The sequence below is a fragment of the Gossypium hirsutum genome, chromosome A02 (genome assembly GCF_007990345.1).
Source record: "Gossypium hirsutum isolate 1008001.06 chromosome A02, Gossypium_hirsutum_v2.1, whole genome shotgun sequence".
NCBI lineage: Eukaryota > Viridiplantae > Streptophyta > Magnoliopsida > Malvales > Malvaceae > Gossypium > Gossypium hirsutum.
The window spans coordinates 50,081,204-50,152,268 of record NC_053425.1 but is presented as its reverse complement, the minus strand read 5'-3'; the positions used below and the strand labels follow the sequence as shown (position 1 = coordinate 50,152,268).

General features: G+C 32.7%; 7 protein-coding genes across 16 annotated transcripts; 2 read left to right on the top strand and 5 right to left on the bottom strand.

The window, feature by feature from the left end:
- Positions 1–5,214: 5,214 nt before the first annotated feature.
- On the bottom strand, positions 5,215–8,126 carry LOC107952122 (1-aminocyclopropane-1-carboxylate synthase). The gene is made up of 4 exons (XM_016887398.2): positions 7,766–8,126; positions 7,552–7,683; positions 7,303–7,463; positions 5,215–6,617 (listed from the first exon to the last, which is right to left on the bottom strand). Exons 1-4 carry the CDS (start codon positions 7,910–7,912, stop codon positions 5,615–5,617), a joined length of 1,443 nt encoding a protein of 480 aa, XP_016742887.1. The 5' UTR covers positions 7,913–8,126; the 3' UTR covers positions 5,215–5,614.
- Positions 8,127–16,417: 8,291 nt separating this feature from the next.
- On the bottom strand, positions 16,418–23,170 carry LOC107952123 (2-C-methyl-D-erythritol 2,4-cyclodiphosphate synthase, chloroplastic). Of its 2 annotated transcripts, none has more exons than XM_016887400.2 (3): positions 22,640–23,170; positions 22,386–22,516; positions 16,418–16,837 (listed from the first exon to the last, which is right to left on the bottom strand). In XM_016887400.2, the coding sequence occupies exons 1-3, from the start codon at positions 22,980–22,982 to the stop codon at positions 16,604–16,606; spliced, it is 708 nt and encodes a 235-aa protein (XP_016742889.1). In that variant the 5' UTR covers positions 22,983–23,170; the 3' UTR covers positions 16,418–16,603. The 2 variants fall into 2 exon arrangements, with proteins under 2 accessions (XP_016742889.1, XP_040942095.1); XM_041086161.1 differs by having other exon boundaries at positions 22,386–22,513; positions 22,640–23,107.
- A 541-nt stretch (positions 23,171–23,711) lies between these two features.
- LOC107952124 (DET1- and DDB1-associated protein 1) lies at positions 23,712–26,821 on the bottom strand. Of its 4 annotated transcripts, XM_041086163.1 has the most exons (5): positions 26,502–26,816; positions 25,369–25,429; positions 25,107–25,246; positions 24,099–24,145; positions 23,712–23,978 (listed from the first exon to the last, which is right to left on the bottom strand). In XM_041086163.1, exons 1-5 carry the CDS (start codon positions 26,586–26,588, stop codon positions 23,975–23,977), a joined length of 339 nt encoding a protein of 112 aa, XP_040942097.1. In that variant the 5' UTR covers positions 26,589–26,816; the 3' UTR covers positions 23,712–23,974. The 4 variants fall into 4 exon arrangements, with proteins under 4 accessions (XP_040942097.1, XP_016742892.1, XP_016742891.1 ...); XM_016887403.2 differs by lacking the exon at positions 24,099–24,145 and having other exon boundaries at positions 25,227–25,246; positions 26,502–26,821; XM_016887402.2 differs by lacking the exon at positions 25,107–25,246 and having other exon boundaries at positions 24,099–24,160.
- Positions 26,822–27,673: 852 nt separating this feature from the next.
- Positions 27,674–32,617, top strand: LOC107952125 (G-patch domain-containing protein 1). 2 transcript variants are annotated; one of them, XM_041086153.1, is made up of 12 exons: positions 27,674–27,954; positions 28,040–28,124; positions 28,645–28,721; positions 28,809–28,836; positions 28,925–29,015; positions 29,126–29,192; positions 29,900–29,996; positions 30,314–30,492; positions 30,738–30,965; positions 31,045–31,161; positions 31,270–31,331; positions 32,569–32,617. In XM_041086153.1, the coding sequence occupies exons 1-12, from the start codon at positions 27,877–27,879 to the stop codon at positions 32,600–32,602; spliced, it is 1,143 nt and encodes a 380-aa protein (XP_040942087.1). In that variant the 5' UTR covers positions 27,674–27,876; the 3' UTR covers positions 32,603–32,617. The 2 variants fall into 2 exon arrangements, with proteins under 2 accessions (XP_040942087.1, XP_016742893.1); XM_016887404.2 differs by lacking the exon at positions 32,569–32,617 and adding an exon at positions 31,440–31,825.
- A 4,897-nt stretch (positions 32,618–37,514) lies between these two features.
- LOC107952126 (probable WRKY transcription factor 29) lies at positions 37,515–38,834 on the top strand. The gene is made up of 3 exons (NM_001398471.1): positions 37,515–37,896; positions 37,990–38,106; positions 38,182–38,834. Exons 1-3 carry the CDS (start codon positions 37,553–37,555, stop codon positions 38,558–38,560), a joined length of 840 nt encoding a protein of 279 aa, NP_001385400.1. The 5' UTR covers positions 37,515–37,552; the 3' UTR covers positions 38,561–38,834.
- Positions 38,835–42,141: 3,307 nt separating this feature from the next.
- LOC107952127 (uncharacterized) lies at positions 42,142–51,068 on the bottom strand. 5 transcript variants are annotated; one of them, XM_041086146.1, is made up of 10 exons: positions 50,655–50,714; positions 50,312–50,417; positions 47,742–50,226; positions 47,551–47,654; positions 46,730–46,799; positions 45,036–45,845; positions 44,349–44,551; positions 43,266–43,389; positions 42,819–43,025; positions 42,142–42,619 (listed from the first exon to the last, which is right to left on the bottom strand). In XM_041086146.1, exons 3-10 carry the CDS (start codon positions 50,079–50,081, stop codon positions 42,482–42,484), a joined length of 3,996 nt encoding a protein of 1,331 aa, XP_040942080.1. In that variant the 5' UTR covers positions 50,082–50,226; positions 50,312–50,417; positions 50,655–50,714; the 3' UTR covers positions 42,142–42,481. The 5 variants fall into 5 exon arrangements, 3 of the variants coding, with proteins under 3 accessions (XP_040942080.1, XP_016742895.1, XP_040942082.1); XM_016887406.2 differs by having other exon boundaries at positions 47,742–50,417; positions 50,655–51,054; XR_001698781.2 differs by lacking the exons at positions 42,142–42,619; positions 42,819–43,025 and having other exon boundaries at positions 45,016–45,845; positions 47,742–50,417; positions 50,655–51,067.
- Positions 51,069–51,548: 480 nt separating this feature from the next.
- On the bottom strand, positions 51,549–55,394 carry LOC107952129 (serine/threonine-protein phosphatase PP1). Its single transcript, XM_016887408.2, is given in 5 exon segments — positions 51,549–51,924; positions 52,368–52,580; positions 52,827–53,026; positions 53,029–53,385; positions 55,031–55,394. Coding segments are annotated over 5 exon segments (963 nt in total). The 5' UTR covers positions 55,209–55,394; the 3' UTR covers positions 51,549–51,909.
- Between the last annotated feature and the right edge of the window lie 15,671 nt (positions 55,395–71,065).

Below are 71,065 nucleotides of genomic sequence, written 5' to 3'. Positions count from 1 at the left end.
AAATCTTGACAGAATAACCCAAACAAGAAGGAATTATATAACCAACCTGCAATGTACAAGAAGTAACAAAGAGGCATTTGATACTTGATAAGGCTGCTAACAAACTGATACAAAAATTATCAATCTGAGTGGCTGATAATTTTTTCAATTGCTCCCTGGAATGCATTGCTTTATCAAATTAGATTCAATACACATAACATAAATGTAAAAGTAATTAAGTAAAAAACTTCCTTGCAGGTAACGATCTTTAGCGTCTTAGACACAGATACAGAAGAATGACCCTGAAAAAGTTTAAAAATTAAATGTCACCAAAATCCAACTAATTTGTACCAAAATAGATCATCTTCAAGCCGTGTGGTGTAAGTCAGTATGTATGTCATGTTTTCGTAGAGCCTTATAAGGGACAATGTGAATATGTTAGATTGATATTTATGTGAAATTGAATCATGTATGAGAAATGTATATTATATGTTGTGCTTTGATTAGTAATGCCTCGTAATCCTATCTCGACATCGGATACGGGTTAGGGGTGTTACAACAACCTTGGAAACGAAGAAGTTAAGGCTTACCTAAAGGGAATATCATGACACTAGAGGGTTATTTTCGAGACAATAAAGACTGAAAACATCAATTGAGGAGTCTGCCAAGGAAGTTGTGACACTAAGGAGTTGATGTCATGACACTGGCCTAATTATTGGGGGTGATTAAGGAACAATGCCATGTATTGCACCATTCTTAGTGCTTGAGCCGTTTTGAGGCTAATTATTCTTTGAAATCAAATCATCCTATAGCCTCAGAACGTTACAAGCCTAAAAGTCCTATGTGACTTAGACCTTTCTATACATAAATTCTTGATTTGCATTTATCTATGAAAAGTAAATGACTTGAATTCTTTCTTTTGTATAAAATTGTACCTACATAAGTTATTTTGATGGAATAACATGAATGATGGTGTTTTTGCATAATTGCCTTTATATCTATTTGTTTTTGTAACTTGGTGAACCAATTAAGTTTACCTTAGAAGTTGTGAATTATCCATGCATCACCCTTTAAGTTGTACGTTAAAAGAATTCCATACATTGTCCATGCCTGTTTACCATGTCTTATATGTCATCATTTTGCATGTTTTATTTATTTTGTGTGTTTGCCTAAGAATAAGAAAATACTTAAGTGTGGGTAAGTTTGATGTGTCGTATTTACATATGACAAATTAAGCTTTTTAAACACTTAAAAAGCTTATTCTTGAGTATTTCTGTAATTATTAGATTTCATGCTTAGTCTTATTTTTTATCGCGTTTTTATGCTTTATAGAATAAAATGGAAAGTTTATGCCATTAAGAACTTAACCTTTGAGCTAAGGTTGTTTCAGACACTTGGTTGACGAAAAAATGAGGAGAGAAGCCTAAACTGGAGCAAAAGTTGGGACACTAATGCCTTTGCCATCAACTAAGGAGTTGGACTTCAACAAAATGCACATTCAAGTTAATTGCCTCCAAATTCGTGGCATCAATGTGGTGATGTCACGACACCAGCCTTTGTGGTTGCAACATTAAGATAGAAATGTCGCAACATTGACTGTAGCCCTGGAAATAAAAGAGTTAAGGTTTGCTTGAGGAGAATGTCATGACACCAAGGAATTGGTGTTGTGACACCTGCCTCTAATGAGGAAAATTTATGAAGGGCATTTTTCAGTCCAACAAGACTTAAGTCAAATTTTATGTGAGGACAAAATTGTCCTTTAATAGGTCAGACTTTGTCAGAGTATAAATGATAATTTTTAAGTCACTTTCCATATATATTTTAGTAAATATTTTTTGGTTAGATTCTTATTGTATTCTTTATAATTTTCTACACTTTTCTTAGGAAAAGGTATAGGGACCTCTTTGGACCTTTTTCCATTTCTTTAATATTTAATTAGATTGCTGGTGTTTTCTTCATCTAATTTCGTGTTTTAATGATTGCTCCTTCAATATTTGTGGATTCAATTCATCGACTCTTCATTGATTCAAGGATTTCGACAACTATTTTGAGTAATTCTAAACCCGATTTAATTTGTTATTTTCTTGCTTGATCTTAACATGAAATTGATTGAGCTGCTTAAATTGATAATGGATATGAACTACTTTTTTTGTGGTTGATTAATTGAAGTGTTAATTGTTTAATTTCATGTTCAAGGACTAGATCATAAATTTTGGACTAACTCGAATGAAATTGAACCATGATTTAATTTCATGATTCAATCCATTTACATACTTACCATTTCATTTCTTTTTCTTACCCGTTGAAGCATCTAGAATTACATCGGATACTCAGGAAAAATCACACATAGTGTGCCTTTACATATAATCGTAGTCTTTCCTTTACATCAATGCTCACACGAGCTGTAAAATGGGCATGCTCACACGAGCTGTGGGTAGGAATGTAAGTTACACGATGCTGCTCACACAAGCTGTGGAGAATCTGCAGCAAATACAGGACCTCAGCCATTGGTAGGACATTCAAGACCAGCACCCGAAACATGAAATCCCTAATGAATAAGAATTCTTAAGGTTGAACTAAGACTTGATATCTGTCAATTCATCATAGTATGATAATTTTATTTATAAGTTCATTTATATTAAATCAACATGACAACATTCAATTTAGCTAATATTAAAACGATCACAGTTCATACGAACTTACCTCGATAACTAGGGCGTAGAAGTAAAGTCAAACTAGTCCAAAGCTTTAGCTTTTCCTCAATTTAGATCTGATTGTGGTTTATCTTGATCTAAATAAATAATTTAATTCAATTAAGTACTTCTAGAATTCAATTTAATCCATAATTCATATTTATGAAAAATTACAAATTTACCTCTAATATTTTAACTTTTCATAATTTAGTCCTTAAGCTCATAACTTAAAATCTAACCATTTTAACTTAAATCAAACTTAACCAATATTACAAAAGACCTTGGAAAAACCCATTATTATCTACAATTAAAAAAACCCTTGGATTTATACTTTTAACAATTTAATCCCGAATCACAAAATTCAACAAAAATCACTTAACAAAACATGTTTATTTTACAACAAGGATTCATAATCTATCAACTAACATCAAAACTCATTCAAAATCATCCATCGCAAGTCCCTCAACCTTTGAAAATTTTGCAAATTAACCCCTGGGCTAGTTAGGTTAAACTAAAACGATCACAAAAACATAAAAATCATTAAAAACGGGACCGAAATCACATACCATGCAAGCACTTGAACTAGACGAATATTCAAAGATAAAAAATCACTATTTCTTCCTTTAATTTCAATAGAGAAAACCATAGGGAAGATGATACCAAATTTTGCCTTATTTTAGTTAAAGTTAATTTATTAAATTACCATTTTAACCTTATTTATTAACTTTAAAATCAACCAAATCATGTCCATATTTGTCCACTAACATTAAGGATGGTATAATTACTAACTAAATCCTTTATATTTCCTTTCCATAACCATTTGAACCCTTTAACTAATTTATACTTTTACACATTTTACGATTTAGTCATTTTCACCTAATTAACCAATTAAACCTCAAAATTTCTTAATGAAATTTTAGTACGACCTTAATACAATCTTGTAGACATTAAATAAAAATTAAAATAATAATTCACTCGTTGGAATTGTGGTCCCTAAACCACTATTTCTGACACTATTAAAAATGAGCTGTTACAAATATTTAATATTTTAAACTTTGAAACAAATTAATAAAATTATAAAAATGTGGAAAAATCAATTTAGAGATTTTGAAATTGTTTAGAAACAATTCATAGGTGTTCGGAGGTTTTAAGGACCAAGAACAAGCTTAGGGGAGCTCAAAACACTGTTGCTTTTTAGGCTACTGACTTCAAAGGTTCCAATATTGACTTATCCTCCTGCTTTATAGTTTTTTAGCTATTGACTTCAAAGGTTCCTATACTTCTAATATAAGTTTTGGAACCAGAGCTCCTAGGACCAAATTTTGGTTACTGACTTGCAAAGCTTACTTATAATCAATGGTTTGTACCATTGATGTAAGGAACCAAAATTCTCATTGAAAAGCTCTTTTGAAGGGCGCCAAACACCTCCAAATCATACTATCACATAAGATGCATATGGGTTCAATATAGGATCAAGAACTCAAGTCAAATCATGCATTTCTTCCTAGTTTCATCAACACATCAACATAATTTCAAATAAAATCTCAATAGCAAGGGGAGAATAACATGCATGCCAATATTACTTACATCATCATTTAAGGTTCAAGCTTGCCAAATTAATGTCTCAAAATAAGATCAATGCAACATCCATTCATCGAACTCAAGAAACCTGAAACTAATATATATGCATACTAATTGGACTCACTAGTACATGTCACTATAAGCCAACTACACAAAAAGTTTCATACTCTTGTAACCGAGCAATGCTGTGAGGTGGTGATCTACAAGGCGAGCCAAGCTTCAAAACCAACTCAAACTTATACACAAAGCAAACACTACAGTAAGCACGAGCTTATTAAGTTTCATGAAATAAAATCTACTCACCCTTAATCAAAATTTAACCATAAGGAATTGTAATGATTATATTGGCTATATTATTTGATAAACTTGATATAGAATAGAAAAGTTTCTTTTTTGGTGTTACATATCCATTAGAGAATTCACTCAAAAATACCACTATCACATACATACAATCATTTTGTAGAATTATCCATTTCATATTTGTATGCTTTTTTATAACCCTAGCAAACTATGGTTTGGACAATCAAAAGTCCATCCTAACTCCAATATATATTGCACTAAAAGTGCTTCAACCCAAACACCCACATATAAGGCTAAAAACATACCATAGTACTATGTCATAAGGCAACGTATCATATTTCTGTTCAATGATATATTTCTGCTCAAAAAAAGCAGAATTAAATGGCATGCTATATGTGTCCTAGCTATTACACTAAGTTTCAAAGGCATTTCATATTCTTAAACATCTTAAACATTAGTAATTTCATAAATAAATTAAGAGATTGTCTTCATAAATTTTATGTAAATACACATATAATTGTTTCTAATATGGCACAATGAATCTCATGTGAATTAGTATACATACCTCACGACATATAAATGTCTAACAATTACTTACTAGATTTATTAAACGTCGATTTTTAATGGCAACGATAATGTTACTATCAACTTCGTAGAAAAATTGAATACAAGAGATAATCCTTTATTTCAATCACTGAATGGGATTTAGGGTTAAAAATTCGGAACTAATATATTTTTTTTGTAACAAAGCCCTAATAAACAATACAAACAACCAACAATGGTATACTTGTGCACGAGAGCAGTGCTTTACCAACATTTAACTTCCCTCACATTACACTTTATGAATGTAAGGAAAGACAAAAAAGGGAAATACAATAGTTGATGCATGAATCCATGGAGTCCCCCATGCGATGGAGAGCTTCCACCAAAAGGATGATAGTGTATGAGGTAACTCCATGAAAAAGAATGTCATCATATTCTCTATTTTTTTTTTACAAATTAATTAAAAAACACGAATAAAATAAACTATCCTTTTCTCCGTTCATGTCGAAAACCGGTGTTCAAGTCCTGGCCCGAACGAGGGGTGATTGAGGTAATGGAGAATGTGGTGACATAATGCCAGCAGGTGACATGAAATCATCCATTCTTCGTGATAAGCTACGTGATAAGCTGAGTTTAAGGCTGCTTCGTCTGCATAACTTGCGAGGAACTATGGACTCATTGTTCTTAAGGATAAAGCTTCTAATCCTCGATAAAGCAACTTCCATGGTGTTATCATCCATATTAGCAAAACAAACCCTAAACCAACCAGGTTCATGACAATGAAAGGACGACCCTGGTGAAACATTAAGCTTAACTTCATTGATTATCACTCGCCACAAATCCATTTCAGCATCGAACGTCTTCTCTTTAAGAAGTTTACGAAGGTCCATCCATATAAACAACCCACCATTACTCTTCAATGAACCAATACCAACTTGTGAAAGACTCCATGTGAAATACTTGTGCCTTTTGAACAACTGTTCTTTGCTTTCCATGATGAAATTATGAATGAAATCATCATCGTTCAACATGGTAGCAATTAAATGCTGTGTTTGTGATGAAACCAACCCATAACTTGACATTTTACGAGCACAATTCACCACTGCATCATTGTATGAATATACAATGCCAACTCTAAAACCAGGGAACCCCATGTCTTTAGAAAGACTGTAAACAATGTGGATTAAATCATGGTTGCATTCAACTTCTTGAATAACCTCTGAAATACTGACGAATTCAGGGTCTTTGAAGACTGTGGCGGCATAAATTTCGTCACCTATTAGGTGAATGTTCTTTTCGTTTATGAACTGCACGATGCTCTTCAATGTCTCTCGATCCATTATAGTTCCTAATGGATTTGATGGATTTGTTATGACTAAACCCTTGACTTTAAGGTTAGCTTCTTGAGCTTTTTCATATGCAGCTTCCATGGCGGTCCTAGTAATTTGGAAATTATGTGAACTTTCACAAATCACTGGTGCAAGTTCAACTCCTGTTCTCCACCTTAAGTCACGATCAAATCTGCAAAATTATTAAAGCCGAAAAAACTTAAATTGAATCAACCTAAAACCGACCCTACTTGTCCTATACATACAGCTGTTATGATGGAGAGTTAGGTATAAAGAAGAAATGAAGATGATGATGACTACTCAACTTTCCATTAGTGTCCCACTAAGGATGATGAACCCTCATATTTATGATAAATCTTCTTATTTCTTTTCAATTTTCACTTTTTACCTACCAAGTTCCATCAATAATACAAAGATGGGCCATGAACTTTAAAGGGTTTTAACATCAAAAGAAAGGGTACAAGGCTGCTTTCAAAGTCAGGGATATGTGTGGGCATGGTGAATTTTACCCAGATTTCAATTTCCATCCCTCCCTTTGAAAAAATCCTAGGCGGCGATGTTGCCACATTTGACTTTACTGCTAAGTTGACTAAGTTTTCATTAAACTAATCTTAATTCATAATTTAACACTTAAGTACCAAATTCTTTCCTTCTTTTCTCTTGACTTCACATATGTAGGTTGGTTTGGGGACAAAAGGTCAATGTTGGTCATTGAAAATTCCAATTTGAGCTCTTTCTATTCACCTAATTTCCATTCTCTACTCGGTATTACAGGAACTGTATATTATTAAATGTATCAACTTAACCTCCCATATTATGTTTAAAGAAAAACCCAAAAAGGAATTTGATGAATTTACCCTGGATAATATGGAGTAGGAACTAATAATGCTTCACCAGGATCAGCCAAGCAAAAAGCCACCATTTCATGAGCACCAGTTGCTCCACCACTCATAACAATACGGTCTGGGTCAAATTTCACTCTATCTCCCCTCACTTTCCCCATAAATTTGGCAATAGCCTGGTGTAATAACATACACAAAGTATTGATTAATTACCATGTAATTAAAGAAACAAAAGAGAAACTGTGTTATTTTGCGTTGCCATACTTGTCTGAACTCAGGCATCCCATGATAATCCTGGAAAAGTGCAGTCTCTTTGAACCTGTTTACACCTTCTGCAGTACAAAGGGAAGCCTCTGGGTGTTCCATTAGCCACTTTTTGATGAATTCAAAACAAAGCTGGTAAACATAAACGCCATTAAAATCAATCAAAATTCTCAGTTTTTCTAAATAAAAAAATACTGGGAAATGAAATACGTACCTGATTTTCAGCTAGACCCATTTGAATAACACCATCAGGTCTATCAATAGGGTGAAAAGGATTGGTTTCATATGCTTTCCATCCATCAAAATAAGGTGAGTTTTCACCATGACCATTACCAGTAGCAATCTTTGACATGGAAACCATTTTTTGTGAACTACAAAGAATCAACTAAAACAAAAAAACGAAACAAGTAACTACAGAAAAAATAGCTTTTTTTGAATGAAAAAGAATTTTGATTATATTAGTTGAACTCGGTGATGAGGTTGGTAGGTTATTTGTCCGCCTATTTATAGAGCGTTATTTCATAGTGTATTAATGTCTATGGTGAGTGGGGTCTACAAAAAGTTGAAAGTTCCATGAAAGAGGAGGAGGAAGATGAAGGACATATATATAGGTTAATTTTGTTATTAGTACCTATACTTTACAAAAGTTACTAATTTAATTTTTATACTTTAATTTGGTATTTTTAGTCTGCATTTTTTAAATATTAAAATTTCAATCCTCGCCAAATGATAAATGTTAAATTCATTAAGTTATGTTATTTTTAAAATCTGATGTGGCAAATATATTATCATATGTATAATGTTATCTCAGCTTGTTATTTTCATATAATACTCACTAAAAATCCAATTAATGTGACTAATGACTATCCTTAGCTTCAAGACTGAAGGGTATAGAGATTTAGAATGATCCAATTAAAGAATATGGACTAAATCTATAATTGTACGTATAGTATATGACTAATAATTCAATTTAACCAAACAAATTTAACTGTTAATGTTTGGATCAGAATTAAAATTTCAAAATTCAAAATGTAAGGGACTAAAATGGACAAATTCGAAAATATAATGATTAAAATTGATCAAATTAAAATATAGAAACTAAATTCATAACTTTCATAAAGTATAGAGACAAGTAATAGAATTTATCCTATATATGTTTGACAGGTTTCACCTTTAGGAATTTGGTGACCATTTTAAAATTAAAATTGATATTGGAAATTTAGAAAAAAAAAGTTGAAATAAAAAATTGAAGGTGGAATCCTCTTCTATTCTATTCTACACCTATTAGGAATTACGACCAAAGAAATTAACATCATCGCAACATAATGGATGACAGATGTGAAGATTCAATCATGATTTAGTTGAATAAATAAATGAAGTTGAGAGACTCTTAGGCTTAATTATAGTAAAAGTATTGTACATGTCCCTATATTCTTAAAATGAGTATAGAGATGTTTGTACCTTTGACAAAAACAACCAAATCAGTAAAAAATTATTAATATTTTAAAATTTAATTAAATGATGTATCGTTTAATTAGTGAATAGAATATAAAATCAAATCGAATTAAATAAAATTATTCAAATTTTAAAAATAATGCGACATTTGATTATTTTTAAACTACTATAATTTCAAATCGTATATAGTAAAATTTTCACTATTTTAAAAGAAAATCAAAATGCACTTTGTGGTATTATTCAAGGACATGTACAACATTTTTAAGATTTAAATTCAAATTTAATATATTTAAATTTGATTATGATTGTAAGATGAAAGCAAAATTAAGTGGTTTTTTTATTTATAAGTCTTTGATTGAGTTAGTATTATGAGTTAATCAAGTACCAACTCAGTTGAGAAAAGACGAAAATATTCTCACTTTAGAAAGAAAATTATATTATTTTAAAGATATTTTTATCATTTTATATAAAAAATACACGGATAACAAGATATAAATTTGTGCCTCTTTAATATATGATAGTTATATTTTAACATTAAACCAAAGTCTCATTTATTATTTATATATTTTATTGTAAATATATTTGTTACATAAGTTTGGTTTTCACCCATAATCTAATATAGATGATGTTATTAATTGAGTTGATGTCACAAGTCAAATCTATAATACCTCTATACCCGGTTCAACCCAAGGAACCTGATATAGAAATATTATATTTGGTGTCAAAGTGATTTTGGCTAATCACTAATATATTTGAATATTAAAAAAAAATATATTTTTATAACTTATATTTTAGTCCCTACTACTTGGAACACACTTGATTTTCCTAAGTATATGTCATTCTATTCAAAATTTGAAACATACCCTCTTGGTACTTGGTGATGTGACGAGATGGATGCTCACAACCTCAATTACAACTCTTCAAAATCATTGTACCTAATCTGTGAACGGAAAATAAAACTCTACGCTGAGTAAAAACTCAATGATATTTTTATAATCCGAATATTTAAAGACAAGATAATATAATAAGCGTAGTTAAATTATAAGGACATATTAATGTTTAGTATCATATCTATCATTTTTCATTTATTAAACAATATCCCAATTCACACAATTGTTATATAAATGGTTATTCACATATCAAACTATATTTATTCGTACAATGGCATCAATCATACAATACTCAATTCATGAATACATCATTTCATACCATACTCAATTCATGAGTATATAATTCATATATTCTATGTATTGCAAACATATTTCACATTTTATTTTCAATTCAATATGTCATTTCCATTTCGCATACCATGTTATTCAATATCATTATAGAACTTTATTATTTATTTACCCGTATTAACATGACGCGGACTTGGACAAATACAAGGATCCAACCAAAACACACCAGTTTAGCACTCAGTGCCTTATCGGATAATTCAAAGTAGTAAATTATTGACACCTAGTGTCTCATCGAATAAATCCGATATAGTAAATTGACACCCAATGTCTCATCAGTTAAACATAAGTAAATTGGCACCTAGTGCCTCATCGACTCGAAGTCGAAGAAATCCCTGAACTCTTCTAATCCTATGGCATGTCATCTATATCCGACTTAGCCCGATACAATTAATAGGGTTTAATTTCGCATTTCAAAAACAACCAATATTCAGTATCAATTTTTCATATAATCACATATACATATGAATTCAATTCAATTCAATTCAAATAATCAAGATATTCATAAAATATATATATACATATATATCAATTCAATCAATTCCCATCAATTTAAAATCAATTCAATATCAAAATCTCAAATACTCACCTCAACTACTTACCATAAGCACTAAATTAAAATTTAACAATTAAGAACTAGATTCGGATTATAGAAATACATCTGAGCTATTTGATGTTGACTTTATCTTTCTCCTTTTTAGTTGAAGATTCCGATACGACGTTAGCTATGGAATTAAAACAATTAAAATTTATCAGTACAACACAATTTAATTTCATATTGAAAATTTCAATTTTTACTCAATATTTGCCTAAATTCCAATTTAATCCCTAAATCGATATTAATTTTATTTTTTCACAATTAATCTTATATTTTCATACAAATTTCACTTTAAACTAAATTTAACTCCCTATTTTCACTTAAATTCCTAAATTTTAAAATTTTCACAATTTAGTCCCTATTACTCAAAATTTACAATTTATTCTACAATTTAATCCTTTTTCATTTCTAACTTAAAAATCTATTAATTTAATCCCCAATACTAAAATTATTCAACATTAACAACACTTAAAAACTTAATAATATTTAAAATTTTGACATAGATTGAGTAGGATTTAACATTGAAATTTTAAAATCATAAAAATTACAAGAAAAAGAGACTAAATTGACTAACCAATTGAACTTTAAACAATTGAAACCCCTAACCCCGTGGATTTCTTTCTTCTTTCTCTTTTTCTTTCTTTTTTCTTTCTTTCTTTCCTGTTTAGTTTTGCTTTGTTTCTTTTTCTATTTCTTTTTTCTTTTATTTATTTGTTTTATTATTATGTAATATATTATACATACTTAAATATTAAAGTTTTATATTATAATATATAATAAATTTATAAATATCTATATCATTTATAAGCCATGGCATAATTCCTTCTTTGGTCTCTTTAATTTTTTTAAATCTATAATTCAACTTTCACCCTTTATGCAATTTAGTCATTATACCTAATTACCTAATTACTCTTAATTCATGCAAATTCACCTAGCCAAAACCTAATTAGCCACACAACTAGCTTCGTAAATATTTTTAATAAATATTTACGAGTTTGATTTAAGGTAACAAAGTCTCAAAAATACACTTGCCAACACCTGTGGTTATCGGGTCGTTACAAAATCAATAGTTAGTTTTTTAATATAGAACTTTCTTTTCACTAACATGATAACCTTTTAATGTGCTATAGAAAAATGACAATACCATGATAAATAATCGAAGTACATTTATTATTTTTAATCTAATGTATTTACCTATTTAATTTCTTTTTACTCACAATTTAAACTTTTTTTATTCTAATTTCATACTTATTATTATTATTTTCAAATGATACGTATTATTATTTGTTATATTTTATATGTAAACTTATATATATTCTAATTACATAATTTTCGATAATATTTTTAGTTATTATAATTGCTTTGAAAGAAAATCAACGTCCTTAGTTTTCAACTATGGGATTATGCTCTTAGAAAAAAAATGCAGATCAACATACCAGAAATTAAATTCAATTTATTACAAACATTTATTGGGTTTTCTCATGTAATTTTTGACTTTATATGCACACAGCTCAACCAACATTTTCCACTTCCACAAGTTACTTTATTCATTGTGGATTCCAAAATCTTCAAAACCAGGTACGCACACACACGTTACCATGCGTAGGTACACTTTACATACCTCACTTAATCAATATTAAATTACCAATAATTCCAAATTATTTTATATGATAACTTTCATTAATTAACTCCAATCCGAATAACTTAAATAACATCAAAATTTCAACCATCTTATGTGATGGTATAGTTAAAAACCTTTCATATTGTTACTCTTACCCTTCCGGCCATCCACTTTTAGCTATTCCATGTGCATATTTGGATTCAAAATCTTGCTTAAACTGATGATGGTGTCAAGGGACTAAAAAGAAAATTAGTGGGTTTAGTGGAGTGGACACCTGCAATTAGCAAATACCGACATAAGGCAAGAGATGATACACTGTGTCCGTAAGCTAAATACATGATCGCCGACAATTAAATTAATTAGTAAATGAGTGACCGACATGATTTGGACAATTTAGGAGGACTGGAAACATCAAAAAAAAAAATGCCCCTTATGTCAAAAGTGGCAGAAGCTGAATCAGATTCAGTACAATGTCACAATCTTGCTTATCTCCTACTTGTAATAATTTTATGGCCCCTTCCTCTACAGAATAATTCAACTCTGTTTGGTCTAATCTTATTATTATTACATGTATTGTGTATAAATTGCAAAATTTAGTTTTTTCTACTTTAATTTAATTTCAAATTTTGAAATTTCAAATTTCAAATTTCACTTAAACGGTAGTACCAATTAAATTTGTAAAGTCAAATTTTGTTATTGGTTTCGTATTGTTAATTAGTTATGCATTTAGTTACTCTTATTTTCTAATTTGATCATTTCTAATATTTATATTTTTTAATATTTAAAATTTTAATCTTAAAATAAAATTATAACTATTAAATTTGTTAATTAGTATAACTTTAATTTTTTTTTGTAAGTATTATGTGGCAATAGCTAGCTGGAATAAAATTAAACATGTAATAATATAATTTTTGTATAAGACTTTAAAAATAAAGAATATAAATTAACATATTACTATTTGGATAAAATTAAAATTTTAAAATTCGAAAATTATAAACACTAAAATTTAGTTAATAAAAGTATAATAACTAAATTTATGTCTTAAGATTGAAAACAAAATTTGATTTCTTATAAAATATAACCGTTATTACATGTATTTCATGATATAACGTTTTAAAAATCGTATCTGAAAATTTAAAAATGTTTTTTTTTTTAATGTTATGTTATCCATACGAGAAACAAAGGAAGCATGCAAACCGTGGAATCAATTTCACTTTTATTTTCGGTTTTTTTTTTTTTTATAATTTTATTTCTTGATTGTCATTTTTAGTACAGTTGGAATACACACAACTACACAATAATGTGTTTTTTTCTTTTCAGAGAGCAACTATACAATAATGTTATTTTTATAGGTATACATCCCTTTTGTTTGATACATAAATCTTCTATTTTATTCAAGAGTTTGTGGTATTACAACCAGCTAATGAACATAATTCTGTCTGCTAGGTTGATTGATTAATAGCTCATTCATTTTGAACCCAAAGTATATTACTATCACTTTTATAAAATAATTTTTACACATTTTTTTTAAAAAGTTAATAATATAGCAATTTATCCACTTATTTTTTTCTATTTTGATCTCTAAACTTAGTTTAATGATGTGATACTCCGAGATTGTATCATATTATCATTTAAAATAATTTTTACTGTCAAATTCAAGTACCAAAAATAACAAATGTATATATACACACATATACATACTAAAGTAGATATAATTGCTAAGTTTAGAAGGTAAAAGTTATATAAACCATTTATAGAAGGGTAAACAATAAAATTAGTCACTTTTATTTGTCTTGGATTATATTTTAGTCACTTATGTTTGAAATATTACATTTTAGTCACTTACAATTGTTTTGTTATGGAGTGGTCACTCTGCCTTTAAGCTCATTTACCTTCCTAACGCTGATCCTACGTGGTAGTCCAAATGGGTTTTAAATGTCAACTTGAATGTCCTACATGGCAATCCAAATTAAATTTATTTAATAAAAACCTATTTTCATCCCAGCAACTAGACATCCAAATTAACATTTAAAACCCATTTGGACTGCCATGTAGGACTGCCGTTAAGGAGGTAACGGAGCTTAACAGTGAGTGACTAATTCTTAACAAAACGATAATGTAAGTGACCAAAATGTAACATTTCAAACATAAATGACTAAAATGCAATCTGAGGAAAAAAAAACTAATTTTGTAGTTTACCCGTTATAAAATAATTTCTTCGTGCATTTAAGACCCATTTCCTACAATTTTCTCACCTAACCTAACCCTGCGGTTGAAATTTCAAAGGAGTTGAATGGAGTAGTCTTCAAGGTCTCTTTAACTAAAACAAATATTTGAGTACTTATTCTTTTACTTTCAATTTTCTCCAACTGCCGCCATTGAATTCATATTTATGACATTGTTTTGCTATCTTTGACATTATACAAACTTCTGTTTATGATTATAGACTATGGTTTTCTCTAAATATAAAAAATTGAAAACAACATTACGTTTCTTAAATGTTTATGTTTTGGTCTTCCGATGCTCCAATTTTACTCATTGCCTTTCAATTTAGATTTTTAAAATTGTATATGATTTCTACTGAATTTAAAATTATATGTTCGGAAAATAAATTATTTTAAATTTATTGTTTGAATAATTAAAAATTAGATTGAATTTCGATTAATTTAAGTTTATAAATAATCTTTGTTACTATTCATAACGAAAAATACAATATGAATAACTATAACATTTCTATCATCATTTATGAATCTCTTAATTAAAATCTTCGTTTCGGATAATTAAAATGTTTAACTTTGATTACACTATTCGTTATCGATAATACATGAGCAAGAACTATTAGTATTCATTTTTTTGGGGGGGATCAAGATATTCTTCGTATCTCATTTTATGGTTCGTAAATATCTTTCGAGGTTAAAGCTATCTTTTCCAATAATTTTGTCTTTAAAGTTCAAACAATAAAATATTTATTTGATAGAATGAGCTTGGCTACAAATGATCATATCACCAAAATAACATACATAGTTTTTTAAAAGTTAATTTTTAATTTAATTATAAAATAGTAAAAAACCGGATAGATATATTTATAAATCATAAACTTTTTTTTTTTGAAATTTTCCCATAATTTTCATTAATTAAATTGATGCTTGACCGACTGTTTTACATAGTCTAATTGTTGATTTAGTTTGCAAATATTTTGAGTTTTTTTCTTTTTTCCAAGTTAGTGGGATATGTCTGTTCTACAAGGAAAAACATGTGATGAAATCGAAATAAAAACAAGACATAGATATACTAGGTGGCCGGAGGTTTTAAGTAGGTCTCAATTTCACACACATTGTCAGCCTTAGAGGAGGCTTAAGGTGGAGGGAGTGGAGATAATGGTCAGAGAAGTGAAGAGCTTAAAACTTTGAAGCCTTCAATGGTGTCCCATTTTCCACCCCCACTTGGTTCTTTTTAAGTCAAAACCTTTGATTCCTCCTTAATGAGTTGCGTTCAAAAGCCTCTACGGCCACAACTACACATTGGATATTTGAAAAATCTCTTAAAAACCATGACTTTGAAATGGTCTAAGCAATTTATTGCTGTGGATGCCACTCAATAATACAAAAATAATTCTATAGTGATAAATGAATTACGTTATTTAATCAAAAAAGGGTAGAAAGAGTTCTAAAATTGATGATTGATGTATGGTAACATGATGTGAACCCAAAAGAGATAAGTTTTTACATGCAGCAAACAATATTTGAAAAACAGTGAAAAGAAAAAACATTGATGAAATAATCATGTGAAAATCATGGTGTTGATGTATTCGATGATTTAATGTAGAACTTGCGAATGATTCAAAATTCAAATGAAGGAGATGTATTTGATGATTTAATGTAGAACTTGCGAATGATTCAAAATTCAAATATAGGAACAGGTGGAAGTTGAACACGTGAAAGGCAGTAAAAGTAGGAATTGAACACATGGAATTTTAAAATAAATTTATCTTTGTAATGTCGAGTCTTTGACAAACTTTCATAGACCAATGACCGATTTGGAAACTGTGGGTCGAAACATATAATTTATTGCTCAAGTTCGGATCCAACTGAATACAGGGAGTTGTCTACGACAGTAAACAACAATGCTATTCGATACCAGTATTTACTTCCTCATGAGTAAGACCACAGTGTGTGCTGCAATACTTCGATTCTCACCAAGGCTGTCAACCTTCTCGTGAGTCTTGGCTTTAAGATTGATGACAGATGGGTCGGCGCCTAGAAGCTCAGACAAATTGGCTTTGATAACTCCCTTGTGTGGACTCAGTTTCGGTCTTTGAAGAATTAAGGTGGCATCTAGGTTTCCAATCTCGTAACCTGCCTCATGCATGAGTCTCACCTGAAAAGAACGATGTCACGGAAGATAAGCATGGTTAATATAAAGAGTCTGAAATGCTAAAATCGAGTATATATTCCTAAAATAGATGATATAAGCAATGATGGCCTGCCTAGCATGACCAACTTAGGCAGTGAAAGAAAAAAAGAAAAACAGAGAAGCTCTTCAATTCATTTTAGTTTGCAGATAGTAAGGGTTTCTTTCAGATTTTAGCTAGCATAATGATATGAATGAACTTAACCAGGGAGTCCTTCAAAAGATATACATTGCTAAAAATACTAATCGTGGAAATCTGTAAAACTAAAATAGTTTTATATTAGTGTAAGTGGAGTGGATCATTCTTCTAGTTACTGAGAGATTTATTTACATCAATATAAAACAAAACTAGTGTTACACGCTTTCATATCTTTCTATACGACTAATATTTAACAATCCAACTACTGAATTTATCAATATAATCATACTTTTATGCACATAACGTTTTGAATCAATCCAATACCTCTATCATATCGGTCAAGAATATTGTTTTTATTAATTTCTATTTAGCAGTTGAAAGTTTTTACATCAAAGAAATATTTAAACATTTTCAATTTACTAAAACTTAAATGCATGATCTACATGAATAGAACATAAAATATGACAACTGGATTATAAAAATATTGATCACACAAAATGCTACAGAAGGGTGAAACTATTTTAGTTTCATGCTAGTGTAAGTGGATCCTTGCTCTTGGCTATTTACTACTACGATCTAAAATCTAAATCAGCAGAAGGGGAACAAATGTCTATATATTGAAACAAATCAGTTAATGGATCATCTACATCTATATTTCAAGACAATCATGGTTATCAGTACACCCCCGCTTTATAATTTGTTTAACCTTGCTAATTTGTTAATCGTTCTTGCTTATGCCGGTCAGCTTAAAGAGGGGACTATCCTACCAATATAAGGGCAATCAAACATTAGTTGAACTTTTAGAATGCCAAATCAGTGAGAAGAAAGTAGAACTAAGAGTTGGGGAGCAGTGGCATTGGAGGAACACTTCGATAAGTTTGTTTCTTCACTGAACAATGCAGTATACATGTAGATTCAGATTCAGTAACAGTTCCTCCTCTATGCTATGCTTTATATAAAACCACATGCATAAGATGTATTAGCATTTCACTTTACAGTCAAGATTGACATCAGCATTTAACCATAATATGCATGATAGGTATATAAAAATGTGCATGCAAGCCATACTTTAATCGAAATAAAATTGCTTCATTTTGCAACCACAAAAGAATTAGGCTGTTTTGATGAAAGGTTCTTTGCATCATAGTTGGTGAAGCCAACATCAAACAAAGTGTCATAGATTTCACATGACTCTGCAGTAAAGCAATATCATACTCGGTATATTCTCTTAGAAGCATCAAATTTTAGAAATTTATATTTTCCCTAAACTTTTAAGGCGCTCAATTTGGGGTTAAACCTCTGAGACATTGAGTGAACAAGGGTCAAACCTTTTCAGAACTACTCAATAAGGAGTTTTGCAAACAATTGTGGTACACACACACACCACCCTTGTACTGGTATAACAAATTTAAGCAAACATGACTTTATTTAAATTGACATGTAATTTCTTTTAAATATAACAATACCAAGTTGGAATTGAATGAAAATAGATTAATGCAAAAGAAAACTAATTTATTCAGTCTTCTTCAACCTAAAATCCTCAAAGTTCCCAAAAAATTGGGGAACATTAAATCTGAAAAAGAAAAACAGGTTAATTTCCTTTTGAAACTGTTGCGGTAGGAAACTAAAAACAAGGAAAAAAATAGTCAGTTAACTAGTAGTAGAACGCTGCATTTTGGTAACCACTGTTAATGAAAACGGTGCGTTAAGTTTTAATGAAACGTTGAGTTTTAGCTTGGGAAAAGCTACAGCTGCCGTGTAACAGCTTTCCCAACTGATTTTGGTAACGGCCAATTCTTTCCTTTTTAGCAGTAGGGAAGGGAATGAGGCAGTTATGGAATTGGTTGAATGAAATTTTCCTCTTCTCTCTTCTTCTCTGTTTTCTCTTTTTTCTTTTCTTCTTCCAATCTTTTCCATTTTCTCTGTAACGAGGTGCATCAAGGGTATCAGAGCCTGCCGATCCTCCATGGCTGGTGATGGGGTCACTACTCACTTACAAAAGGATGTCGGTCATCTTCAATAAGAGGTTGCCAAGCTTCATGGCGAGTTGCTGCAGTGGTATGCCAAGCTGGACACTCAGCTGAAGGAACTGAAGGACGATTTCAGAGGGGAGATACAGTCTAAGTTACAAAATCTGTTTGAGCAATACTTGGGCAATCCAACTCCTGCTGTGAGTAATTTGGCTGCTCAAGATAAAGGGAAAAGTATTTTGGCAGATGCTTCACCTAGTTTTCCTTCCAGGGACCCTTTGGATGCTCATCCTATGCTGGAACTGGGAAGTTCAGGAACTCCTTCGCGTTCAAGTCTTTTAGATTGGAATTCCTTGTCTCACAAGCTTGAATGCCCCAAGTTTGATAGCTTCAATTTTAGAGGATGGTGGTCCAAGTTAGAGCAGTACTTTGAGGCAGAAGGTGTGACAGATACTTCCAAGGTTAGGATTGCAATGCTTCATCTAAAAGGAGAGCACTCGGTTGACACCATTTTTACACCCAAAAACAGGAAGGACTACATCTATTGAATTGGACCTGCTATGCACATAGCTTGAAAGAATGATTTGGATCCAGTTTGTTTCGAGATCCCATGACTGACCTGGTCTCCTTGAAGCAACATGGATCATTTAAGCAGTTCCATGATGCATTTGTAAGTCTTTTGAACCAGCTCCAATTGTCTGAATCATATGTTTTAAGTATTTTTACCAGTAATTTGAAGTTAGAGATTGGTCAATATCTACAGTTGTTTAAGCCTAAGTCATTGGTAGAGGGCTTCCTAATTGCTAGACAAGTAGAGGGCATTCTCCTCGATTCCCATAAGAAGAGTCTTTTTATGAGTCTCGGTAATCCATCTTGACCCCTTAATGTACCACGTAGATCTTCTTCACTGGTTAAACCGGTTCCTATTGCCAGTCCAATCCAAGCTTCTACTGGTTTCTTGTATTCACCCTACCTTCCATGTTTCTCAACTTAAGAAGCATACTGGAAAGACTTCAGTTCAATCTACTTTACCAGTGGTAGGTGCTAATGGGGCTATGCTTAAGGAGCCTGCTTGCATTCTAGAAAGATGTATGGTCAAGAGGGGCAACCAGACAGTCATTGAAGTGCTGGTGGAATGGACCAACACGTTTCCAGAAGATGCTACCTGAGAGTCCCTACAACAGCTGCAGAGAAAATTCCCTACCTTTAATCTTTGAGGACAAGGATCTTTTGAGGGAGGGAGTATTTGTTACGGTAGGAAACTAAAAACAAGGAAAAAAATAGTCAGTTAACTAGTAGTAGAACGCTACGTTTTGGTAACTACTGTGCGTTTAAATTTTAATGAAACGTGAGTTTTAGCTTGGGAAAAGCTATAGCTGTCGTGTAACAACTTACCCAACTGATTTTGGTAATGGCCAATTCTTTCCTTTTCAGCAGCAGGGAAGGGAATGAGGTAGTTACGGAATTGGTTGAATGAAATTTTCATCTTCTCTCTTCTTTGTTTTCTCTCTTTTCTTTTCTTCTTTCGATCTTTTTTGTGTTCTCTGTAACGAGGTGCATCAATCCTAAAGCTAACTTAATATGTGAAGCTCTTGGAGTTTCAAACTATCAGGTTTGCAAACATGTTTTGAGATTTGTTTGAAACCACCGAGTTCAAATAAGAGAAAGAAAAGAACATATACAGACTGTAGAGGACTCTTTTGTTAAGGTGAGGAGACATTACAAGCTAGGAAAACAAGATGCCGTGAAAAGATGGTCGAGATGAAGATTGGAGCAAACTTTGGAAAACAAGTGAGGCGGCAGCTCATGATGATGGAAGTGATAAACAGTCAAGGACAGTGAAGGTTGTGTGGTTGTAACAATAATAGAGAGAATACTCAAGTTTGCCAAAAGATCAAAAGCTCCTAAATGAAATGTTCAAGACTCTATTTATAGGCCTTAGAAGGAAGTTATTAAGGAGCGGTTGTAGAGAGAAGTGGGAGTGAACCTGTTAAAGTAATGGGTAGTGGAATTGAGAGAAACTAGTAAATGTGCTTCTAAGAAATTAGGCGATTACAAAATTAGGTGGTAGTTATACTCACGTATTATTTCTGGTAAACATAGTATTACTTGTATGTTCAGGTACAAGTGTACATTCCGTTTAACCAGGAAAGGAAGCACTCATATTTCAGAGAAAGGTTAAGAAGTGTATTTCTTAACAATGCTCGTATTTTGAGCCTCCAAGACATCCCAATGGTGGAGCAACCCAAGAATCCTGCCAACCTTCCAAGGTTAGCTCCAAAGTGTTCCCACCATAATGCCATTCCAAAAGTTAGTTGTTCCTTACATAATATGGTTCCCAAGGTTAGTTGTTCCTAAGATTACTTCCGCAGCTTTTTTAGTGTGGAAAGTTGTTCCCAAGGGGTGAATGTATTTCCTGCAACTACTATTGATAGAAGTGTTAGTAATAAAAGAACAAGCATCTACATAGACAAAAAAGGCATGGCATGGTTAAAATAAAAAAAATGTAGATCCTTTGTACAAAATACCTCATAACTCTATTGTAAACAAAACTTAATTAGAAAATTCTCGGTAACTTTAAAGCTGAACTTGAAATAATTATATAGCAATAATACTTTTGAATGCTGAATCTTTTATATCTTATATCCCATTCAGCAAAACAATAGAATGATAAAAGAGAATTAAAAATCATTAAGGAATGAATTACTGATAAACAAGAAACCTTAATATGCAACAAACCAACCAAACTCCAACCAGTTTATACTTAAAGAAAACCAATTTATAAAAACGAAGTAAAAGGATTCAAGTTTTAAAGTCTAACATAGCCCGAACCCAAGACAACGGTATCACTCATGATTTCAGCTAGAAAAGGATACTTGAATTGCTTGGGCAAGGATGTACTAGTACTACCACCATTCATTCCAAGACAAACAGATTATTCAACTTCAACTATGTTACCCAAGACAGGATTCTTATAACTTCAATTATTATATCAATTCCACAGTAATGTTTTTTATGGAGGTTTGGGAAGCTATTGTTGATTTGGGTTTTTTGGGAAGCTCTCAGATTTAATCCTCTCAAAAGACCAGCTTCAAACATTTCACTCTTATTCACTCAGTGCCTCCAAGGTTTAGTCCCAAACCAAGCATTTAGCCTAACTTTAAAGTCAAAAATCATGTTTATAAGGAGCATCTGCATAGAGAATCACTTTGCAGACTAGATGCATATCAGTTTATCACAATTCTAAAAGCTTAATCCCATTCAATAATAAATAAATTAAGCTATATTCTGAAGGAACATTTATTGCTTATCAAAGACTTTACATATCAAAGGCTCAAAGCATCCATTGGAAAATAAACACCCCAGGAAATTAAATAAATAGAATCTACATTAAAGAAATACTCACAGCTTCTTTAATGAAAACTGAAGATGGAGCTCCTTTCCACTTGGGATCAGAGTCTGGAAATATTTGCCCTATATCAGGTAGCCCTAAACCTCCCAATATTGCATCCACAACACAATGAAGCAGTACATCTCCTACAGCATATTAATCCCAAATGCAAAAGTGGCAATTTTAAATAGAGATACAAATTCGAGATAAAAATGGGGAAGATGTTTATAAATTTAAACTACCCAAAAGTGTAGGGAATTAAAAAATACCATCAGAATGAGCTTCACAGCCTCTATCATGAGGAATATCAATCCCACCAATGATCAAAGGGTAGCCAGGCTCCAAACGATGAAGGTCGAATCCATGACCCACTCTGTAAGGCAAAGACTTGGAAGGTTTGGTGGAGGAGATGGTTCCATCGACTGCAGTTGAAGTAGCAGCTGATGAAACTGAAGCTCGAAGCCTGAAAGATGATGAAGAAGAAGAAACAAGGGTAGCATAACGTCGGGTGATCGAGATACGAGGATTTGGCAACAAACTGTACTTGTTTAAGACTGAGCCGGAGGTGGGTCTTTCTGGAATCAGAGAACAACTGTAAAAGCAAGTGGCCATCGCGCCTATGCAGAGAAGGGGCTCTGTTTTTCGTGAACTTGGTTCGAAAATCTTTGTTGACTCTGTTTTTTATTTTTTGGGGTTTCGTTTTTGTGAACTTGGTTCGACTATCTTTGTTGACTCTGGTTTTTTTGGGTTTCGCTTTTGTTTATTTTTGGGTAGGGTTAATGTCACAGTTGGCCCCTGAACTTTTTTTCAATAAGCAATGTGATACCTATATAAAGGAAATGCCCAATTTGATACCCGTATTATTTTGTAACGACACGTAGCGTTAATTTATTTGTTGCTGCCAACTCAGTGTGCAAATTAAACGTTTTGAGGCAAGTATCAAATTAGACATTTTCTTTGCATAGATACCACATTGCATATTGAATAAAAGTTTAGGGGCTAACTGTGACATCAACCCTTTTGGGTATTTGTGGCCATAAATTAGTGCTCCCTTTTCTCTACATATTTTTTTAATACACACATGCGGCAACCAATCAAAGTTCATTCATTTTCATTTCCACCTGTTGGACCATCCCCTTTCCTTTGTTTTTATGGATAGTAAAAACAGGGAGCTCCAAAGGCCCAATTCATATTTTCAAACCTGGGGTTTACCTAAAGATGCATTTTTACTTGTCATTATAAGATGAGATCTTGTGTTCTTAAAGGAGCATACATGATTTAGCATTTCAACAATCCATGCCATGCCGACAAGAATTAATAATACCCAGAAGAGAATGCAGAAACATAACAACAGTTCTTGTTATTGATTAACCTATGAGTTTAATTTGTACACATACAATGCACAAGCATGGCATCCTGATTAACAACAATGTGCAAAGCAACTTTCCTCACAGATTCTACAACACGCATTTGATATGAGAAGATACATTTAGATGAGCATTGAAAAACCAAAAGAAAATCTCATTATGACTATGTGGTGGATGCCCTAGGTTGCTTGCATCCATGTTCCGGTGTTGGGTGTTCAGTAGCAGCTCTCTTCGGTCTCAACTGCAATGAGAACGGCAGTAAGAATCAAAATGAAGTATCAACACGCTCACTCTCAAAGTTTATGCATGTGTCTATGAGTTTCAAACTATGACCATGGAAAATCATAAATGAATTACTGACCTTCTCCTCGGCACGCTGGTAAAAATTTCTAATAAGTATATTCTTGGCTTCGGTAGTTATAACAGTAAAAAAGTGCTTCAGAAGTCAGTCTCAAATAAAGAAGCTGTTCAAAGGTGAACTAAAAATCGTATTCAACTTAAAAACTCAAGGATTTAGCCAATGAGCTGTGACATTTTGCATCATAATGCAATTTCAATCACTAGTAACTTTATATTTATCGAAACTAGCTGAAATTTTCAACTAAAGAAGTTTGCAAAGTGTAAGACAAGTTGGCAATTGGGAGATGAAGTTGGTTGTTGACAATTAAAGATGGTAGGGGTGCACTGATGCTTGGTTTTGGCAGAGGGATGAGAGAGTGAAAATGAAAAGAATGAAAAGATAAGATTTTAAGTTTCGTAAATTGTCTCTTGGGTCAGGTTTTAGTTGTGTACTATCGTTAGCTAATGAGAAACACTTGGGAATCCGGTTGAGGCATTTTGTGGTGTGAGCTTATCCATAATCTTAAGACTAGCAAGAGTTCGGGTGCAATAACAATCATTTCGTCATGGCTTTCGATAATCTTAAGATTAGCAAGTGTTTGGGTAAAAGGATGACATCAAAGATGGATGTTAACAAATTTGACAGTAAAAAATATTGTAGCGTTTGGCGTGTAAGAGTTTATCTTACACAACAATGGCTATTGAGAAGGAGATAAGAACAACTCTATTTTTACATGACAAAGGCTAAAATCTTTTCTACCATCAAATTAGTTGACATCCATATTCGACATCATCCCGCATCAAACTCTTCCTAGTGCTAGATTGAAAGACATTATGAACAACAAAGCCAATCATTTTCCAAGAATTTGCTCGACCCCAGTTTTCAAGGATTCAGACCAAAAATATCCAAAACACATTGAAGCAGAAGCTGCTAAAAGTAATCCACTTAGAAATTAGACTGATAAACTGAGTTTAACCAATCAAAAAAACTTGAAACAAGAAAGAACCGTAATAAGACTACTTTTCTAACATTGAATTTTTCATCCATCTTCAATGACATTCTCACACCAAAGCTCTTGGTAATGCTAGCATTACCAAAAGCTATTACGAAAAACAACACCAATTGATTTCTAATAATTGACTTCAATACCAATTTGTTGTGATTTGAACCTGAAATATCCAAAACACTTTGCTGCTCAGTGTCATCCAAAGTTAGACTGATGAACCAAATCACTACCAATCAAGAAATCTGATAGAAAGAAAAAATGAACGGAAAGGGAAATGTTCGATACCTTGATCAGGAGGTGGAGAAGTCCGGCTATGTGTGGGGCGGTAGGTGGTAGGTACCACTTTCTAGCAAAAAAAACTTCAAGCAAATTATGCCCCGAAAATGTTCAAGCAAAATAAAATCCATACAAGGGAAGTCTGTAATTTTAGTTAAAGGCTAACCAATGACAGCAAAAAGACTCATTTGTCATAATATAACTGTTCAGATTAAAACATAGAGGAGCTCAATATGAACTCCATGAATATTATAGCATCTCACATGCTGAAATAGCTCAAAAAGATAGAAGGGAAGGTGAAAATTGTTTTTTTTTTTTAAACCATTTCGACCTTTCAACCAGTCTAAGCTTTTACTCAAAAATGGTTAAACAGATAGGCAAGGAACCACTGTAAACCATTGGAACAAAAAAACCAATACATAAATACCAATACGTCTAAATATCTAGTTGTCTATCCATGTGTATACCCACATAGAAACAAATTCTCATTTGTGTCTTAATCATAGAACTTGTCTTTGTTACCATTGTTAAGAACCAGCTCTAAGAACTAAAACTACCACATACACAGCAAGATAATAAAGCTTCTAAAGCATGAACTTGAAGTCTTAAAGGAAACTCCATCATCATCCCATGCAAAAAAAAAAAAAAAGCATGATCCTTGTGTGAACATATAATTATAACTTTAGCAAACAAATAATAACAAGTATTAGCATTATTTACATGCTTCATATAGAAACATTACACAACAATCAATTAGATTAATCAACATCTAAATAATAAATATATCTTGCAATGCAAACCATTAAAAAAAAACCAAAGTGTAGGAATACCAGAGTTGGAATTCTATGAAACATTTCAAATTAAACCCCTATTCATTTGTAACCACAAACAACTTTATCCAAAAAGATCTGACAATTAAGGTCCGAAATTCATGAATAATAAATACTTTTCAAAAAAAAAAAACAAACAGATAACATCATATCAGGGTAAACCCAGAAACCTAAACATAAAAATGTAAAAGGTTTTTCACTATTTATCTAAACTGCATGTGGGGATTAATTCATTGCAATTCAAACCCAGAAACAAAATTCACATGTTATGGAAAATGGGGTTAGGTTAAAAGGGATTATGAGGTTACTTACAGAAGGATTAGAAGGATCGGAGGGACGAAGTTGGCTGAAGTTGTGGGGGTCAAATGACGGCAGGTCACCGAGCATAGACCCCATCATCGGAAAAGAAGAAAAAATTGCTGGTTTTGTGGCTTGCACCCAAAAAATCGCCGGAGATTACAAAGAAAACCCGGCCAAGAGAGAGTAAACAAGGACAATGGCTGACCCGGTTCTAGAATCAGCCTTCTTTGTGCTGATGCTGGATCATTAATGGGTAAATTGATGTTTATATAACTAGCATGGATCCCCGCTAACTCTGGGGACTTCAAAATTCTTCTATAATTTATTTAATTAATAATAAACAGTTGTATTAAAATAATTATTTATAATTTCTTTTCCGAAGTCTTGAAATTAAATTTACCATGACATTTGGTAAGAGTAAAGTACACTTAAATTTTTAAATATATTATTAAAAAAACTTGAAAAAATTAGATATGAATATTACATCGGTTTGTTAGTAAAATATATTGAGGAGATGTGGATTCAATCTCAGCTTAATTGATATAAATATTATTTATAATTGATGAATTAAGAGGAGTTGTGAGTAATTTTAAAAATGATGTTAAAAAAATTAATTAGAATATATAATAAAATTGTTAATTAAATACATCATTAAATATAAATAAAAATAGTGGAATGTGAATTGAGCCTTTAAATATATCTCTTGAAATTAATATAAAAATAATAAATAAATAATTTATATTTAAAATTTTTTATTAATTAGTGATATACAAATTTTAAGCGGAAATTCAACTCTTAATATTATTATTTTAATTAAATTCAAGTTAATTTGTATGGTTATTAAGTAAGATTTTTTTATTTTTAAATATTACACCAACAAATTTAATAAAAATTATTAATATTAACAATTTAACTTAAATTTTAAGATTAAAAATTAAATAGATAAATTCAGATACTAAATTGATAATTATTGGACTTATTTGACCTAAACAAAATTAAACAAAATAATTGAAGAATCATTGAAACGGCACGGTTTGCATGGTGTGAAATGCCAAAGCTTAAACAGAATAAGCGCTTTACAACCATCGGATCATCCACGCATCACTGAAAACTTGATCAAAAAGGGACCCACAGTCCAACCCTACACCCCATAATTCCGTATTCCCATCTTAATCAAATATCCACCGCTAGATCACCACAGGTCCATCAAAATCCATAAATCCTCGAAGCACTAAATATTCCCTCACTTCCACCTAGGGTTTTTGTTCTGAGACCTCCCACTCGAACACCTTTCTTCACTTTTCCCTTCTTTAACATTCTAAAAACAACGCTTCAGTACAGTCGTCGGCGTAGCAGAGAGGAATTAAAAAGAAAAAAAAAAGCGAAAATGGCCGCACCCGAAGCTCCTCTCTGCTATGTCGGCGTCGCTCGCCAATCTGCTGCTTTTCGCCTCATGAAGCAAATGGTACGTATACCTGTACGTATATTTTGCTCGTATGCAGGCGTGTTTTGTGATTTGTTTTGTTTTGTTGTTTGAATGGCCCGGTTAGGGGTGGGAAGAAGGAGAAGGTCTTGGGAAAGATAAACAAGGGATCAAAGGTCACGTTAGAGTTAAAAACAAGCAGGATACTACCGGTTCGTTTTTAATTGTTTTCTTTTTTTCATAATTATTATTTTTTTGTCTCTCAATCTTTTTTTTTTAAAGCTCTGTTACCGGAAATGCGATCCAAGTTTGTTTTAACTATCACAATCGTATAGAGTTTATTATAAAACAATTCACAAATTTCAGAATGTATGTATTTAGAAGTATGTATTTATCTAAGCACAAACTCTCTCTCTCTCTCTCTCTCTCTCTCTCTCTCTCTCTATGTATATAATATTCTCATAAATTGTTTTATGTCTCTACTAAACAAATTTGAGACGATTATCCCTATCGAATTACGCTTTATAGAAATAGCAAATTGTGTTCTAGTTTTTGTTCTTGTATCCTTGTACCGGACTGATCCGAATTTGAGGTAGCATTGGTTATAAGCTAGTTGATTTGTTTATTGAATTATAGATATTGAATTAATTTTCCGGGGAATTAGAATAGGAGGAGATGGTGAAAAATACTTTTAATATTGGAATTTTATTTATTTTGAAAAATATGGAGCAGGTATTGGATTAGATAAGCCAAATCCGTGGGCTTTTGATACAGCTCAGTTTGATAGTATTCTCAAAGGATTGAAAGTGGTGCGTATTTCATTCTGACTTTGATTGTCTAGTACTGTGTTCAATTTGATGCAAAGCTCATTTTTCTTTTTCTTTTTAACTTTTTAGAAGCAAGCAGTGCAAACCAACGATGAAGGTATGATTGATACCCAGAGAAAATTCCTCTCATATTTATACTTAGTAGGTTGTTATTGATTGATGAGTAATTTAACTTTTCTGAACAGCTGAAAAGAATGAAAATCAAGTGGAAACAAAGAGGGATGAGCCTAATGACACTGAAGAACAAGTTGTTAAGGCTACCCGGCCGCAGGGAAGGTTGGTACATTAGTTCTATGTTTATTTAGTGGTCTGGTAGGAGATTATTGCCAATTATTTAATTAGTGCTTGATGTTATTTGTTCTTATTTTACTTTTTCCGGTTCTTAGATATAAGAAAAGAGAAAGAGGGAAGCTTGTACATGCATATTCTTCGAAGGATCTTGAAGGAATTCTTGTAAGTTCTAAACCTTCATTTTCTTATCTACTCCGTTTTCTTCAGTGTTATTTAAATTGTTAAGGTTTTTACTTGCTTGAAGCTGTGGCAATTATGTTCTTTTTGTACATTGTTGTCTAGTGTTCCTTTCAAGATGCAAAATTATTCTATGATTACACGAGATCAAAATGTATCATGTCAAGTATTTGGTTTGAAATGTATTCATTTGTCAATGATTTTTCAAATTTGATTTGTTAATACCATCCACCGTAATCATAACAAGATTTTCGTGGTTAGAAATATAAATGAGCTCAAGGATAAGTTAAATCTAGAATAGTTGTCTTTCTGGCTGTGATTTGTGAAGATAATTGTTTAATACTTGATTGATTTGGTCTTCGTTTCATATTAGCACGAGAGGCAGATACCATGTTACTTTCACCATGGAGTCACTTGACTTTTTGAACAAACTCTAGATGTCATGAGTTAGAAAAGGTAGAAAAACAAAGCACTGTTAAAACATAGTGGTTCAGTAATAAACACAACCTTATATGGAAATCAAAATGGTTTTTAAAGCACTTTGTATGTCTTCTTTGATAGAATTATCAATTCCTATTTGTAGATAGATTTTTTTCCCTTGGAATTAGCATTTGATTTGATGCCTAACTAACATTTACTATTATTTTTGGTTTAAACAATCACTGTATTTACCCATAGATGTTTTGCAATAGGCCAAAAAGGTTGAGGAGTCACCACAGGTAAATCCTGACGTGGTTGCTGAAATGGAGGTCATAGAGACAACTGAAACAAATGATTTTTCCACTGAAGGTAAATGCTTCAAATAAACTCAAGCTCATATTGAAAAACTTGGATGAATTCTTGCAGTAAGTTGTATTTTCCTTTGTGTTACATAGTTCAGAAATTTCTAGTGTTTATGGTCTATGCAGTAATATTAAAGGATGAAAGCCAGGCTGGACTTTTTATTTAAAATACTTTTCCTCGGAGTATATTATCTTGTACCTGAAGGGCTCAGCCCTTTGCTGGCAAAGGATATTCTTGGCCTCTTTTCTGTAATTCATTTCTTTTTGCTGCCTGCAGCTGTCTGCTGTTGATCATTTATGAAATAACTTGGCTCTTTGTTGTAGGAAATAAAGTTGAAAGTGTTTCTCCAGAATGGTGGGGCTTTAAATATGGATTTGTTTCTGGAGGTTTTCTGGGAGAAACTACCCGAAGGAAATCAATAAAAACTGGAGAGGCTAAAAATTCTACTGAGAGAACTGTATTTTATGAAGATGACCAAGAGAATCTCTACAAACTTGTGCAAGTAAGTCTTTGCGAATTGACTTTTTTTGGGGTATGAAAACTGTGCTAAAGTTATTTGTATGATGAAAAGAAAAACTATAATTCCATGTCTTTTTTAACCTTCATCCGAAGATGAAACTGTCATGATCTTGTGAACAGTGTGCCAATTGATCATTCTACATGCGTTTTTGTTATGTGAGTCTAGTATCATGCTGGAGAATAGGAGATCAAAGAAATGAAAAAATATATTTTGTTCCAAAATTTCAGGATAAAGCCACAACTGGAAAGCAAGGTCTGGGCATTAAAGACCGACCAAAGAAAGTAGCTGGAGTTCACTTTCAGGGGAAAAAGACATCATTCAGCGATAGTGGTGGTGAGGATTCTGATGATGTTGGTCCTCCAGCAAAACGAATGCGTGAAAATGCATTAGAAACAGAGAAAGCTGATGAGCCAAAACTAAGGTTGAAAAAGCTGTGTAAACGGCTTCTTTGTCAGGTACTTGATCTAAAATGCAAGCTGTTCAAAATCGTGGTCCCAAGTCTTTCAGTAATTAAAAGGCATCTTTCTACTTCAGGTACCTGGAGATTCATTAAAGCTGAAACAGCTGAAAATTCTTATTGATGAACAGTCAACTTCGGTTTTTTCCAGCTTTTCTACAAAGAAAGATGCTATTGCCTACTTAAAGCGAAAGGTTCGCTCATCTCTTAAAAGCGTTACTTTCCAATTTTATTAACATTTCGTTAACTTTTTTCATCGCTTTTGGGTTTGGAAATTTGATATCTTTTGGTTTTTTCCGCAGCTTGAAGGTAGTAGCAAGTTTTCTGTTGAGGGAAAGCGAGTGAGTCTTACATCTAGAAGCTGGTAATCAACTTATGATACGATTTTGATAAAATTTCAACAGCCACTATACGCTGTGAGACTAAATTAGTGCATTTATATTATAATATTGTGTTAATGTCAATTTTGTAGGTAGGTTTGTGTAAAACAGTCATGTCAAACAAAATTAAGTTCTGCCTAAAGCCTGAAACTGGTAAAACTGTTTTTAAGTTGTATTATTAGTTGCAAAGAGATCAATAGCAGTGATAGACCCAGTGCTAGAAGTGGCAAAATCTGGAAGGAGAAATATATCGGCATTCAATAAAAGGTCTTGATTACAAAGAAGCATCCAAGTAATAATCGGCTTGGGTTTAATCTATAGATCAAGTCGAGTGTGGCCAATCTGCCCTTAAGGTACCTTTGGATTTCATGTCACAGTTTCCAGAACTGGGCTGGACAGGGAACCTGCTTGGGTATTGTCTTGAATATGTGGTTGGATTATTTGATTTGTGAATTAGTTGAATTAGGAGGTTGGACCAGCTGAATGGTTTTTATTTTCTAATTTTTTATATTTTTAAATAATTTATTCAACTGAATTGGTTAAACTAATCAAATCAATTGAATTGAAAATTAGCGGTTTTGTTTTGATGACATTATTTCATTTAATCCATGGTTTTTTTTTAGTGAATGCGGTTTTTAAATTATTATAAAAAATTTATTATTTTCTAATTTTGGTATCATGGTAAGTTTACAAATTGGGGTAGAAGACGTAATAGGTTGAAATCAAATCTTTTTAACTTGAGTATATCATGGAGTTTTAATCATCTCTAGCAATAAATGTGCGCACAGTATTTAATTTCATTTTACTTCAAAAAGGTAAGTGTATGCTATTAATCACGTTCTTTTTTGTCGATAATTTAGATATCTTTTTTACACAAAAAAAAAAATTCAATATAAAGAAGTTAAATTGTTAATAAAACCTAAAAATTAGAAAAAAGTAAATGTTACTCATTTTCAATCTCTGAAATAAACCATTTAATAACATTATTTTTTTAAAATTTTCAAATAATTTTTTTATTTTTATTTAATGTTTTTCTTTATTGTAATCCACTTTACCCTTACCTTTATGATAATTTCAATGTTATAGATATTTTTATTTTTCAATTTTATCTTCTATGCAAATGGACCTAAAAGTTCTAGATATTTGCAGCTATTTTAGTTAATTCCTCCTAAATGCCAAAAAGATGCCCAGATGTTTACAATTAATATTTGTATTATGTAGTGACACAACAAGGAGTACTGAGGGAGAGAGATAGTTGTGGAAATTGGTACACTCGATTGGGACGGGGGACGGAGAGTTGGAGGTTAAGAAAAATGACCGTAAAGATAGCTTGTAGGTTTTAAGGGATGAAACTGTTGGCAAGGTGCAGACTTGGTATGTTGAAGGATCGATCATTCCTTCATCATTTCTAGGGATATTTATAAGCAAGAACTTCGTGTAATATGGTGTTAACATATTGGGCTTGTCATCTAACTATTATTATGGAGGGCGTGGGAGGAATATTTTCGATGGGATGGAAATATCTATAACAAGATAAATAATGTAATGGGATAAAGCAGTTGAGCTCATATTATGTTTGGTGACCAAAAGAATTCATGCTTTAAGTCATTTGTTGCCTGGGCAGTTATTCTAGGAGGGTGAGCTCACAAATGACCTCCCATTTTGTTGGTTTTGTTGGTTATAGGCTCACTGTTTAAGCATATTTTTAACTTGCTACATATCTTAACATGTATGGATATAACAAGTACCATTATATAATATATTATAAAACATTATTATAACATAAATTAACTTCAAACGTCGGTTGCAAAATCTTTGAATAATGAAATGAAAGCTGTTTCTTTTGGTGATTGGGACTGTACCACGCGGAAAAAATGAGGAAAATTCTTGCAATTGGGATTCGTTCAACATTTCCTGCTGCTGCTGTATCTTTTTTCCTTTTTATATACTTTACAAAAAGGACTAACCCCCATCAGTTTTTCGCTTAAACAGGGCCAATTTGCAAGAAATAGATGGGGGGATTTAGCTTACTGTTTGGTTACTAGGAAAATTATTTAGAAACCAAATTGCAGCGGGATGATGAATATGACGACAAAAGTGACAAGGAAAAGAATGGTTTAATTCACGATTTAGCCTATGAATTAAATCTAATTTTTTATTTTAGTACTTAAATTGTAAAAGTATCATGGATGTCATTGTACTAGGAGTCAGGTTGCATTTTTCCTTTTCTACTAAAAAGTGAACAAATTAGTCATTATATATTAGATCAAAAAGCAAATTGGTATTACTGTTAAAAAATTCATCTATTTTTACTATTAAAAATTAATTCATGTACGTCAACTTGAAGTACATGTGGCATGTCACACGTAACTATGTAGTTATTTTGTTATCTACACTAATTTTTAATTGATAAATTTTTTAACAGAAATGACCAGTTTGCTTATTGATTTAACGTACATTAACTAATTTACCCATTTTTTGAGTAAATGGGACAAAATGTAATATGACTCCTAGTATAGGGGCCTCCATGATACTTTTACCATACTTCAACTTTATTTTGATCCATTTGGTATTTAAATAAGGTTTTTAAAAATCGGACCATTGGTTAAATCACTGAATCAATCAAATTACTGATTCAACTGGTTCATCTGATTTTAATTAAATAAATTATTAAAAATAGAGAAAATTGGTTCAATTGAATTTTTAGCCTGGTTCAACCGATTCTGAGTGGTTCGCTTAAAAACCAGTTCAACTCTTTGCTCGGACTGATATATCAATCGATTATTGATTTGATCCCCTTCCAGCAACAATGATTTAAACTATTGTTTTGTTCTAGTTTACTCAAGAAGCTCAATGCCATTTAAGAACGCGACATATGGTAGGTGGTGTCATCTATATTTTGTAGGGTAAATTGAGACAAAAATGATTGTTTTAAGTATAAAGTTCGAAAAAAACAATTAGGTACCGAAATGAAAAATAAATGTAATTCAAGGGCTAAATTCTGAATAAATATAAAAAGGGAAAAAATCCCATAGGTTAAGTGGTGGCCTTTTTTTGTGGTCCAAAAACCAAAAAAGCTTCCATTCTATGGAGTTTCCCTGCAGTTCAAGCAATATATTTTTGGTTTCTACAAAATGTTGATAGCCAAAGACCCGTAAGCCATTCCCCTCTCACACTACTAAAAAGCTCAAAGCCTATATATAGCTATAATGCATGCACTATCTTTTGCAGTGCTGCAAATGGAGAGTGTTGACACAGTAAGTGTTTGTTTGCCCTTTGCAAGTTGCATGCAGATAGCTACTCCTCATATACATTCCACATATAGCTTCTTCCTTTGACTTTGACTTTCTTTTTTCTTTTTTTTTAAATCTTGACCGTAATTGTGATCCTCTGCTAGCAATTGTTTTTGATCTGATCAAGACAGGATTGGATCATGGTTCATGGATTATGTAAAACTGGACCTAAATGGAAAGAGAGAATGTTGAAAAATGGAAGCCTATGGTTTCAATGAGTCTATGAGAATAGGGACCAAACATGGCAATGCCCCCTATATACATGGTGGCAAGTGGAAACATATGGGGGTTATGACATAGCCATACTCCACTTTAGTTATTAATATTAACTCTTAACATTTCCATATCAATATCTCTCTACTGTATTTTAAATTAATTTTTAAACTTCAAAATATTTTATTTAAAATTTCAAAATATCATATTATTATATTAATCTAATCGTGTTTTTAAACTTTAAAATACCTATTTGTATCTTATGTGGAGCATTTTAAGAACATGAGTGTACTTGTCAGCAGTTTAGGATAGAAAATGTTATTTTAAGAAAGTTATCTCTTATTCTTGAAACATTAGATTCAAGTCGTTCATGTTATAGGTATATATATGTTTACAATTTGATATGTTTTTTTTAAAATATGACTTACATCAAATTTAAATTTTAAAGCTAAAATCAATAATGAGACTAACAGAATGATTTAATTGAAACCATACTAATACTTCGACGATTTAATTATAATATTTTAAAATTTAGAGACTAATTTATAATCGGAAAATAGAATTGACCCTGTATATAACTTTGGTAAATTATCTTAACTTAAAAGTCAAAAAGGAAAAAAAAATAACTATCATAAAATAATTAAAAATCAATTCAACCCTTAACAAAAAAATTAAACTTTTCAATTTATAAATTGTACTCAATTAAACTCTTAAAATATAACTTTTCATAAAAAAATATATGTATTGACCTGACAACTATGGTTGTAGTTGACATGAAAAAATTGGAATAACAGCTTACATGATAATTTAAATTTATTTTTAAGTATTTTATAAAAAATAAATTAATTTTTTAATTATTTTAAGTGGAGTTTTTTTCAGAGTTAAACCTAAACATTATTAAATATTATCAAAATTAAAAGATTATAAAGATTTTAGAAAAATTAAATGGATTGTTTGAAAATTATAAATAAATTAGAAGAGATATATAAATATTAGAGGAAAATTATAAAAAGTTATGAGAAATATAAAAATTTAATATATTATAAAAATTATAATATTACAAAAACTTTAAAAAATTAATTAAAAATTTATAAAAACTATGAAAAGTTATAAAAAGTTATATTAAAAATGATTAAAAATTATTAAAAGGTTATAAAATTTAAAGTATAAAAACTATAGAGAATTTTTTAGATTTTGTAGGTCTATAGTGCTTGGTTTCAGTAATAAGAAAATGGAGAGTTTAAATGGTTATAGTGGTGTGTGGGTTGCCGAGTGAGGGGCTTAAGTGACGATAAGATTAATGTTTTGTAAGTGATGAATGAGTAATAATTTTGGTTGAGGAGGGGTAATACAAGAAAATTTGATATATGATGTCAAATAGCGTATGAGTGAAAGTAAAAAAGACTAGTAATTAATTAATTATTTATAATTTCTATAATTTTTGAGTAATGTTAATAATATTTATATTTTTCTATAATTTTTAAAATATTTATATTTTAATAAAATTTTAGAATTTTTTTAATAAAATTTTAGAATCCTTTAAGATTTTTTTTTTAAATTTCCACCTTATCCACATCTTAGCTATGGCATCATCAACCATCAAGTCACTCACTACATCATTATTTAAAGACTCGTCAGTAATTTTAATGAAAAAAAGCAATTTATAATTCGAATTAAATATTATTTTTTATTAAAATTGAATTACTTGACTACTTTGATATTTTTTTTTCTAGTTTAAAGCCAAATATAAAAGATTTGCTCTAAAATTTTAATTTCCAAAGGTTGAGAAGTGAGTAAATGATTATTAACTTACATCCCCAATATTTCTAAATCATTATTTCTCACAAATAAATCGGTTAGCAAGATGCAATTTAATATTTTATTAAGAAATTGGATTAAAATGGTTTTTTCTCTAATTATGCTTTTTTTCCTCTATTAAATATGTAAAATTTTAATTTTTATTCAATTATTTTACTTTTATAAGCTGATAGTATTTATTAAAATGATTATATGAGAAAATTTAGATATTGGCCAAATGTTTAAATTAAATTATAATTTATGCTGATTTATTAATAATATTATAAAATTAGAACCACCAAATTAAAGAGGTAAAAAAGTATTAAATAGATTTTTGTATAAACAATCTCTTTCTGCTAAAGAATTGGATAAATTAATTTTATACGTTCAATCAAAGTTGACGAATTAACTAGACAGTAACACATGATATATCTCATGCTAAAATATAAAAATTAATTTTTAACAATAAAATTAGATTGAAATATTTAATAAAATAACTAATTTACTATTTAAAATAATATATAAAAATGAATTTGGCAATTTTTTTACTTCTAATACAAATATCCTCCATAATACTTTACCGAGTAAAAGATTAAAAAATTAAAAATAAAGTTTCATTTCACACCGACATCGTTTGGTTATAGTATAACCAGTGAAAGAAGCCACCGAAAAGGCCAATAACGAGCAACCAGTTTGACTTTTCAAAAAGTCAACTCAGTGGAAATGCAACACCATATTTACATATATTGGCGCTTAATTTCAAGCAAAATAAAATATTTTAATAATAATAAGAAGAAGAAAAAATCTCCATCCTTGTTACCGATATATAGGCAAATGGCCTGTTTTAAAATTTCCTCTCATATCCTTGCTTTTCTTCATATATTGATGAGTTAATATTGTAAATGGAGAACTGGGATTTGCAAGCAGTAGTTGGAGGAAACAGCAGCAATGATCATCCCACTGAAAACCCAGAATTCAGTTTTGGTCCTTGGAGTTTTCAACAAGATGAAGATTTTGTGCGTTTCCCTGGAATTTTTGAAACAAACCCTAAAGTTTTAGATGAGTTGGAGCAACTTTACAAGCCTTTTTACCCTGATTTGAATCCATTTTCCACTCAAACAATCATTACAAGTTCAATACCAGTCCCTTTACATGTTGATGAACCAGCAGAGAAACGGAAAAAGAAGCAATCTTTTACTGTTTCTCAATCTGATATTTCTGCTTCACCCAAACCTAGAAGATTCAGGTTCCTAAATTTATACTTATAGAAACCCTAAGTTTATTTCATATGTATATGTATATATTGAATTAAAACAATTAATCATATATCTGTTTTCAGCAGGAAGAATCAGCAGAATAGAGTGGTAGAGCATGTAACTGCAGATGATCTTCCGTCGGATGTATGGGCTTGGAGAAAATATGGGCAAAAACCCATCAAAGGTTCACCATTTCCAAGGTAAAAACTCCAACTAAATAAGATTGTTGATGAGACTCCAACTCGTAACAAGCTTGTTTTGGTTTTTAAAAACAGGAGCTATTATAGGTGTAGTAGCTCAAAAGGGTGTTTGGCAAGGAAACAAGTGGAGCGTAGCTCTTCGGATCCTCGTGTTTTTATTATTTCCTACACGGCTGAGCACTGTCATGGCCATCCGACTCGGCGGAGTTCGCTCGCCGGAAGTACTAGAAGCAAACCGTTAACGGCAGCTAAAAGTATTGAAGCTCATGCAGAAGGTGAGACTGTGAAACAAGAGAGGATGAAAATGGAGGTTCAATTACATGGTGAAGAAGAAGGGGGTAAAATTCTGAGCCCGGACTTATTGTTGAGTGATGATGAATTAATTCGAAGGTTAGAGAATTTTGATGAAGGTTTCTTTGTAGATCAATTTCCCCATTTCTCTCATGAAATGTAATCCGTATAGAGCCATGAATCTTAATCCCAACCTCAAACTCCAAACTATTTAACTTGAATGATCTGACCACCAAATATCCTGAAAACCACCCCATCCAACATCCTTAATTGGTTGATGAATATCATAGTCTCAGCCAAGTAATAATGCATCAACTTGTAGTTCTATAAGAGGCAATGTCGTTTTAGCTTTTATAGCCTTTCGTTTTGCATTTTCAGTTTTATGTAATCCATCTTCCAAGAAGTTTGCATATATCATACTGAAATTAAATTAAATATATAGATAGATTTATAAAAAAGTAAGAATAAAAAAATTTCTTTTTTGGTTTTAACGTTGGACTAAAGCAATGTGATTTATACAAATATTTATTATTATTTTTAATTTTTATCTTCATTTTATAATTTATATTTTGGCTTCATAATTGTCACTCTCAACTATGTCATCTTTATGTCATTTTAACTCATAAAAATATATAATTTATTCCGGGCCCCAAAAATTTTTTTTGGCTTTGCCCCTATCTTGTAGGTTCTTCTTTGAAAATACCCAACATATTTTAGCAAAAAAAAATATTATGGATGAAAATATATAAAATAATTAAATTATGTTACTGTAATTTTATTATGAATATATCAGATTAATCTGAAGCCAACTTGTATTACTTGGAATTTTTTTTGAAAAATAGAAACGTCAGCCAAAAATTAATTAATATCCAATTAAAAAAAAGTGTTATAGTTGAAGAAGATAGGCTACACTTATTTCTTAATGACCATTACATAAAAAATCTAATATCTATTGGAATTGGCTAAGCTTTTATGTGTTTTATTTATATTTAAGTAAGCTCTTATTTTAAATAAAACTTTGGTTAATATTAAGAGTTTATTTAATTATAAATTAAAGATTAAAAGACAAGGTAATAAGATTAATGTTTATTATTTACTTGTATCAAAATTGAGGTTTAGTTTATATATTTTTATTAAATTTCTTTTCTATCACTACAATAAGGGAAAATGATTGCCATACAATTCAATATGGTCCCAAAGATAAATAGCACAAATGTGCAATTATGATTATCTTTATTATAAAAGTTGGTTAGTTATATAATCTTAATTTTAATTAGGCTTTGGGTATTGATAATTAAATCTAGTTGGCTTTGACTTGTTGCTTAAGATTAGTGTTGAAGTGGTCAAATAAAGATATATAATATTTTACAACCATGTTTCGTGTGGATATTGTTCCCCGTAAGCTTAAATAAAAACTAATTAAATCCCCATGACTGGGAATTTAGAGGGTTTCAACATATATAATATAATAAAAAGAAAATTAATCATCCAACAAAGCTGCATTAACGTACGTTGTTTGTTGGGAAGAAGAGTAATCTGATTGGTAATTCAAATGGTATTTCATATTTGTGTTCCTTTCCAAATCAAAAAAATTCTTTAAAAAATGTAAAAAAAAAATCAATTAAGCTTTTATATTAAATTCGTATTCAATTAAGTCTCTTCCGTTAATCAAAATAATTAATTAAACTCCTTCATTAACGCGATCAATGATGCCGTTTATGAAAGGACTTAATTGATTATTTTAACTAATGATAGAGACTTAATTGGATGTAAATTTAATACATGAGCTTATAGTCTAATTATGCTGATAGTGTCTAATTTAAACCCAATTAATAATACCTATTTTTTGTGTTTGGATATTTTTGCTAGTTGTAATTTTTGTGCAACTTTTTTTTCTTGTTTATATATTTATTGATGTTGTACCAATTGATGCTTTGAGCAATTAATAATAATATTAAACATTTTATTCAAGAGATAGATAAATTAAATTTTAAATGTACAAAGAATATAGAGTTAGAGACATAATTAGACTAAACTTTGTATTAATATTTGAATCCTGAAAACGTAGGTCGCCATTATAGTTAACCTTAACTGATTGCTTTGTGATTTCAAATTTTTGAGGGTTTTTTCCTTTAATATAAAGTGTTGAGGGGAAAATGAAGGAAGTTGAGGTGGCGGTTCACATGGTGGTTGCAAGCGTCGTAACCAAGGAATGTTGGTAAGCCAGGTTTAATTCTTGGGTAAGGGATTTGTAGGGAGAAGAAGAAGATCCTCTCTCCAAATTGCAGTGTGATATTTATAGGCGTGACCTTATTTTGACTTGCAGCCTTGACATGTGTACAACACAAGTTCTATCATGGTCGGCCACTTGGGAGACGCTATAGCTTTTAAGTAAGTGATGATGAGATAAAAATAGCTATAGCTTTTAAGTGAGTGATGATGAGATAAAAATAGATTAAACGGGGTTCATGTGTGACCTGTCTAAAGGAGGGCTTAACACTTGTCCTTAATGAAGTAGCTTTAAAAGTTTCCAGGTGTCTTATATATACACTCTTGAATTCTTGACTACGGAGAGGTACCGCCTTTGGCAAGAGCAAGGCGGCAAGGTGAAGTTAGAATGGGGAGGCTAAGAAAAACATGCCACCAAGGAAGTTTCAAGCTCATCAATGCTTGTCACTTGGACAACAATAGTGAAGTGTTGTTCCAACACCTAATCACCATTAAATGTGGTTTTCTAATTAATTAGAGAGACCTCTTTTTTAATTCAAATTAAATTCGCACAAGATCTTCATTTGTACATAACACTCTCCATCACAGTCTACAACGCGTGTGACCCATCCTTTGAGCTAAAGAAGTTCGACACCATAACCTCACTTTGTTATCTCAATTCACCAAAGGTGGTACCTCGCCAGAGTTAGGAATCTAATAACGCATATACAGGACGCCTAGATATTCTAAAACCACCTTGCCAAGGACAAATGTTGAGCCCTCCTTTGCATGGGTCACACATGAACCTCGCCTGGTCTATTTCTATCTCATCAACGCACATCTAAAAGCTAAAATGGCTCCCCAATGACCGATCATGATGGATTCACACCGTGCACGTGTCAAGACTCTCAAGTTAAGATAGACCACCCACACCTATAAATATCACATTCTAGCCTAGTTAGAGGATATTCTTCCTGACTACAACTCCCTTCTCCATATCCTACACAAGAACCGGACTTAGTTTGCCGCCATCCCTTGCTTACGACTCTCCGCATGTCACCATATGAATCACAACCTCTACTTCCCTCCTTTTCCCCTCAACATATAGAAAAAAATATTTTTTGTACTTCAAAAATGGAAAAAAATTATTTTGTTTTTCCCTCAGCTGAATTGCATAAAAGTAAATAAGAAACCATTTAAAAAAACAAACAAAAAAGCAGAGGGAAGAGTAGTGATTACAGTCAATACAAGTTTAATCAAGACATTTTTGCTCAAAATTATTTCTATTTGATTCGTAAAAACTCCAATTCAATCATTAATAAATTAAGGCCGCACAGCTTAACCTATCATGCAAACCAAAATTTAGTATTCTAATGTTTGAATAGCTCTGAGCTTAATCAAAATTTTTAATTAATATTGGTAAATATCAAACACAAATAATTAAACTTAAAAGTCAAACATGAAAATCAAGCATTACGATCCTAAATATAGGATATGAGATATTTACAAGAATTTTTGAATAAAAATATGATAATCTAGAACCCAATTATTTATTATATGTTTACTATTTCAATATTATTATCTAAATCCACGTCTAATTTAAATAGCAAAATCCTCGAAACCATCACGTAAATAAATTCTCAACAATTCAGCAGCCTGTGTCATCGATAAATCATGCATCATTTTCTAACCAAAATTGATTGTACTAACCAGTAATGTATTCAACGGCTCCCCGAAGAAGAATGCGCATGGACCTCATCGACCCGAAGATATATCGGTCCCGCTAGACACAAATACATAGAATGCATCCGATGTCAATGTTTTAGTCTAAGTTAGACTTTCAAAAGGAAACTAGTTCGTGCAGTTGCCGGCATTATTATAATGGAAAGCTGCCTATCTCAAGGCCATGCCTAGTCAGCAGTACTTTACGTTCGCCAACCCATTGGAGACGGTAAGAAAGATCAAGGTTATGAATCAAGAGTTTTAATTTATCTGAATAGCAAGCAGCAGCTTCCTGCAGAAAAAGAAACAGCAAATAGTGTTCAATTATGGTAGGAGCAAAGCAATCAGTAGAGTATTAACTGTAAACAATACATGCAATGGTGTGTAGCCTATAACGTGATCAGTTATCAGTTTCACCTTTCTCAAAAGTACAAACACGAAGGTGAAACCAGTAATGATCCATTCTTTTACTCATAGGAAGAGAAGATTACCTGTGAATGGGCTTCGGTATCATGTCCCAATACGCTTCCCATTATGCTAGATCTCGAAGTTTTAGGTGAGAATCCCTCTCCCGGAGGAACAAATATAACTTTGGTGCACTGGACAGGATTAAGGTTCCGGCTCAGTTTCTCCCACCACACGGATCCCAAGGACCACCATCGGATCATCAGCCCATGTTCAGAGAAAGCTACCAACCCCTGCAAATGGTAGGGATATGTAAATGATTGTAAAAGGAAACACATCATCATACCAGAGTTCAAACCCACTGTAAAATGATAAAAATTGAGAAAAAGAAGCTGTCTGACACTCTGACTACGAAATCTCATTTCAGCAATATTTTAATTTTTAAGAAAATACCAAGATACAACAACAGGATTAGTAACTAGTACAAGAACTGTAATTTCTGGCATTAGGGCATATAGACTCATTAGATATACCTCTCCATCTGGTGAAAAGCTCAGAGCTGATATTACTGTAGTCACCGACATTTCGGGTGCTCTTAAAAGCAAACTTGGAAGTCCAGGAGGTCCACTTGCATCCAAAACTTTGATTTTTGTCGCACTACATAGAGAAACAAAACCTACTTCATTTCTAGTAGAACAAATATGAAAACTACTGGGGCTTCAAAAGTATATAGCAATGAAGAAACAGGAAAGATAGCAATACAATAACAGTTAACCAACAAAACGTAAAATGAAACGAAAAATGAAGTACAGAATATTATTGTCACATAATCTCCTGAAAAGAATAATGAATAACAAGATATCATTGTCAGTAAACTCTGGGATGCTACAGATAGAATTCCTCATTAATAATTTTCCATTTAGAAGGATAAATAAACAGATATTTTCGGATCCCCTTCTTGCCTATAATGAAAGATAAAATCCCCCAAAAGCACCATTAGAATCTGATAAATGAGAAAAAGTGGGGGAGATGTTTATGTATTAAACTTTGTTATTCGATGTGAACTAACAGGAACTTCCCAATGAATAAATCAGAGTAACTCAAAAACCATTGCTCTATGTTTTACCAGAGGGAAACTCAGGGCACGGGTTTTGGATTAATTCAGTTTTAAATTAGAAGATACCTGAAACTTAACCGGACAAGCTAACAGAAAGAAAACCAGACTGTATTGACTATTGAGAAAAGCAATAAGATTTCATGATATGAGTAATGCAAGACCGACATTCACACTTCCAATCATCGTGGATGCATATTTAGATAAGGGATATCCAGTCATCAGTGCTCTGTTACAGCTAGCAACAATCTAGATAGAGATATCCAGCAACAACCTTAATATTCATCTAATTATTATAGAAATAAATGACCATCCCATTTTCACATTAAGCTTCACTCAAATGCAAGTTTCTTCTTACAAGTCACAATAAACTAGGTAGAATAAAACCCTGTTGTTGAGGATTTATTCATATTTCATGTCAAATGGATGAAAGTTACCATATAATAATTTTTTACCTTAATCACAGCCTTCTTAATTCAAAATCTATTTTTGATCTTGTTACCTTTGCATGTCATACACCCGAATGCTAGCCCCTTTAATCTCCCCAATAGCATCACCAAAAGCCAACTTAGTGGAGCTTTCATTCATGGCTACCATTGGAAACACACGTATAACTTCCCTTAATGTTGTCATTGAATGTTGATGGCAAATTTTGCGCATGACAGAGTTGCCAGGGTCCATAGTTTGTAGGATGAAGTTAACCACCTGTGAATCTGCCCAATATCAGAATAATTCATGATAACATTTGAAACAGAATAATAGTTCTGCAAAGTCTAATTTACTACCTAAGGAAGTAACTATGATTCTTAACACCTGAGTATAGTGAATATTTTATTTGCATAAATGTAATAAGGAAAACCTGAAGTGATTCAGATTTCTGTGAGAAGGAAATGTATGTTGACAGCCCATGAAGAAAATTAAACATATCAGAAAAAAGCAACACGTGCAAACAAAGAGATAAAAGCAAATGGCAGAAATAACCAAATTTCCATCTAAATACCTTGCGCAGTAAAGAATTAAAAAGTACATTATCATTCAAATTTAAGATAATATATCAACCTAGAATAAATATCACAAAACTGATTATTAAATTTTTTTCCCTGTATCTATGACTTGATCTATTTTACTCAAATTAAAGCGAAGTTACTAGAATATGTACTGTTACTCACTTGGAGCAGGGTATGCTAACCTTATCAAGGTACTGAACCAAGGTTCTTGGGGAACTACGCACAACCCTAATGAGAGTTGCGAGAGATACTAGGTGGACAGGTGAATCAGATGCAGTAGACCAAATTTGGCTTTCTATTACAGTTAAAAATCCAAGAATATCAGCCACTGCTAGACTTGGAAGAAGGGTCCCAACTAATGTCTCACGGATCGATGCTGGTACAGCAGGATTTTCACCAGCTGAGTTGGCTGAAGGACCACTTACACACTCAATTTGAAAGAATATGTCACTAATCAAACGTGGTATCTCAGTGCCAATGCATGCCTTCCATGTACTCTCCATTCCTTCTGCAAGTAGCTCTGCAGCAGTGGAGCTATATTTTTCATTCATTGCCATAACCAACTTCACCAATGGTTGAACAACCAGTGTGGCAAGACTTGGCTTCACAAGGCTAGGGTACCATATTACCAATGCTGCAGCAACAATGATGTGAGATGTCATAGCATCTTGACTTGTTCCCCCAACACAAGAAATCCAGTCTTGGATTTCATAAGATTCTAGCCATCCAAGCAGTTTAGCTTTCTCAACCTGAGAAGTCCCCTCTGTTTCCAACAAACATTCAGAACTCAGCCCAACTATAGTTTCTTCTTTTCTTGAAAATTCATTTTCGCTTTCTTCAATTCCAGTCAGAGATCTTAGAAGTTTTGCATGCTTAGTTGCTTGTTGACTACAGAGTGGGGCTGGAATAGCTCGTGATGCAGCACAATGAAATAAAGACCGTGCTGCCATACGTACATGTTCACTTTCATCTTGCCAAAAACTCACCAAAAGCTGTGAAGAAAATTAAAACAGACTGAATAAACACAGTGTTGCCTAAGACAGCAAACCAATGAATGAACTAAAAACCTGATCAACAATATCACCAACATAACCAACAACCTTCTGCTCTCAAGGAAAGAATTAAAGGCACTCACCATAATTATTAAAAGCTCAGAAAATAAAAGTAAAAGGTGGATAAACAATGGAAGTTTTGACAATTATTATTGGATTTATACTTGATGCACCAACATCAGTGAACAGTAGGTTGCCACATCATTAATGAGAAAATTAGAAGTTAGAAGCCCTTCTAATCGGGTAGACCAATTTGTAAGATTACGCAGAAATCACACCATCTTTTCCCTCTCTTTCTAGCTTTTTCTTATTTATTTCTTCCTAATATCTGTAAAATACTATGACACTCTAATCCAATCCCAAATTTCCATTCTCCAAGTCATCAAATAAAAACCCAAGATCTTCTACCCAATCAATTGGTTTCGATTTCATGATTTTTTTTTTCTTTTTTCCTGGGAAAAGATGAGTTGAAGAATTTGTTATTTGTTTGTATGGATAAATTATTAGTTTCTAGGCTGCATCTTGCTTGACTGTGCTTGAAAGAATAAGTTATTGTACCAGAAACAAGACTGGCGTGAGGCTGGTTCTGGAGAAGAAATAAAATATACTGATAGAGAAAGTTAATTTGTGATTAGTGAGAAGGAACATATTGTTTCCTCTAAAAATTTAAATTTATTGATATTTTTACATTTTAGGAATAAATTTTTTGAATTTTTGCACTTTCAACATGGCCACATATTGTTCACTGATAATGAATAAAATGCAATGATGCATCAAATATAAATCCATTATCAAAACACCAAATTATCAGCATGAGATGAGACCTGGAGTAAAGGAGGCTTTATGTCTGGATATTTGTCAGCGAAATTCCTAGTATAGAATGCAGCCAAGGCACTGCAAAGAATAGACAATAAAGGCAAAATCCTCAAGTACTGCCAATAAATGCAAATGGCTGTTAATAACAAATAAGATACATAGGGGAAAATATTTTACAAGCTGGAAAAATAAGTGCTCAATCAATTTGTTTCACTGTTAATCTATTAGAGGAAAGCAAATACTAAAGAAATATATCAGTATTAATGCAACGGACATGTAAAACATCATGCAAATAACCAGAAGCCACACATGCATGTCATTGAAGACTAACCCTATAGTCAGCAGTCCCACCTTCAAGATTGACCAAAATAAAGAGAGGTGAAACCAATCTTCAGTTCAGCATAATTTTCGAAGATCTTGTGAACTTAAAATGATTATCATTTCACAGAAGATGTAAGAACAGGATAAGTAATCACTTAAATAGAATGTATCCTGAACTACGAAAAGGGAGAATCAACATGCCCTTAAGTATGGTCAGAGTCGACAACACAGAAACCAACATTGAAAAGATCACATTTCCATCCACAACTATAATATCTCTGAATCATAACATCATATATCTGGTAAGGCTTGAGTTTCATATGTTACTTTATTTCTGTTAACAGCTTTACATGGATTAAACAAAGGAAAAGAAAAAAGGGAAATAAAGAAGGCTTTTTTGTTACAGGTCACCTAGCAGGGCAAAGTAAATGGAGATTAGTCTATGTGCCAATAAATAATAAAAGCAGGTTCATTCTGTGTGCTACTTTTGGAAGAACAATTATGATACCTGCTGGCAGATGAACTTGGATGGGACAAGCTAATCATGTGTTGGGCAAGAGAAACCATTGTCAGTGACCTCATAGCACAAAACTCTGACGACGATTTCCAAAGCTGAAATGTTGATTAACAACTTAGGAGCGGTCGAAATAAGTCAAATAGATAAGAAGTGTAAATATCAACACAATTCCTTCAAAATACCTCAAGACTTGACGTAAAACCAGGAAATGTCAGTGTCAAAGACCCTTTATCACCTTGCAAGCCAGAAGATACTATAAAACCATTTGGTCTTTTCAGCTTCATGTCAGCTATTAATAAGTCATCTAGACCACAATCCACATCCCATAAATGCAAAAAGGACAAACTAAATCGAACAAGATATTCTTCAAGTGACTTGATCCAGTCATGCTCTTCTATGGCATCTGTTGAACTCTGATCAGTGTTAAAGCCATCATCCGAATTTAAATGACGGGGACTAAATGTCTCACTCAAATGTTCCTTTATATAGCTATTCTCTCGCCCATCACCATTTTTGGAGATACGCTTGCACTTCTGACAAGGATCAATCAATGCTGCAAGATCAAAACTCAGGGTAGCAATTCCAGGATATGGGCAAAAGCATTTAATAGGTTGCTTTCTGGTTAGAGAATCAAATGGCGCCTTTCCAGAATTCAGTTTACTATTATTTGCTAGCAAAGTACTAGACCCAGTCATTTTTGACAAAGAAACCCCACTTTCTGAACTATTTAACCTGTGCTGAGATAAGTTCCCATCCTCATGTATTGGAAGAAGTAATGATGAAACCGAGGTATTTCCACTCAGTGATGAACCAGAAACAGAAGTCACGCTAATTTCTTTGCAGAAATGATCAAACATCGAATGTGAAGCAGTCCCACGAAGGACCCTTTCTCTGGACCCAGTCTTCACATCCCATATGTATAGAACATCAATGGCATCAGAAACTCTGGAATGGTGCCGGCAGAGACATGCAATATAACCTCTTGCACCATCCCAAACAACTTTTGCAGGATAGTCAGGATGTCCAGGAAACATTCTCTCCACCCTTAATGTCTCAAGTGAAGTAAGAGCAACACAAGAGTCCTCTCCGACAGAGAGAAAGCAATCACTCCAAGGGCGTTCAGTTCGAGCAGGGGGTAGAATGATTTGGCGCACAGGACCAACATGTTGGTGCACGACTGTAACAAGATTACCAGAATCAAGATCCCATATACGAATAGTGCAATCCATGCTTCCAGAAACTAAAACCTGACTAAAACTCCATCCTTTTGCAGCAGCAATCATCCGATGTGCTGCCAGACATAGGATAGCACCCGTATGCCCCACAAAGTTTTGTTTGGATATATGAGAGTCTACCTCAAGGCGTGGGCTTCCAGCTGGAGAATCAAGCCCCCTAAACAAATTGAACCACACAACTTGGATTTGACCACTAAAGAAGCCATATACAATCGCAGAAGGAGCATAAAGATTTTCAGAAATAACCATGGAAGAAGATACAATTTGTCCCTTAGGGACAGAATAACAACTATCATCTAAATGTATGCTATCGACAGTTTCTGAGGCGGAAACAGAGCTCTGAATAGATGTTAATTTGGTATGGAATCCACCCAAAGATTCGCTTTTATGATCGAAACCAGCAGTCGGAGTCCAGCCAAGAAACGAAATGCCTTCTCCAGGCATTTTGCATTCATCCAAGAGTTTGCCACGATCACATCTCTGCTTAAGTGACCAGATTGTAACACGTGGTTTCCATTGAAATGAGTCTTCAATAGTGAAGCAAACTGATTCAACCCGAAGAAGTATTTGGCTCAAGTGGACAAAAGAAAAAGACAACCTTGCACCCAGGGGAAATGACGTGGCAGGGATTTCACAAAGAGGCTCATAATTGAATGTGTTATCTAAATATGATATTGCATACAAAACTGCAGATCCTCTATTATTCCACACTAAAAAATTTTCAGATTCATGGGTTACACTAGTAATTTGTGCATTCCCATAATTTTTACTTTCAAGAAACATAGCCCCTACAACATGTGACTGACCATGATCATCTTCAACGCAAAGGACATTGTTCATGAAAAGAATCACACCTATTGTAATGGCACCGTCCAACAGCCTAAATATAGATCGATCTTTTAAAACAGTAGCAACAGTAGTCCTACATGTTGCAATTGATACTACTTGTCCAGCCTCAACAAGGCCATCTTCCCATGCCTCTATTTCTTGCTTAGAAGGTTTCTGCAACCTAGTCTCACCCTCACTACCTTGATGAAAGTCCTTTGACAAAGGAACCAACTGCAGCTTACCAAAGGAGTCAGCCAAGAGTGAACAATGTATTTCTCCATCATCAACTGAAGATACAACATCCATAAACTTCAAAGGCCCAATGGACAAATTCCCATGAAAAATGGTTTGTACAATAGTAAGAGTATACGTATCAACAATAACAACAGTACACTTAGGAGGCTTCCTGTTCTGAGATTCTTTATCCATTGAAATCTCACCCCCTTCGGCAGATTCCATCAACTGGTGGTCAGTTAAATGGGCAGCATCAACAAAGCAACAGCCTACACAAGCATATCTTGGATTCCAAGGCAATGTACGAATAATCGATGGGCTGCCCACCCAAGGTGGCAGTTTTCTTCTACGCCTGCAGTGGCCACTACTTCTGCTCCAGACGCACAACATACTGTCAGTACAAGCACTTAGTAAGGCACCCCCATTATCAAAGCTAGAGTTGAAAGCAACATTACTTGAATAGTCCATGCTTTGTTCTCCAGATACTACAATGGGACAGCAAATGGCGAGATCAGCTATTGGTGCAGCATGACCGCACAACATAGCAATTGGTCGAATTTCCTGAATATGATACAAATTTCGACCATCAGTCTAAATTCAACAATCTAAACTATACCCTAGCAAAACCCAGATTTACTACCGAGCAAATGCATATATAATATCAAATTGAAGCTCTCTGGTCATTCAATTGCATAACACAAATATAATAAGCTAATTATTCTTAATAAGAAGAAGAGAACCCGAATCTTTTAGTTATATTGTTTTCCTAAATTGAATCGAGTAAAGTTAGTTGGTTACCGGGTGGGAATCTGAATTGGAGAGGTTCCACCAGAGGATGGAGCCATCGGATCCGCCGGTGTAGAGAGTCGGAGGGTGGTTGAGAGCGGCTGTGGCTGTGACACGGTGGGCCGGAGGCGTGCCTGACCATATACACGCCACGGATCGGCACTTCATGGCCTATGTAGTAGCTCTGCCTTCAAATGTGTTGAAGGCTGCGTTTTTATTACAAATTCGATGCGCAAGTGTCTATATTTTGGACCCAGATACCACTATACACATTTTTGCTTATTTTGTTCTGGGCATGAATCTTTTCGAATGTACTTTTTAAGGGTAACACTACCACTCTCTCTCTATTCATCAGTACTTCATAATTTTGCCAGAGTTTTGAGAATCTTCTATTTAGTTAATTAGCAAAATGAAAAGAAAAAGGGTGATTTAATTTTATATTTTTCAAATAAATTAGTGTCTTCATTTCAATAGTTTTAGGATGAATATTGCTGAGGATTTCCTTTTTAAGTTTTACCAGGACAGGACCGGTCCAATTAAAGTTGAACCAATAAACCGATATAAAGCAACAATTGAATAGGATCTTTTTAATTATTTTTATTTTTATTTTATGTAATTTTTAATAATTTATTTAAACAAAGTACCAAATACTACCCACATAACAATGAAAGTAAGCGCCAATTGTAAATCTTGGATCCCTATTTTATCCAAGCTATTAGTATTCAAGATTAAAGATGTTATCAAACTCTCCTAAATTTTGCCTTTGTGAAAGCGGATTGCATTGTATCATGGATGGTTCTGATTTTAAAGCCGCTGAAGTGCCTGAAACTGCTTCAGGCTTTTGTTCATAGGTTACCAAAATCTCAATGTTAAAGCATAAAATGGGCGAGAGCCATAGCCACCAAGTTCATAATTTTTTTCTTTCCATTTGACTTGGAAGGGTACTACTCCAACCACAACAGAAGCTGAAAACAGTTACGATACGAAATGATATTTCGTTACCTACAAGAATTAAAAATCAACATACTGAAATTAGAATCCGGTTTTACATATGATAAGAAAAACCAAGTTCCGGCTGGTAACTGAGCTCCATAGCTCTTCTCCTATGTCATTCCAGCAACTTTACCTTCCAATTTCCTTCTTTTTGCATCCAACAATAGTCCAGCCAGCCATCACAGTTTCATTCAACAAAACACCAACATTAAGTAGATACAAGAACGACCCTATTGGTCTATTGGTCATCCAACATTTAACTTTACTGTCTTACTCAGCGCTTCCCACCCTGAAGGAAGATAAAAAAAAGGCACAAATTGGTTTAGTGCCAGAAAAATAAAACGAAACACTGATAAAAACAGCTGAAAATGGACAATCTAACTAAAGCTGCACTTCCATCACTAAGTAAAAAAGAAGTGAAACCAGGGAAGGGGCTGTTCAGAAAGGCGCCGAGTCGTTGACAAAGCAGCAAGCAATGTCAAAGGAAATTTTGATATTAAATGGTTGAACCTCTCTCTCTCTGTGGCATATTTCTACATGGGTCCTATGTCCATTTGGTAATAACTGATCCATTGACCAGAAACAGTAGGACGCAGTTATACATATATCTGGTGACTCAAACTTTATACCTGATTATCGATAAATATTATTATAGGACGGAATTGCTTACCTTTATACATATATCCCTTGGGGATTCAATTTATCAATTCATGATGACTAATAGTTTCCTACCTTGTGAGGTGGAGTTCCTGGTCTGAATGTGTTGTTGCCAAATCCACCCTTTCCTTTCTTCTCTAAAGATTTAAGAATCTGAAACGAACATGTTAAACTATCATCCACACTCATCATGGCACCTGCATTATCAAATTCCCCGCAGTAGTTTGGAGCAGAGAATATGGTCACCAACTGTCGCTTTGCAAAGAACTCATAGCCATCTTCTACAACCTAAACGAAGCATGAAAACATAAAATTTAAAAGACAATAAAGAATACAAACATTAATTACTAGAATTTGGTCAGTCTGCCCACATTGTTACACTGGAAGTAACACGAAGGATCCAGGAACTCTAAACTCTTCATTTTTCACAAGTTTCCCACAAGTTCCTAATATACCATCAAGTCATGCAAATTTAGAAAAATAAATAAATAAAACAAAACAAAACGAAGTTAAGGTCAATACAGATGACAATACCTGGTGAGCTCGGCAAATGAGATCAAGGTCATGTTTCTTAAGGAATTCAGAAACTATGTCAGCCCCAAATGTATATGAAACTCCCCTATCATTCTCTCCCCAGCCATCAAGATCTTTATCAGGATCAGCCCAAAGAAGATCACAGAGAAGGCCCTGATCTGGCACATCAACAGGGCGAGAAATGCTACGGATCTGATCCAATTTTTCAAGTCAGGAGATAATCCACCATGCATGCAAAGGATCTTCTCATCAATTAGAGCAGCAACAGGTAGGCAATTAAAGCATTCCGTAAACAACTTCCAGACACGAACATTAAACCTTCTTTTGCACTCATCATAGAAACCATATATACGGTTAATTGATGCACATTCATGGTTGCCCCTAAGGAGAAAAAAATTCTCTTTGTATTTGATTTTGTATGCTAGGAGAAGGCAAATTGTTTCGATGCTCTGCTTGCCACGATCAACATAGTCACCTAGGAATAAATAGTTTGCTGTAGGCGGATATCCTCCATACTCAAACAAACGTAGAAGATCAGAAAATTGACCGTGAACATCTCCTGCCAAAATAGTATGAAAGTAAACGCAGAATTATTACATTCCCAATTTGTTAAAACTTAAAAAACCTACAGAAATTAAATTATATTATTTATATGGGAAAAAAAAACAAGTGCACACCAAGCTCATTTGATGAAGATCAAGTTAACGTGGTAGTGAATGAAAGATAAATTCAAATTAGAGAAGTCCAAGCCCCTAGAATTACCAAGCAGACCTAACTGACCGAAATAAAAGACCTTGAAATTATTGAGCATGTGATCCTCTATACAAACCAAAATGAGAAAAAAACACACAGAGCTATCGTTCAAGGCACAACAGCTTCTGCAAAACTCTAATGACACTTGAAGGCTCACTAAAACCATCCCAAACTCCGATGAACCCTTTTGACATATGATGTACAGATGGGAGCAAAATTATTATACATCCCCCCCGAAACACATACAAACAAACAAACAAACAAACAGAAAATACTAAGTGTTGAAGTAAAAAGAATAGGAAAAAAGGGACCAAGTCCATCTTTATGGAAAGGAACAAATATACAAACAAAGTGCAGCTATAAAATCTTATTTTAAGTTCACCCAGACACGAAGACATTCTGAGCTCCATGCCCCACATCTACGGATTAACATAATGCTGGAAAATTCAGAACCTTCATACGATAGCAGTAGTCTTGTTAGAAAATGTTTCTCATAGTATGAAAGTTCTCACTTTCCCTTGATAAATGCTCTTATTATCTTCCACCACGTAGGGGAATATAATTTATTTAACTTCCGAATAGCACAAAATGCCAACAACTTTCCAAATTGAGACCCTTGTCATAGAAAAGTTGTCCCATGTCTACCGGACTGCATCTATCAAAGCACAATAACAAAAATCTAGACCATAAGCACACTAAATAATAACTAATACGCCCAAAACTTTAGAAAGGCTAAAGTATTATCTCATTATGACATATGCATAATGCATGTCACATACAACTAGCTACAACAGTTGAGCCAAGCAGTGCGTGCAGTAAATATAGCTTTACACGAAGTTCACCCATCAATGATACTACTGCTTCCCTAACAACGACCTAGAGTTGTATTACTAAGATATGAGATTACATTTTACTCAAAATCTGTATATAAATAACAGCCAAAATTACATTGGAAAAGCTGATGCTACCAAATAAAGAATTGGCATAATCTTCTAGGACTGCAAAGACTTACCTGCTGACAAATCAATCAAGTATCTAGGATCCTTATCTCCCAGTAACGCATAATCAAATGCCAATGACAATTCACTTGACAGTCTAACCCCAAAACCCTTGAGTCCACTTTTACTGCTCTTTACAATCTTCCTAACTCTTTGCTTTTTGTTTCTTTATCATATCAAATCAAAAAGCATCTTTTATAATTCACAATTTCATCTCAATAATTCTATTTAACAATCAGAAGCAACAAATTTTGGGTATAAATTAGCAAATTCTTACACCCATAGATATTCAAGATTGACACATTCAATGACTAAAATAAACCAAACTAACCCAAAAAGAAAGTAACCAAAATACCCCAAAATAAAGCAACAATCAATTGTGTAAATTTGCATCAGCCAGGTTTACATGACAGAAGGAGGAAAATAAAGCCTTTAAATTGTTAGTTTTTTTACCACAAATCTTGATAGGGGCTTCAAGCTCGAGAAGATTAGGCTGACTAAGAAAGCACTCTTTGGAGGCAGCACAAAGCTGCTTTATCTCAGCCTCCGTCAACTGAACTTGCTTTGTAGTCCTCCCATTCTTCGTCCCCAGCAGCCTCCTTATGATGTTATCAAGCAAATTCTCGTCCATCTAAAAGAAACCCTAAAACAACAAAGACCTTTTCTCTCAAACTGGACCAGAAAACAATAGATTATCTTTATTCTTAAGATGGGTTTCGTTAGTTTCTTTCAGCGTTACTGGCATTCATAGAGCAGCAGTGAATTGTGGGTTTTTTAAGAAAGGAGGGGACAGATTTTGTGCAAGAGTCCTTTTAGAACTCCATTTATATCCCCTTTATTTTTGCTTAAAAATAAATTATTTTTGGGTAAAATCACTGATGATCACTTTATTATTTGTAGATTTATAATTTGGTCATTCAATTAATCAATTATAAAAAGTTATAATTTAGTCACTCAACTATTTGAAATTGATGACTTAAATTACACCTCTGTTAACTTGCTAACAAACTTCAATGTGAACCATTAAGTCACTATTCCTCAAGTATAGAGTTAGTCACCCAATTATTAATAAGTTTTTATTTTGATTATCTAATTATAAAAAATTACAAAATGATCACCAATGTTTCGATTTGTAACGTTTTGGTCACTCATTCGTTAGCTCAATAATGTTTCGATTTGTAGCATAGAAGTTTTTTATAGTATTAAAGTTATGTGATAATCTAAAACTAATCTCATAGGATTCCATAGGATCAACTTCATTTAGACATTTTGAGATGCTTCAACAAGTTTTTTGGGTGATTATGGTTCCTAATCGTAAGGCTTCAAGTTATCTTTGAAATGGTTTTTAAATCACCTAATTTTGTGGTCTAAATCATAACTTCTACTAGGTGCTTCAACCAAATTTTGGAGTGATTATGGTCTTAAAAAGTAAAGATTCAAATTATCTTTTAAATGATTTTTGAATCACCTAAGTTTTTGGTCTGTAGTCAGAGATAGAGTCATTTTCATACAGCAGCACAATTTTCTAAAGGAAGTTCAAGATTAATCATTGGGTTTTAAAAATAACTTCGATTAGACTTTTCAATACCTCTGACCACCTTTTGGGGGTGATTCTTGTACCTAGATTGTATATATTCGAGTCCTCTTCTGTAATTCTTCAAAATTTTCGATAAGGCATTTAGCATTATTACGGGATTGAATTTAGTGAAATTTCGAGAAAATTTAAAAACTGAGTTGGTTGGAGAATTTCTATGAAAGTAAAATTGATATTGAAGATGGAAACCAATAAAAAGAATTGTGGATGTGGAAATGTGGAAATGTGGAAAAAGATTAAATTAAAAATTCTAAAAAATTAGAGGATAAAAGTGTAAATTTGACTAAATGAGAAAGGTGAATTATTATTGATTATTTGGTATGAGAATAAATTTGAATGTGTTTTGGTGTAAAGAAACTCACTTTTGGCAACAAGTGGAAAAGAATTGAAAATATAGGGATTAAATTGTAACTTTTTAATTTTTACCGATAGAGGGGCAGTGCAATTTTCACATTGCAATGACATATATTAAAGTTAAATGTGATTTATGGTATTTGAGTTTGTGAAAAAAGTGAAATAAAATGTAACAATTTGATTTTTGGTGGTGTAGAAAACAATGATTTTGGAATTTCGTTTTTTGATGATCGAGTCTATAAATATTATTAATTAATATTTATGAGTTAATTATAGTATTATATCAAATTTTGATCTTACGAATTTATTAATTGGATAGTTAGTTAAGGTACAAGTGTAACGACCCTAAAGTTAACGGTATTAAAAAATGAGGTATTAGGACCTCGTTTCCGTAAATCAAGCTTGTAAATATTTTTATTAAATATTTACAGAGTTACTGTATAAGTGAATGGAATTTTGGATAGATATTTTTTCGAATTAGTGACTAAATAAGGTACAAAAACTAAATCGTAAAAATTATAAAAGTTAATCACTATTGATTTTATTTGTTAAAAAGGGATAACTATTATTAAACAAATTATTTAAATGACAAATAAGCCATTATAAAGATTGATGGATGTTTGGTGGTGTTTTTTGCTAATAATGGTTATTAAATTTTTATTAAGTAATTATTAAAATATGTGAAAATGATAAAACAAATAAAATTAAAACATCATCATCTTTTATCATCTTCTACCGGCGAAAATTGCAAGAAAAAGAAACAAAAACTCCAGTTTTGGAGCTTCAACAATCAGCCTTGCATGGTAAGGTTTTGGGAGTTCATTTCTCGTAAATTTTATATTTTTGAGATTGTTGTAACTTGATTTCGCTAATATGTATGTTATTTTTTAAAACTGTTAGAGTTTTTAAATGCTTCCATCAATGAATTCTTGAAGCTTTTGATGTTAATTTGTTAGATTTCGAGCTTAGAAATGAAAAAAGACTAGTTTATAAAGTTTAAATGCTAGTTTTTTAACATAGGGATTAAGTGTATATATTTTAAAATTAGTATGAAATTTATATAATTATAGATATTAGAGTGCTGTAGAAGGATGAAATTGAAATCGGATTGAAAAACGAAGTTCAATGTGAAAGTTACAGTCTTTTTAGTTTTAGGGATTAAATTGAATAAAATGCAAAACTTTAGGGAACATTCAAAATTTGAATCAAGCTTTTATAATCATATAATAGATTGATATTAAGTATTTGGAATTGATAATTGAAATGAATTATTAGTATAGACTGAGATTTGAACCTAACTGTAGATAATCGTAGAAAAGGCAAATTAGTATATTTGTGCTCGACGTTTTGTTAATTGCTAATTTTTTCAGGTAAGTTCATATGAAACTTATTTTATAAATTTAATTTATGTTTTTATTATATTGTTTTGCTTTTTGGTTTGAATTATTTTATAAATATTGTCTTTTGACATCAAAGGGACTAAATCGTAAATATGTAATAAAAGAATAATATGCATAGATACATAATTTTGATTGAATGTGAAATTGCTATGTTATTGTATCGTATGTATACAGTGATGTTACAAGGTATAAATGTTTAAAGATTGCTACCCGAAATATATAAAAAAAAAAGTGTGCACGGTTATAGGGTTTGAAATGATATAGAAATGGATATGATGTATTGGATGATATGTACATGATGATATTACATAGTTTAAATGTATATGAATTGCTATTTAAAATATGATAAGTATGTATATGGCTACATATATTTAATTAGTATGAATTTGATAATAGGTTTGTGTAAACTCAGTAGATGATTTAAGTATGAATGACATGCCATTAGAGTTCAAAAGATATTGGGTGTTGGTCAAGGATTTTTTTATCGATAGCTGAGACCCAACATGTGTTACGGATTCTTGATGGCTTGAGTGAACAGCATCGAATAAAGTTGGCATAACAATCTTGACCTCCAGCTTGTGAGAGCAAACTCAAATGATACAGATTGGGTACTGGTTCAAGATTTAGTTATCGATGGCTGAGATCTGGTAGTTGTTGCAAATTGTTGATAGCTTGATATGAGCAATCCCGACCTACAACTTGTGTAAGTAAACCCAAGTTATATAGTTTATATGTTATAGCTTGTGTGAGCAATCCAATCCTGAGCATCTGAAATTAATTTACTATAGTTCTCCAGACGAAAATGTTAAATTAAATAGAAAGGTAATGATCTTAAAGATTGAATAAGATTTCAAGGAAAAGTTTTACGATTAGTATGTTTAATAGTAGACGATGGAATGGTATAATATGATGATGTATGGAATGAATTCGATGCTCATGGTTTGATATGGAACTAACCAATTTGTTTGTTCTGTGAATTTGCATAATGATGCCAAGGGAAATTTCATGCTTGTATCTTTGTAATTTCAATTGCTTAATTATTTAATGTTAAGGTCAGTTAAGTTTATTTCTATACAACTTACTAAGCATTAGTATGCTTACCATTGTTTTGTTTTCTCTTCTTTGTGGATCATCGACTGTGTTTGGTTCAATTGGATCACACCAGAGCTCACACTACTCATTCTACGATTTGGTAGACGTTTTTCCATTTTGGCTCGATTATATGTGGAATGTACATAGGTGTCATTGTGTATATATGTTGTTTTTGAGATTTGTTGCTTTGATCTCTATATGATATTTGATATTGGGATGAATGTAAATTATATGTATGAAAGTGTGTGGGTGATGCTTTAATCATGTTATACTTGATGGGTTAAATGACATTTTGATGGAGAAATGGTACGATGAATATGTTGCATTGAATGCAAAATGGTACGTATAGTTTGTTTTAGCCTATTTTGGCATAAATCGAAATAGAACTTTGAATTGATTATGTGAGGTGTCATTGAATGCCATATTGGTTTAAATGTTTAAAAGGATGATGTATGATATGTGATAGCATGATTGTTGGATGTTTTAAATAGGTTTTATTCATGTTAAATGCATTAAGTTGTTGTCTTGTAAGGCTAGGCTAAAACAAGTACTAAATGGCCTATTTTTGCACCATACGGTTTGACCACATACCCGTGTGTCCCACACAGGATGGTGACATGGTTGTGTGACCACTAGGAAAAGGAAATCTTTGGACCCACATGGTTTCCAAAAGTTACACTGCCGTGTGCCACTGCATATGGGCTAGTGACACGACTGTGTGACTATTGGAGGAAAACTTTGTTTTTATACCACACGGTTATAGAGAGTTACACGTCCTGGGCACACGGTCGTGTGACCCTTTTTGCAATTTTTTTTATTATTGAAAAAGTTTCAGATTGATCGTTAATCATTCTCGAGTCAACTTAAGAGTTGTTGTAAGCTTGATTGAGACTTGGTTTAGTTTGTAAATCATATTAAGCATCGACTATGAAATGTTTTTAGTTTAATTGATATTTTAAAGCCTAAATTGAATATGATTTGCTCTAATAGTTGTAGTAGCTGTAACACCCCTAACCCGTATCTGTCGTTAGAATAGGGTTTCAGAGCATTACCGAAACTTTCAGAATATTTTACAGGTAATTCTTATAATTTACTATTCATTTACCAAGATCTTTCAAAACGTCTCTTAATTAGATCTTCGAGGCCCAATACGAGCAATAGAGTCGAGTTGGGACTTAATCGAGACCTCTAAGAATTTTTTGCGAAATTACAAAATTTTTCTAAAGTGCAGGGCTCACATGCCCATGTGGTCCAAGGGACATGCTCGTGTTAGAGGCCGTGTTTGACCCCTTGTAACTCTCTGACTTGCACACATAGCCATGCCACATGCCAGTATGCTAAGCCGTGTGGTCAATTAATTCAATTCGAAAATAGGTGCAGATTTCACACGGCCAAGACACACGCCTATGTTCTAGGCCGTGTGGCACACACGGCTAAGACACAAGCCCATGTCTTCGCCCGTGTGCTCAATTCTGAGCATTCTGCTTCTCAAAATTAAGGTGCAGGGGACAAACAGCCTAACCACATTCCCATGTTGCCAGGCCGTGTGTCACACACAGTCTAGACACACGCCCGTGTGTCTGCCTATGTGGACAAAATGAAGCCATTTCTAGCTTCATTTCTCACCTAAAGTTTCACCCAAGACCTGCACTTGAAAGACACAGCCCATACCAACCATTCCAAGCATTTAAAATAAACAATTTCATCATTTAACATGGCATACCATTACATGCATATGTGTTTGTAAATTTACCTTGAATTAACTTAGGCATTAACAACATTGATCACATATTCTTAACATATCACATGCGTATATATATCATAACAACCTACTTAGAAATACCAAAATGAACCATTACTAGCCATTCCAATGGCTAGGTTACAAAATAACATTATTAAGCTACTAATGGTCAAGTTGTCCTATAAATGCCATTATACCAAAATATTTCACTATATATACCCAAAATAGCTAGTTGATAGTGTGACGATGCTCCAATGATCTTCCAACCTTCACAAGCTTCTGAGCACTATAAAATAGGGAAAAATAAATAGAGTAAGCATTACATGCTTAGTAAGTTCATATAATAGAAACTAAACTTACCAATCTTGTTTATTAAAATCTAGGTATACAATGTTATGTTTCCATCCATTTGGCTAAATTGCCTAATCACATACATTCAATCAAACATGTTAGTCACCAAAATATTCATATCAATCAAGTAACATAGATGAGCTCATCAAGCAATATTCTTTCAAGTCATTATCATTTCATCTCATGATTTTCATACCATGTCAAGAGTTTTATGTCCGTTGAATCATTGAATTTCGATGGATGCTCAAGTAGTACACTCGAAGTGTACGATTCAATAATCCATCAATTTCTTATTCTAGGGTACCAATTAGGGCACTTAACCAAGAAACACTCTCTCAAGCCAAATATCATATAACAGGATTACCGGTCCAGGCTAAATCCTTTATATAACGTAAGCTCAGAGGAGCTCGATTAGGATTACCAGTCCAGGATAAACCTTAATCATAACGTATGCTCGAGAGGTATTATATCGGGATTACCCATCCGGGCTAAATCCTTTCTATAACAAGGTCAATGGGATTACTCATCTGAGCTAAATCCCATCCGCAACAAATGCAGGACCTTATTAGTTTTGGGAAAGCGCATATAATCATCGAAATTCAACATTCAATCGGGACTTAACCTTTTATCACCATTTTAAGCATGTATCAAAATTTTCATCATAGTATACAAGTAAAGTACATCAATGTAAATCACATTACATACAAACACAACATTCAATTAACATAATTATATGCTCGATTAAGTACACGAACTTACCTCGACACTTGTTCGCATAAAAAGTCTACTAATTTGAAACCTTTTCTTTTCCTCTATCTAACCTCAAATTAGTGTTTTCCGGATATATATAAATGAATTTAACTATTAATTTCACACATTTCATATTCAAATGGACTCAATTTACGTCCTAGGCAAAATTACTATTTTGCCCCTAACTTTTCCGTAAATTCTGATTTTGTCCCTAGGCTTGGAAAATGAAACTTGTTACTCCCTATTACAAGCCTAACCAAAGCCCCATTACAAATTCTACAGCACATGTATTCATAAAATTTCTGAATTTTTCATCAAATTTTACAACTTTTCATTTTAGTCCCTAAATCATGTTTTCATCAAAAATCACTCTGTAAAAGTTATTTATCTATCAATAATCTTTCATTTTCTATCATAAATTTCTATTTTTCTGTATATACATCCTTGACCCATTTTTCATACTTTGATAACTTTTCAGACTAATCCCTCAAATAGAGAGATTAAGCTATCCCAGTTTCAAAAATATCAAAATTATTAAAAACGGGACAAGAAAACTTACCCAATTAGGCCTTGAATGTTTCTTCTCTCTCTCTCTCTCCTAGGGTTTCCATGTATTTTTAGGTTGGAGATGATGAAAATAAGATGATATATTTGAAGATGATGAAAATAAGATGATATATTTTCTTTTCATCTTTTAATTAATTAAGTATTTTGCTATTTCCAATTTAGTCCTTGCCCTTTTTCTATATTTCCATGGATGAGTCACCAAGAAAAGTCTACATACTTTTATTAATGGTCTAATTACCATATAAAGACCTCTAGTTTTGAATTCCATAGCTATCTGATCCTTATAGCTGCGAGAATTCAACTTTCACATTTTATGCGATTTAGTCATTCTCATAACTAAGCACTAAATCGATAAAATTTTTGTATCAAAATTTTCACATGACATATCTACCATATTACGGACCATATAATAAAATAAAAATAAATTATATTTTGAGTCGGATTTGTGGTCCCAAAACCATTATTCTAATTTCACCGAAAAATGGGCTATTATAGTAGTATTTTGTAGGTCGAGTCTGGCAACTAGACCAGGTGAGGGGTGTTACATAAGAAGTGAAAAGAGAAAAATAATAATTTTGAAATATAAGGGAAATTTAGTTATTTCTTAAGAATTTTATGTTGAAAACATTATTTTGATGAGATATTTAATATATAGAATAAACTTGGACATTTGAAGGTGATTAAATTGAGGTGATTAAACGTGGACCACATGCTGAGAACTTTAATTTTAACTTTTACTTGGGTAATTTTCATTTTAGTGTTTTAATTGGCAAAAGAGAAGAGGAAAAAACTCATCCTTATTAGCCTTTTCAACCATTCCACCCTCTCTTCTATAGGGGTTTCTCTTCTTTTCATTTCTCTAGTTTTTTCTTCAAGATTCCATAAATTTTTGTCACACCCACAAAGCAGCAGATCTGAAAAGGTGGGTAAGGCATGTCTATAAACTGTTTGGCGTGTTATGGTAGCATAATCTGCCACCTTGTTGGCTTGATGGTGAGTTAGAGTATTGGCCCATACTAGCATTAAAGTATTTGTTTGTTAGTGTTATCTAAGGATTTAATTACAAGGTATCTTTAAGCAAAGAAAGATTACGCCCAAGGAAGAGTACACCCAAAGTATTGGCTAAACATGAAGAGCATATCAAGTGTATGGAAAAGCTGTAGGAGATTTGATTGTCTTTAAGACCATGCCATACGTGAGTTACCCCCATGGTATAGTACGCTCAGTTTACACGAGCACTGTTCTAGCTGGTTTTCGTAACGAGATTAGTTGGGAGTCAATTGGATTGACTAGAGCTTCTCCATGACTAGTCAAATAGTAACAAAGATCTTTATTGGATTTTCTTTACCTTCCCCTGGATTGTTTTTGGGAAAAATAGGAGATTTAGGTTAGGTACGCATCGTCACTTGTCAAAGTCCATAGTAGGGGGTCAGAGAGTTTGTATCTAGTGAAGGCAGAAGACCTTCTAGATGATTCTCTTTCTATTTTACATTCTAGTTCTTCTTTTAACCTAAATATTCTTTTTTTTATAAGATAGGGCTAAGACCTCGATTAATCAATGGATGATTCAACCTTATGGTAAGTCTTATAACTCCGTATGTTATGATTGTTGATGAGTAAGGATGATGAAAGGAGTAAGAACAGTACAGCGTGAATCAAAAGGCCCTGCATGGGGCTCGTACGTTGTTGAAGCATTATCAAACTATCTATAAATGGGGATTCTAATGGAACATCCATGGTTTTGTAAACAGTTGCTGCTACTGGATTGGGAAAGACAATCGAAACAAAACTCTAGGTTGAAGTAAATGTGGGTCTCTAGTGAGTCTCTAGACTCGACTTCTTCACACTATATTATAATGATTCCTTCTATGGTCGATGTCCATATCTTCTTGAGAAGTTGTTGTATGGTTGTATGGCTGTATGTTCTCTGTGAAGCATTTGTATGTATGTTCTGAAGTGTATATGCATTGCATGAATATGACAATGTATGGTAAGCATGCATGGGAAATTATGTCTTAGGAAGTATGATTTTGTTAAGATTATGAGTGAAATTTGTGTAGATGTGTCCATTATGTTATTTGAGTTATGCAAGACCAAGTATGGTTAGCGATAAATGGGTTCTGGTGGAGTGTCGAGAAAGTAATACAATGATGGACCTTAAGGTGTTAATTTGATGACATCTACTGGGACAATAAACATGAAGGCTAGTATGGAAAAATGTAGTTTGTCGAGACTGTAAATAAGAGGTCCGTAGGGATAGTAAAAACGAGAAAAAGCTAGAGTTGCAGATATGTGAAAGACTATAGCCATGGTACATTCTGGGAATAGCGGATGAGCCGCATTTGTCTACTAGGGTTTCCGTGTGTCCTAGGAGCGATATAGGCAAAACTCAAGTAATGCTGAGTTTAGGAAAGTCCATGTGGTCAAACATGACAGTTTATGTGGTGCCTTGGTGGTAAACCAAACCACACCTTTGTGGCGTTTTATTTGGGAATCCTTTGTGGTAAGTCACTTGTAAAGCTTATGAGGGGTAATGTCTGGACAGCTTGTCAGGAAAATTCTGTATCACTTAAGTGGCAAGTTGTTAGTTTACCTTTGTGGTGAGAACTGGGTATGCTTTTGAGGCATTTTCTGAAGGTGTCCTTAGGAGAGTACTTGACTGATGAATCCGCCAGAGTAACTTACTAGGTCAGGAAGAGAGCTTGATATATAAGTAATTATGGGTGGTATATGTGTTTATCAAATCTGGGAGTTTTCTCTTTTGTATCTGAAGTTATTTGAACTTCAATTGTGTGATCTAAATTATTAGCTTCATCAAACCAAATTCATTGTTTGGATCAACGTGAAGATACAGCGTGACTGGTATTATGACAGCCCTAAAGTGACCCTAGTCGAAAAGTGGTTTCAGGACCACTAAACCGAGTCATAAAAATAATTAACCGTCATAGTTGATGCTTATTATATGTATGTATGCATGTATAAAAATTTCATATTGGAATTTTGTTAATTGTAAGTGAATTTTATTAAATAGGACTTATGTGGGAAAATTTAGAAATGTGCTAGGCAAATGTAAAGTGGCCTATTTATGCATGTTGCAAAATAATTGTACTTGCATGTCAAATTAACCAAAGAACAAGATGGTGGCCGGCCATGCTATAAGTTAAAGCCTATTATAAACATTTGGTGTTAGTGTTTTATGGGAGAAAGAATAAAATAAAAGGTTAGTAATAAAGTAATGAAAAGGGAGGGGTGATGAAAACCAAGTTGTCTCATCCATGTTTCTCCCCCCCATTGCCGTGACTTGAGGAAGAAATAAAAGAAGAAATCGATTCTTCTTGGCCGAAATGAAAAGAGGAAGAAGGGAGTGAAGCATTCGGTTATCCTAGGTCAATATTAAGGTAAGAAAGTTTATACTAGTTCTTGAAATTTTAGTTGATATGGAGTGAGATATCAAGTTATTTTTGTAACCCATGTTGAAATTTTGAGTGTGGAATGAGTAAGGTTTTCGGCTATGGAGATTTAATAAGGGTGATGGTTGTTGTTACATGCTAAATCTAGATGAACAATGGTAGTTGCTTACATCTTGATATTTATAAGTTCCTTTCTTGGTTCTACCTTAGACCCACGAAGTATATTTTTATTTAGTGTTGTTGGAGATTGATGATAGAAGCTAATGAGTGAGAGTTGGATAGATATTATGAGGTTAAAATTCATGGGATTGTAAGCTTGTAAGTTGGATGATGAAATTCATGCTTTGTGAGGGTAAATGGGTTAAAAGGAGCATTCGGCCATGATGTAAAAGCATGATGAAGTGATGTTAAATGCTTTGAATATTGAGTATATGCTGTTATAAGTTGAATTTAAGGTTTGTTAAATTGTCTTTGTCATTGCCGAATGTGTGTAGTTAAAGAAAAAATTGTTAAAGTGCTTAGTTAATTGATATTAGGTTAATGTATGTGTTTTGAATTGATGGAATGGAGAGGATGCTTTAATTGTGTTATGAACAATTATATGTCAAAATTAAGGTTTGCTAAGCTAGCTATTAAGGTGAAGTACAAATGTTAATATTTGATTGCTAGTGTATTATGGGTATTAGCCGAGTTTTGAACTTGAAACAAAATGGTATTTAGTCAATACAAGTAACCATATTCGTAGAATGTATTAAGTATAGAATCGGCCTCAACATAGACATGCATATTCGGCCACATGAGGTAGATTGATGCTGCATGTATTCGGTTAGAGGCAAGCATATTGATGCTTTTATCTTGGCTTAGATAATCGGCTAAAAGAGAGTGTGGGCTAATATGTTGAGTTGAATCATGATTTCATATATATGTGACTCTAATGTCTAATGTATATATGGGTTAAGTACCTTGAGTTTCTCTTTTTGATGTTCAAATGATTAAATCAATTTATTTGTTAAATTAAGCTCAAGAGCAAAGGGAAACTAAATCCGATAAAGGGAAGGAAAAAGTGATCGAATAGCCGTCGAAATCGTTCGACAACATCCGAGGTAAGTTTTCGAGTAATGAAACTTAGTTTACAATTTGTTTAAGTCATGACGTATAATCATAACAAATATACGGTGATATAATGATTCTACTTGAATTATATGTTGAGTTAATTAGTCTATACATATGATGGGTAGCCGTATGTGCATAGAGATCATGTCATAAAGCAAACCAAATCATGCTGTTTGTATGTGGCTATTGAGCCGAAAATGGGAATGCTTAAAAATTGACTTGTGTTGAATTCTAGTTATGAAAATGAAATAAATATGTGTCATGATTTACTGATATGTGCATGAATATTCGGATGATAACCGGGCTAAGTCCCGAAGGCATTTGTGCGAGTTACTAATTCCGGGCTAAGTCCCGAAGGCATTTGTGCGAGTTACTATATCCGAGCTAAGTCCCGAAGGCATTTGTGCGAAGTACTATATCCGGGCTAAGTCCCGAAGGCATTTGTCCGAACTACTATATCCGGGCTAAGTCCCGAAGGCATTTGAGCGAGTGGCTATATCCGGTTAAAGCCCGAAGGTACTTGGTTTGGGAATGAGCGATCTTGCTGTAATAATTTCAATTAATATGCTCGTAAAATCCCAATGATGAGGTATGTTTCGTATATGCATTGGATTAGTTGATTCCTTTTAAATAGTATTCGCTCAGTCGATTAATGAGCTTCCGGCTTTTGGTTAAGTTGATCTCTTGTATGAGTATAAGGGTTGGTAATGTGAAGTAGGTATGATTTTGAGAATGTATGTATATGAATTTATCCGTTTAGTCATATGAACGCTATACTTCAATTGTGCCTAATTTCATTGCTCAAAACTTACTAAGCATTAAATGCTTACTCCGTTTCTTTAATTCTCTGTTTTATAGATTTTGGTTCGTCAGCTATCAGACTCGGGATTGTCGAAGTCGAAGTCGTCCACACTATCAAAGCCCTTTTGGTACACTTTTGGTTGAACTCTGAAAATGGCATGTATAGGACTACCCTTTTGTTGTTGGTCATGTACCCTTTGGTTTTGTATAAATTTGGATAGCCATGCGAAAATGGCTTATATACACTTAGAGCATAGCATTATAATCGTTTTGTATGTTGTTCATTGAGAGGTATGGAAATGTTCGGTAACGATTAGCCATTGGAATGGTTAATCATGATTATTTTGGTGCTTTGTATGACAACTTCTAGTTGATTCATGGAAAACCATGAAATAGGTAAAGTTTACCTTAAAAACAGATGCTGACAGCAGCAGTGGTGTGGATTTGAAAAATCACTAAAAACAGTAGGAATGGAATTAAATAGTGAATAAATTATGTAATCGAACCTTGATGAATCTACTTTCATATGGAAGAAACGAAACGATCATATGAGTCGTATTTTAAGAGATATTTAAGTTTTCGTGGAACAGGGCCAGAGCAATTCTGGATCCCCTGATCTGACTTTGGAAATTCACTATAAATTAACCAGAGATAATTAGAGGTCATGCCATATATTTATAGATTCTTTTTTGAGTCTAGTTTCGTTAGAAATAAACGGCATAAGTAATGAAGCCCTGTACAGGAAGATATATAAGTCGTAATGCATGAAGGTCAGAGCAGTCAAACATTGAAACAGGGGAGACTTTAACTAATAAACTGTACTAATTAGCCTGATAAAAAATTCTAGAAAAAATTTTTTAGATGGATATATGAGTCTAGTTTCAGGGAAAATTTACGGAATCAATTTTCGAGCTTCGGAACTCGAGATATGATTTTTAAGGTGACAGTGACGCAGTTAGCCAGCTTGTCTGGAAATTTTTAAAATGGACTGTGAAAATAAATGAATCATGTCTGTTAGCACCTCGTGTTCGACTCCGGCAACAGTCTCGGGTGCGGGGTGTTACAGGTATTCTGAAAACCACCAGAGCTAGTAAATGAATCTGCCGAGAGTAGTCTCTATAGCTATATCATTTTGAGAAACATATACAGTTTCTATCTTCAAGCAATCGCAAAATAGGATCCGCTATAAGGTGGGAAGTGTGTAATCCGTTAATCAAGTGGAACGTGTATAAGGTGGTCAAGATATAAGTTGGCATGTAGTTATCCGTTAGGAATCAGAAAAGTACCCTTCAAAATCTGAAAGGAAGTCCAGAATTCTTAAGTCGAGGAATTCAAAATTATTGTTTAAAGGTAAAACTGGTTGAGACTTATTAAGTCCTATTGAACTTATGAATGTTTATTTGTAATGCAGGTTCTTAAGTTGAACCAATTATCAAGCCAAGAATTTGCCATGGTGGATGATCATAGTGCAATGTTATGCATACAGAGGGACAATCTGGGAATATGTTGTCAAATGATGAATAGTTTTACACGCTACGAATATGTTTGTTTATTCAAAGATTTAAGTTGTAATGCTTTATACTAATTTTAAGAGTTTTTTATAAATGATAAATGTTTCATTCAAATCTTTTGACTTAGAAAATATTTTTAAATAAATAAAAAGTATCTCTAGTATGATTTTTCGCCAGCTGAACAATTTTGTTAAGTATGTAAGTATTGTGACATCTTACATTCCAATCTAGTAAATCGGGTCAAGTATAGGGTGTTACAATTTCAACGCTCACCTTTGATCTTTTGTTAAGAACAAGTACAAAAATCTTATTCAAACTTTAGACCACCTTCAAATCCTCCATTTTTTAGCTAGGGTTTGTATGGGTCTTCAGAGAGAAAGTTGAAGCTAGAATGAAAGCTTCAATAAGGTAAGTAATTATGTTTGCTTCTTTCTTAGCTTGATATTTGAGTTTGGTTGCTATGTGAAAGCTTGAAAAGCTTAGGTGCTAATATGTAATTATATTTTTGTGTATGAGAAAATGATGGATCACGGAATTTCAAGCAAGGGAAAGGATGAATTCATATGATTGAAAGCTTAGCTCTATGTATAAATGCATCCAAGAGGTAAGGACTTTTAGATACTCTTACTCTTATTCTAATGTAACAGCCCGATTTAGACCCTAACCAGAACGGTGGTTTTGGGACCAAAAATTCGAGTCAGAAAAATATTTTAAAATTATTTTCTGTGTTTATTTTGTGTGAATTTATGTTTGTGAAATTTTCGTGATTTAATTTTATCGTTTGAGTGTCCGATTAAATAAAAGGACTTAATCGCGTAAAATGAAAATTAGGTGGTTATTTCTAAAAAAGGTTGAAGCACTTGGATTTTTAAATGGAAGCCTTTATGTTGCAAGTAGCCCAAAATTAAGTAAAGTGGACGGTAATGGGTATGTTATATATGATTTTATAATTTTATAACTAAGGTTATAATAGTAAAATAAGTAATAATAAGTATATAATAAAGCATATAATAAGAAACCATGTTCATATTATTATTTCCATGACCGAAACATTAAAACAAAAGAAAAGAGAAAAGAAATCTAGGGTTCGACTCTTTCAAGCTTGATTCAAGGTAAGTTCTAGCTTGGTTTTTGATAATTTTTACGTTTTTGAGATCGTTACTTCGAGTACTACAAAACCCAAGCTTTAATTTTTGATTTTGATAAATATTTTGAGTTATGTCATTATTGATAGCTTGTGATTTTTGTTGTTTGATGATGAAATATGAAAGATATTTTTTAGATTAACATATTTTGTATTGGAGTTTTTGATGATTTTAAGCAATTAGGACTAAATTGCAAAAATAATAATTTGAGGGACTAAAATATGAAATAAATGAAATATATGGGCCTGTATGAAAACTAGGAATATTCGGCCAAACATGGGTACCTTGAAATTTTGAATATTTTGTGTTTTGTGCAATAGGGACTAAATTGTAAAAAGTGTAAATGTCAGGAGTAAAATGGTAATTTGCCCATTTATGTGTTTTTGGACTAAATTGAATGAAAATATGTTTGAATGAGCTTAATTTGAATATGTGTAGATCAAGAACCAAAGAAATCAATTTGGATCGGGGGAAAACGAAAGTTGTCGACTAGCTGCCCTGTTCCGTTTTGTATCGTCCGAGGTAAGTGTATAAGCAAGTAGACATATTTAATTGTAGTTTAATATTAAATATGTGTACGGAACGAAATGTATGAAATTATATACACTATGGCCGAATATGAATAAGCTTAGTTACTACATTTTGATTTCGTTTTGACT

Bases quoted from the DNA above. Each gene is read 5' to 3' on its own strand.
- LOC107952122 (XM_016887398.2), bottom strand. From the start codon at position 7,912: ATGGTTTCCATGTCAAAGATTGCTACTGGTAATGGTCATGGTGAAAAC. The intron at 7,464-7,551 runs GTATGGCAACGC...TTATTACACCAG, and splicing joins GGATGCCTGAGTTCAGACAA to GCTATTGCCAAATTTATGGG. The intron at 6,618-7,302 runs GTAAATTCATCA...ATAATTTTGCAG, and splicing joins CCTACTCCATATTATCCAGG to ATTTGATCGTGACTTAAGGT.
- LOC107952123 (XM_016887400.2), bottom strand. From the start codon at position 22,982: ATGGCCACTTGCTTTTACAGTTGTTCTCTGATTCCAGAAAGACCCACC. The intron at 22,517-22,639 runs GTATTTTTTAAT...AATATGCTGTAG, and splicing joins CTGTGAAGCTCATTCTGATG to GAGATGTACTGCTTCATTGT. The intron at 16,838-22,385 runs GTGAGTATTTCT...CGTTCTTTTCAG, and splicing joins CAGTTTTCATTAAAGAAGCT to GTGAGACTCATGCATGAGGC.
- LOC107952124 (XM_041086163.1), bottom strand. From the start codon at position 26,588: ATGATGGGGTCTATGCTCGGTGACCTGCCGTCATTTGACCCCCACAAC. The intron at 25,430-26,501 runs GTAAGTAACCTC...TTTTTTTGCTAG, and splicing joins CCGATCCTTCTAATCCTTCT to AAAGTGGTACCTACCACCTA. The intron at 24,146-25,106 runs GTTAGAAAAGTA...TAACTACCGAAG, and splicing joins AGATGGATGAAAAATTCAAT to CCAAGAATATACTTATTAGA.
- LOC107952125 (XM_041086153.1), top strand. From the start codon at position 27,877: ATGGCCGCACCCGAAGCTCCTCTCTGCTATGTCGGCGTCGCTCGCCAA. The intron at 28,125-28,644 runs GTTCGTTTTTAA...AATATGGAGCAG, and splicing joins AAACAAGCAGGATACTACCG to GTATTGGATTAGATAAGCCA. The intron at 28,722-28,808 runs GTGCGTATTTCA...TTAACTTTTTAG, and splicing joins TTCTCAAAGGATTGAAAGTG to AAGCAAGCAGTGCAAACCAA.
- LOC107952126 (NM_001398471.1), top strand. From the start codon at position 37,553: ATGGAGAACTGGGATTTGCAAGCAGTAGTTGGAGGAAACAGCAGCAAT. The intron at 37,897-37,989 runs GTTCCTAAATTT...ATCTGTTTTCAG, and splicing joins CCCAAACCTAGAAGATTCAG to CAGGAAGAATCAGCAGAATA. The intron at 38,107-38,181 runs GTAAAAACTCCA...TTTTAAAAACAG, and splicing joins AAAGGTTCACCATTTCCAAG to GAGCTATTATAGGTGTAGTA.
- LOC107952127 (XM_016887406.2), bottom strand. From the start codon at position 50,810: ATGAAGTGCCGATCCGTGGCGTGTATATGGTCAGGCACGCCTCCGGCC. The intron at 46,800-47,550 runs GTATCATAATTG...TATTCTTTGCAG, and splicing joins CCAAGTTCATCTGCCAGCAG to TGCCTTGGCTGCATTCTATA. The intron at 42,620-42,818 runs GTAATCTTCTCT...CTTTTTCTGCAG, and splicing joins ATACCGAAGCCCATTCACAG to GAAGCTGCTGCTTGCTATTC.